Raw genomic sequence first — 70,891 nt, 5'->3', positions numbered from 1 at the left:
AATCTTTTGGATGATCATTTAGTTGATGTGTTGTTGGATTCTGCTGCATCAGGCTGGAACACGGTCGAGAGGGAGGGTATTTCTATCTCTCATCCTGCTCGGTTTATTCTAATCGGTTCGGGAAATCCTGAAGAAGGCGAGCTGAGGCCACAGCTTCTCGATAGATTTGGAATGCATGCTCAAGTAGGGACTGTTCGGGATGCTGAGCTTAGAGTGAAGATTGTAGAGGAGAGAAGTAGATTTGACATGAATCCAAAGGAGTTTCGAAGTTCTTACATAACCGAGCAGGAGAAGCTGACGGAACAAATTACCTTGGCAAGGAGTGTACTTTCTTCTGTTCAAATTGATCAAGATCTCAAGGTGAAAATCTCAAGGGTGTGTGCAGAGTTGAATGTGGATGGGTTGAGAGGAGACATAGTAACAAATAGAGCTGCCAAAGCTTTGGCTGCTCTGAAAGGAAGAGACAATGTAAGTATAGAGGATATTGCTACTGTCATCCCTAACTGTTTGAGACACCGTCTTAGAAAGGATCCTTTGGAGTCAATAGACTCAGGTTTACTTGTCACAGAGAAATTTTATGAAATATTCAGCTGAATGTGATAGATAGATATAACAGTATGTCTGCTGTGGTATTTGTTTAGCATCAACTTCATCGTTTAGAATTTAACATTTTCTATGGCGGATTTTATTGTCTTTAAACATGAGTAAGATTCATAAGTTCCTAGTATACAGGAAATTCCAAGCCTTTACATGCAACAATCTCTCTGTATCTTCTTTAATTATAGCCTATTAGCTGTACTTTCTGTAAGTGATGCCTTGGAAAAAGTTGAACAATCAAATTGTGGTTGTTGTATTATCTTAAAGTTAATAAGAATAAAATAAAAACTATTTGGTTACATCATCATGTACATATATACTATGGAGTTTGATTGCACAGAAAATCAGTTGCAAAGCCAAACACACTAATGGATGATAATTCACAATGAATTACTTTAGTGCCTCAAAAGAACCAAATTCTAATTTCATTAGCTAACTTTTATTGCCAAAAAATGCAGAACAGCTTCATGTGATAAACTATAATGCAAACTTATATATATAAATAAAGTTTAATTACTATGCACCGACAATGTAAAAAGTTGTACACTGTTAGCACATTACAACCATTCATAATTATGACATTTGATGTAGTTATGATAAAAGTCAGATTTCTAATGATCTGACGACTGAAATTGACTAACATTGTAATACACTGTCAGTGTATACAAATTAAATCCATATAAATATATAAAATCACATTTGGGAACTATTATGTAGTCTTATCTTATCATTTTCAGTAATTCCTCCCCAGATTATAGGTCTCTGCTCTAGAAAAGCTGGCGGCTGGTGAAGTAAAACGGTAGCAGCCCTAATTAAGATTGAGGCAGTTATAGCCCAAATCACATACTTTTTGTTCTCTACCTCATAATCAAAATAATGTACAAGATACTTCTCTCCCATCCATTCTTTTTCCTCAGCTCTTCTATTATCATTCTGCATTCAAACCATGATGTAAGAAATCAGTTTCAATTGCATTTGATCATGTCAAAAACTAAAGTAATTATACATCAAAAGAATTAGATACAAAATTTTAAGTGAAAAATTGCAATAACCTTGAGGAACATCTCTAAGGGAACATCAAATACTGCTTCAACTTCAGCGGAATCCAAAACTGGTGAAAATGCATCCTTGTTGGACAGTAGTCCAACCACTGGTATTATTGTGATGCCATACTGCCATTAAAATAACTTTGTAAGGGAACTGCATTATAAGTGCAGTCACACCCATCTCGAAAAACTATTCAAGATCGGACAGATTGATTTTTTTGAACAAAAATTTCGATCATAAAATCGAGACTGTTCGATCTGACCAAACAACCGAGATGTGTGACAACACTTCTTTTTTATTACAAAGAAATAGGGATAAACATTAATTGCAAAGATAGGCTCCAACTTTCAGTGTCTCACACAATGATTAAATGATCTCCCTCTGATCCCTCTATTTACATACATAATAATCTACTTTTCTAACTGTCTTAACTAAGAAAAAAATGATTGGACTAAACAGTGAATTGAAATATTTACATGTTTAATAAGTAGCATTGATTATGAGATATTTGGTTGTTATCCAAATTCCAAATAAAGGTTAAGTCATAGATAATAAAAAAGTAGTACCTTAGTACGGAAGGGTTCAAGAAGAGTAATAACAGAAACAAGAGAAGAGTCTAAGCCAATTTCCTCCTTAGCTTCTCTTAACGCAGTTTGAACATCATCAGCATCACTTTCGTCCCTTTTGCCACCTGGCAAAGCAACCTCACCCGCGTGTGTTGAGAGAGAAGAAGAACGCTGCGTGAGAATTACTCGGAGATTACCATCTTGCCCTTCGAATAAACAAATAAGAACCGCTGCTCTTTTGTTGACTGAATTATTGGTCGACATGGAATTGGAAGATTGGAGGTGATGAAACAAAGTTTGTAACCTTTGTGAACCTCGTACCTCGTTTGAACTCATTATTATTATTCTTTTTAACACGCATGGGTCGATCAAACATACCAAAGAGGTGGTGGAACTTCAAAATATAGATATAGGAAAACTTCTTCTGTTTGCGAAAGACTAGCGTATATATTACTCTAATTTCATTTCCCCTCGTTTGCACATAATGAACATAGATAAAGAAAGTTTCGTTTGGTGCAATGTGCAAAGATATATGTCCTATTTATAAACGTTAGATGAGATAAACACCATTAATAAAAATTAATCTATTTAGTATAATATTTATATTATGGATCAAATTAATTAAATTTTGATGATGTATTTTATATTTTATTTGTCTCTTATAAAAAAGAATTATATGAAATATCAATTTTTTTCTTTTTCTAACACTATCTTTATCTTTTTAGTCTTTTACAAAAATAAATCGAGATACTATATTTTTTTTTTATTTCTACCACTTATTATGAGTTTGACAATTCTAGTCAACGAATCCTAGCCATTGGTTTTACACTGTTTAGATCTTAAATTATTTTTTAGGATGGAGAAGGATTTCCTTTTGTCTAATCGAACTTGTTAATTTGAAGATTTGTAATTCTAACTCTCATTACATAATAAGATTTTATCCTATTAGATATAAAAGTTACTTAAAAGTTAAATATTACACTTAAAATTCAATTAAAGTTAGTTTATAGGTTTTTATATTAGGAAATGAATTAAAAAAAAGGGAAGGTTTGTAATGAATATTGCTCTTTAAGATTACTATATTATTGCCTTATCTTCTAGTTGGAAGGCTTAGGCTTAGTTGGTACTTGGATATCACATATTGAGCATTATTGTTTTGCCATCCAAAATACCGGCCTTTAAATTAACCCTGCTTTGCACACGCATATTTTATGAGCTTTTATTTGTTCAATTTAATAGTTCTCACCACATACCCACTCAAACAAGTTTTTACTTTGTGGAAAAACTGACTTTGATTGATAGTAGATGCAAATTTGAATTTTTCTTAAAATTTAAAGTTGGAGACAACGACAGAGAAAATGAGATGTTAATACTCGTCCAATAATTATTATTATTATTTTTTTATTTAAATATAATCATTTGTTTTTATTTTGTATTTTTATATATTATGAATTTTAATCTATTTTAAGGAATATGATTCTCACCTTGTTGCAATACCTATTTTAAAATATTTTGTTTAATTAAAAAACTAACAAATTGTGACATGATTTTCACTTAATCATATTAACAATGTCATTTCATCAAAATTAAGAGTCAAATTGATGGATGAGACAAAATGCCTTAATTTTAAAAAATTACAGAATTAAAATTGTGTGAAATTAAAAATAGAGAATCAAAATTATAAATAAATTAAAATAAAATAACTAAAATTATATTTAAACTTTTATTTTAAAGAGTTAATCCCAAAATTCACACTATATCAGTTTATTTTAATGAGAGAAAATATATATTGATTGCAATTTGATGGACGACTCTATTCTCTCTTTAGTGGGGCATTACTAAGATTTTTTATTTTATTTTAAATTAACCATTACTAAGATAGCTGCACCATGTGTGTGATGACAAGTTATCAAAGCACGAAGAACCTAGCATTTGATTACAATACAACCATAAGGGAATAGAATTAAAATTTCTACCACCTATTGCCTACGTATAGCCTCCACCCCTCACTATTCTATAACGGAAACAAAAGCAGGCTAAACAAGACATCTCCATAGGTAATATAATAAACCATTATGAAATAAACAACACCATCACATCTTACAAATTTTCTATTACAACATATGAGGTAAAAAAATATACGAAATGTACCGTTCTACAATTTGTATCTCTTCGTTGAATATACAAAATTGACAAATGATAAAAATAAAAATAAAAAAATAAAAAAACAGAATCAATCAACAAATCACACTCATATACAGAGTCTGTTGACTCCATTCTCAGACACTTGTTTGAATTTCATATATATGCACAAATAGGAAGCAATCCAATGAATAAATAAAGCAGGATCTTATGTTTGACTCTCTACATTTTGTGCATGTTTGTTATCACGATGGGCCACCGTGATTTTACAAAAAGCCACAAGATGTAACTTTTGTTAAATTACAATGGCTCTCTATAATTTTGACAAACCACCGTGATACCAAAAATATATTTTATGTAACCAATTGCAACACAATTTTGACTCTCCTCAACTCAAATTATACAAAACCCTTGATACTTATAAACCATTGCTGCCAATTCACTTCACTTCGCTCCTCCTTCAACCACCACAGACTTCTCTGTGGTGGTTGGATAAGACAATCTCCTAGGTTTGGCACTCCCTTTAGCATTACCTAAAGGAGGAGTTCCTTTTGCATTGGAGGAAGTAGGTGTTACTGAAACTGAAGTTTTAGAAGTTGATGTGCTTTTATTCTTCTGAACCTTGAAAGATAGCTTGTTTTGAGTTTTCTTTGGACTAGTGCTGCTAGCAACACGGCTTTCCCATGGGCGAGCCGCGATCCAGCGTTCCTTCCAGCTCCAACCCCAGTTAGCTTTTCCGAGTTCATAACTACCTAGCACTTGGCTCTGACTAGAGTTTGCCCTCCACTATAGGTTCATAAAATATATGCATTTTAGTATCAGATAGATAAAGTGAATTGAAACTAGACAACAATTAGAAAATGCTATGATTGATCTACCTGATGAGAAAAGGCATAAGCCATGGCTCTTTCACGCTTTACAGCTGCTTCTTCTCTATGATGTATCCTCCCAAGGGTTTCTTCCATGGTTTCAGGACCGCCAGACCATTCAACCTGTAATTTATTATGTATAGCGCTTAGAGACTGAATTCAAAGGAACTAAGTGTATGGTGGGGAGATTCAAAAGTGATTTCAGACACATAAAATTGATTTTGACATGTTTAGCTGATGTGAATAGAAATTGATTCTAATTTGAAGTTAGGATGTGTAGCTTTTCACTCAAAACCTGATTTTCACATTCAAATTTATTGTTCAAGTCATTTTTACGTAAATGTATTCAAATATAAATCATTTTACATTCAACTCACTTTTAACTAAAGTCAATATATTCAAAATCAATTTTTATCATTGCAGTACCAAACACACTAAAACATCTAGTGTGTTACATTTGATCAAGTGATTTTGAAACAAGATCTGTCATTGAAACGGTGAAGTGAAGGTACTAATTTATTGTATGATTGTCTAACTATAATTGGAACTCTGGTCAAGCTGAGATATACTTTTGAAGAAAGACAGAGATCTCTCTATTCCCTTGAGGGAGGGAGATGTCAACCTTTGGAGGAAAGGACTATCAGCAATGTGGAAGGGTCCCTGAATCAAATATAAAGATAATTAGGGAAAGCTAAAGATTACCTCCAAATCATGGAGCTTTTCCTCAAGTTTTAGTTGAGACTCTTGTTTCTTCCGCTTGATCCTGTCTTCTGTCACCATACAGATTCGACGAGCTCTTATCTCACCCTGTATCTTGCTCCATGAATGAAGGTATGTTATAGTTGTACTGGCTTGCTTTTGAACAGAGTAACCTTGCGTTAAAATCTTCAGTTTTGTGAAACCTTTCAATCGTCGTAGAGCTTTCCTAGCCTGGTTGGTTTAAGAGTTAGCATTGCAGAATAAAAAGTGGCAGAAGATACTAACATGGATTTGTAGCATCATAAATAAGCAACATAAACCAACACTTACATCTTTTGGCTATATTCATAAATGACATGCATATTAAGACAATAATCAGGAATCAACATATAAAACCAACTGAAAGAAGTTGCACAGTAGATGATTTTCTTTCTAAGTTCAAAGTTGCTAATTTCTTCAATTATGTAAGTAGGAATTAATGAAATCCTTGACTAGAAGAAAAGAGCCTCAAATAAAAAAAGGTTGCATGCACAGAATAGTCCAAGATTTACCAATCCATGCATATATTGAAGAATTATATAGCATCCATGATAATTAAATAATGAATGAACAAGGTAAAATGTCAAGATAAAGAGTTAAATCTTCAATCTTTTCTCATAAAGACCAGAATCTATAAAACCACTTTGATCATAACAATATCAAGAAGAATCTCGATATTAGAGTTCAATGAACATTTAAGTTTGGTGAAATGGTGAAGAAAAAGGGTCCATTGCACTTTGCCATGCTAAATATTTGTAATAAGTCTACATTGTAGAACTTGATTTATAAATTAAGCAAACTCTACATTGATTTAGTAGCATTTTGCAATGTCCTGCCTTTCATCTGATATTATAGATATGTCTTGAAGGATGCACAAAGCAAATAGCAAAAGATGTTGTAATTTAGCTTCACAGTACTATATAATCTCAGCAATCACATACCCCTCTAAATTGCAATTTGAAAACTGGCTTAGAAGCAGGAAAAGCACAATAGAACATAGACATTCATAGTAGAAAAAAGAAATATCAGTGTTGTCAATCACATATAGCGGAAAATAACGGTTTGTTCAAATTCTGCTACACTAGTGCTATAGCATTAACTGCTATTTGACAAAACTTTGTTCTAAATTGCATATCATAGAACAATTTGTTCTCAAATTACGCTACGCTATAGCTCCACTATTGACGACATTGTGAAATAAACAAAAGCATGGTTATTAAGGATGTACTCAGTGAATAGTCAGATAAGAGTTAGCCTATACTTTAACAACCCGTCTCGGCAAAAAAAATTGCTTCAACATACCTTATAAGCACGGAATGCAGTCTGGATTCTCGTTGCAGCAATAGTTTCAATTGCCACGAGATTATCATTTTGGATACCATTTGCTAATCCACTAGACTCTTTTCCTGTATATTTGTTCGATTTCAATGCGCTTAGCTTCTCTGGAGCTAAGGTACCCTGTCCCAAAGTGTGACCAGATATGGAGATAGAAACTTTCCGGTTACAATGGCCATTGTGCAAAATAAATTCTAATACTTGATAATAAATGATATTGTTGCATTATACAATAAGGTGTAACAGTATACAATATGATTTAAGATAAATGGTCACCAAAGATTTAAAACAGAAAATAATGCTTATGTAGATTTGCAGTCCATTGTTTGACAATCATGCAAATTAACCCTTCCAAGATTAGATAAATAAACTAAAAATGATAGGAAGTGCAATGTACCTTTGCTTTCTTTGATCTGCTTTTTGATTTCCTTAGGCTAATTATTGTTTTAAACCAAAAACCAGAACCCATTCTTGATGTGAAGCAACTTCTTTCAAATTAACATATCCCTGGATATATATTTTAGTAATAATATAAAAACCATTAGCAGGTCACTTCATCAATGCAGCTTTAGTAAGTAATTCTTAAGCCTTAACCATAAGCAATATGTAAAAAGCAAACAAATGACAAAGAGAAGAACAAAGTAGTTTCAAACATGCTTATCAAATGATTCAAATCGTGAATTGGAAGACCTATTTTTGAATCGTAGATCGAATGTTATAATGAATCATACGATATACTACCAATAAAATGTATCGCTTTTACGGAAAAAAACAAGTGACACAACAAAATTATAAGTTGACATATCATATATGAACCTCAAAATAATTCAAGATTCAAGTATTAGTTATACAAAGTTGACCAAAAAATGGTTGGATACACTAAGTTTAGGTAGTTATTTATTAGAATTAATCAGGATTCATCATAATGGATCAAAATTCAAGATGAGTTTTATGTCCAAAACCATTAGGTCTAGTTTAGTATTGAATTGAGATACGACTCACATGTATCCTAAGATCTTGATAATCATGGTTTTGAAGTTCCTATTCGGATTGATAGTCCTTCTCTTAATTCAGATAATCAAATGAAAGTCTTGGACCTACTTTTTCAAACATACTTTCAAAAAATTTGATAAACAAATTCTCGAGTAATATGCAACCCATGAAACATTTTGTTACAAACATACTAAAGGCTGAATCACATTTTGATCAGAAAAGCATACAGATATTGAAGTGGATCAGAGTTTGTAATTGTAACACTAAAAAAAATAAAGCACTAAATTGCACATATTGAAACTAACCATAGCTATTAATGTAGAATAGTGTTAGAGAAGAGACTTAGATTTGATACCAAAAAAGTAACCGGTTATTTCTTCCAAACAATAACAGCAAAGTAAGAAGAAACTTGTAAAAGAAATTAAAATAATGTCTTCCACCAAACAGAACACTAAAGAAACATGGATCAACAACACTACTCTGAAGAATCAATAAGCTCAATTAGCAAATAAACCAAGATATTAAAGAAGAAAAAATCCATGAAGTTCTCAAACCAAGCCAGAATGAACAAACAAATGATGTTTCCTAGAATCACGCAAAAAGAAACAAAAATGCATCTTACATACCAGAGAAGGTTGAAAGGAGAAGCCTTTTTGGTGAAGTGGGTATCCAACAAATAAGAAGGAAAAAAGGGAGGGTGAGAAAATGATATGAATGAAGAAGTAAAGAGGAAGAAAAGAAAAAGAAAGAATAAAAGGTGGGTGGGGAATGTGGATTGCCATGGCCCATTACCAGCTTTATTTCTCTCATATATGATGTTGAAGGTAAGAAGAAAAACAAAAACAAAACAAGTCCAAATATGAAATAAAATTAAATAAAGGAAAATGCTTTAAATGTTTGAAAACCATGACCGACAAATAATACAATACATGGGCACAGTTGGTTGGATTTTTGGAGAATTCAGCAAATGAGGCTACAGACTAAAATGACAGCAGAACCAACGCTGACAATGTTTTGGACCTTGACAGGTTCATTTCTTTTGTTTCTGGCTATGTATTATGCAATACTCCCACCAAATATCATTTAGTGTAGTATTTATTTTTTTGTTTTTATCATAAAATAAAACTAAGTATTCCTCTCTAATAAAATATTAAAAGCAATTATTGAAGTGGTTAGCATATTGAAATACAATATACGTAAAGATATTGATAGAAAAATAAATCAATTTTGTATTTGTATTTTAAATTGATTATTATTTTTTTCTATAAAAAACATAAATAATTTGAGATAAAGCATATCCCTTAAACCCTTAATATTGGATTTGTACATGAGTTTGATCAAACCAACTCTATCTAGAGTTAGAGTTGACTCAAAAAAATAGTTTGAAATTGATAAATAAATATGAAAGGACGATTTTGGTTCTATAAAATAGGAAATTGTTAAAACAAAAATTAGGTATAGGATAAAATCATAATCAATTTATTTTATTCAGGTAATGTAATTCTAAAAATTATTTTAATACTGGCAATACAAATATTTATTTTATATATGTTAATGTGAGTAAAATAATAATAATAAAAACTTGGTCCCGGCGAGGCTCGAACTCGCGACCTTCGGCTCATAAGACCAACACTCTAACCAACTGAGCTACGGGACCATTTTATTAAAAATAATTTACAATTAAATTAAATTGTATTTTAATTATTCAAAAATTTGATCTTGTTTGTGGTTCAATATTTAGTGGGTGTATTTAATTGAGATTTTGAAGACTCTTTTGAAGAAAAAAATATTGAAGATTTTATAAGATTGTGTAAGAATGTATATATTTTAATTGAGATTCAAATTGAAGTATCACACTTCTATATTTAAATCTTATTTTTGGAGACTAATATGATTTGGGATGACAATTAACCATACATAAATCTATCTGATCCCTGAATGAGTTCCAACAATTATAAAAAGTTTGTGAACTTGGAATCAATAAAAATAGATAAACAACCAATTGCATCAATTGAGGTGGTCTCCTCCTTTAAGATTTGTCTAAAACTCAACGTGAATACTCGTCTTTTAAGTGACGGTCGTTGGAGCATAAGCATAACAATTAGGGATGTAAGGGTATCTTTGTCTCAAATGGTTGGCAATGTCTTAACGGCGAAAGCTCTTGCTTTCAAAAACGCTCTATGCACGAGAATGCTTGACACTAGAAAAATAATTTGTGGCGCATAAAAGAAATTAATGAGGTGACCCATCGAATAGCTATAATGATAATGACAATGTCAAACTCTAATAATACTCTAAATTGTGTTTGAGTGAAATCTCCCTCATATTGTCTCTCAATTTGTATTTGACGTTTCTCACAATTAATAAATGATTTGGTTTTATTGTAAAAAAAAAGTGAATTTAAAAATTGATGTAATTTAAAAATTCCAAGTTCCACTAATTTTTTTACTTATTACATTTACATATAACATGATTGAAGTATGTAAAGTTGTCCTTAAGCTATAGATCAATTGGCATATACCATTTAGGTTAGCATATGCCTTTAGGTTAGATGTCTTGTCTCGAATTGAATCCGATTGTGTAACATGGGGAAGAGAGATGAGGGAGACGGAGAGAAATAGGTGGAAAGCGTAACTGAAAAAAAATAAAATGAGAGAGAAAGAGGGGGATTTTTTACATCAATATCCTCTTTTTTAAAATTTTTAACCAAAATACCCTACTTTCAAATCTATATACCAAAATGCCCTACTTTTTGAGCAAAGTGGGATATCGCTTCCTGGGGATGCGACTTGTTAGAGTGCTTATTTTTTTTACCCAGTAGGAGGTCGCTGAGCGGAGATGCGACCTCCCAAAGGGTTTTTCAATTTTTTGTTTTGTTTTAGAGTTATTTAATTATTAAATTAATTAATAATTATATTAAATAATACATTAGTAAATAATAATAATAATAATACATTAATAACTAATAATAACATATTAATAAATAATAATAACAATAATAATTATTATTATTGTTATTATTATTGTTATTATTAGTAAATATTGTTATAATTAAAAATAATTAAAATTAAAATAGTAAATTAATTTTGTTATTATTAAAAAAAATTAAACTTAAAAACAATAAATTATATTATAAATTTAAAAGAAAATACATTAAATAAAATTATATTAATAGCACGAAACAAAATACATTTAATTAAAAAAAAAAATACATCCTATTGATGTCCACCTAAATGACCTCCAGTACCACATTTGAGATTTCGTCCAACTCGTCTAGCTCTTTGAACGAGTTGAAGTTCTTCCGGTTCATCAATAGGAAGTACCTCAACTCTTTCGTGTTATTAATATAATTTTGTTTAATGTATTTTCTTTTAAATTTATAATATAATTTACTGTTTTTAATTTTAATTATTTTTAATAATAATAATATTAATTTACTATTTTAATTTTAATTATTGTTAATTATAACAATTTTTATTAATAATAATTATAATTATTATTATTGTTATTATTATTTATTAATATGTTATTATTAGTTGTTAATGTATTATTATTATTATTATTATCATTTATTAATGTATTATTTAATATAATTATTAATTAATTTAACAATTAAATAACTTTAAAACGGAAAAAAAAATTGGAAAATCATTTGGGATGTCCCATCCCCGGCCAGCGACCTCCTATTGGGTGAAAAAAAATAACACTTCAGCAGGTCGCACTCCTAGAGAGCGATACCCAGTCAAATCTAAAAAGTAGGGCATTTTGGTATATAAATTTGAAAGTATGGTATTTTGGTTAAATTTTTTAAAGAAGAGGATATTAATGTAAAAAATCCGAAAGAATGAGAGGGAGTAAATGAAAGAAATAAAAAATGAGAATCTACTGAAAATTCATTAAAAAGTCTATCAAAGTTCCATAAAAATTATTTTTGAAAATAATCCATTAAAATTTGAAAGATTTTGAATACCATAAGACTTTTTGTAAGTTGTAAAAACTTTTGATTGAACATCATTAGATTTCTACATCTTATTTGAAAAATTCAATCAATCCTAATTGAATATCTAGAGACTTGTCTTTATTTCATTAGAATCTTGATTGAATATCTCAAGACTTTTTCATCACAAAAAAATCTTTTAATTTTTTTTAAAATCCTAATTCAATACATCCCCTTATTCTTTCTTGCAATACGAAATAAATTACTATCACCAAGTTGTAAAAAGTAAATTTAAACTTCATCTTATTGTAGTTTTATTCTAAATTAAAATTCACTAATGACAACTTTTGAGAATTGAACTTTTCCTTCATAGATCCTAAAAATGAGTTTCCTCTCTAAAAAATTCATTAAAAAGTCTATCAAAGTTCCATAAAAATTATTTTTGAAAATAATCCATTAAAATTTGAAAGATTTTGAATACCATAAGACTTTTTGTAAGTTGTAAAAACTTTTGATTGAACATCATTAGATTTCTACATCTTATTTGAAAAATTCAATCAATCCTAATTGAATATCTAGAGACTTGTCTTTATTTCATTAGAATCTTGATTGAATATCTCAAGACTTTTTCATCACAAAAAAATCTTTTAATTTTTTTTAAAATCCTAATTCAATACATCCCCTTATTCTTTCTTGCAATACGAAATAAATTACTATCACCAAGTTGTAAAAAGTAAATTTAAACTTCATCTTATTGTAGTTTTATTCTAAATTAAAATTCACTAATGACAACTTTTGAGAATTGAACTTTTCCTTCATAGATCCTAAAAATGAGTTTCCTCTCTAAAACTTTGTTTAAAATATATGAAATTTTATTCTAATATATATATATATATATATATATATATATATATTTGTATTAAATTATCACACTATGAAAAAATAATACCAAAATACCATACTTTTGAATTTCAATTGTTGATCGCAAGTTCGACATGCGATATGCAAAAGGAAATCTTTTTAAAACTTAATAGAAGGTCGCATCTCCATGATGCGATCATGTACTGGGCCTAATTATTTTCTTTTTCTTCTCATTTTTGTAATTAGAAAATTATTTATTTAATAAAATAAAAATAATTTTAATATTTTAAAAATCAAAATATTATTAATAAATTAAAATAAAATACATTAAACAGAAAAAAAAAAAACAAATGCGGTTGATTAGATGTGCCTAAACAAATAACGCGTTATATTCTTTTAACAATTCTCTCCTATTTTGTAGATAATTTTAAATTACTTTAACAATTGTCTACTATTTTGTAGTTAAATTAATAATTTAATTATATTTTGTTAACCACTTCCTCTTATTTTTTCTCCGTGTCAATCAAATAAATAATAATAATAAAATATATTATATTAATAAAATAAAATAAATTAAATTGAACAAACAAAATATATTACATAAAAAAAACCATAAATCTTAAAAAAAAAAAGCCATCAAATTTAAATTAATGATTTCCATCTAGATGTCCTTAGTGTCACGGGGGCCGTGGAACTCATTAATTTAAATTATTTTTTAATTTGTGACATTTTTTTCTTTAATTTAAGGTATTTTTTTGTTCAATTTAATTACTTTTATTTTATTAATACAATTTACTTTATTATTATTATTTTGATTAGTTTTTATTTATTTGACCCGGAGAAAAAATAGGAGGAAGTTGTTCACAAAATTTAATTAAATTGTTAATTTATCTACAAAGACAATTATTAAAATAATTTAAATTTATCTATAAAATAGAAGAGATTTGTTAAAATAATATAACACGTTATTTATTTAGACACTAGTCAACCATATTTTTTTCCTTCAATTTAATTTAATATATTATTTTGTTCAATTTAATTTATTTTATTTTATTAATATAATTTACTTATTTTTTATTTTTTATTTTTTTGATCTGGAAAAAAAAGGAGGACATTGTTAATAAAATATAATTAAATTGTTAATTTATCTACAAAACATAAAACAATTGTTAAAATAATTTAAATTTATCTACAAAATAAGACAGAGTTATTAAAATAATACAACATGGTTGTTTATTTAAGCACATCTGGTCAATCATAATTTTTTTCTTCAATTTAATGTATTTTATTTTAATTTATTAATAATATTTTGTTTTCTAATATATTAATATTATTTTTATTTTATTAAATAAATATTGTTCTAATTGCAAAAAAATGAATTAGAATAAAATAATTAGACTCAGTACATGGTCGCATCCTGAGGATGCATCCTTCTATTAAGTTTTAAAAAAGTTTCCTTCAGCATGTTGCTTGTTGGGCTTGCGATCAACTGTTGTAATTCAAAAGGGGAGCATTTTAATATTATTTTTTCATAGTGTGCCTGTTTAGTACAAAATAAAAAAAAGGATATTAGAAAAAAAATTCCTAAAATATAAGAGTTTAAGTTTCATTTACCATTACTAAAAAGTTTTACATCATAGTCAACCAGATAATTTACTTTATAAGTAATTATGATAAAAATTAAATATTATTAATAATATAACAATTGCAATTGATTGATATTATAAAAATATTTTATACTATTAATGTATACAAATTAAATTTATAATATACTTAGTGTGATTAGATTCCCTATTTTTTTCATGTAAAAAAATCCATATTTTTTAAAAATTCAATGGTTTTGGTCTGGTGATAAAAAATATAAATAAATAAAAATGCACCGTCACTGTAAATTAATTTTACACTAACGTTTTATAAAAATTGAGTTAATGATAGTATTTTATAAATAAAAGAATGGTTATAATTTATGTACACATAATAAGATGATCGGTTCATGTTAATCGAGGGTGTAAAATTACTTAGCACCTAGTGGAAAAACCCAAGTCTCATGTTGATAAGAAACAAAACTCTATAATAGTTGTACCTAAGTTCTATCTGGTAAATGTCAATATTCTTAGGTTGAACATCTTGTCCGAGTTTTATAAACATGCCTTAGGTCAAATATAAAATTAAAATAGTATCAAAGACTACTCGATTTGGTCACCCACTATTTATATACATATACCAATTCCATTAATGTTGACTGTAAAAAGTTTCATATTACAAGTCGGTCTTATAAAGATAAGTTAGACTCAATATAAAACCTAAAAATATCATCAGTATGCAACTATTGCACTCAAATATAAATATATAACTATTGCAGGATGATACTCTCACCTTAAATTTTATATAAAAAATATAATTATTGTACTCAAATATAAATATAAATAGACTCAATACATGTTTTCTTTAATTTACTACAACTTTCAAATTATTTATTTTTTAATTGTTGATATAATTCCTTGTATGATTTTTCTAATGGGTATATAATTCGTTGGTCATGTTTATAATTTTTTTTGTTGAAAAGGTTCATGTCCAAATCGCTTGTGATATACGTTACTCTTTTTCTTTTATTACTATTCCATATATAGGTTTGTGAAAATTTTAAACATAATGAACATAAATTCCATACCTTTCAGGCCATAATTGCTTTAGTTTATTTATATACATGGTTAGATAACAAAAAAAAAAAAAAAAGATAACAAAGTTAGTAATTCATAACGCAATTTACAATTAATTAATTGACTTTATGTTGGGCTGTTGGCTAATTATACGATTATGATTTAACAAAATTAGGAAGATCCTTTCACCAAGTAAAAGATCATGTAGCTGGATTTTGTCAAAATGCCATTAAAGTAAAACAAGTTTCATAACGTTCAAAGGTATGAAATTAACAATTCATTATCGGGTTAGTAATTAGTATCGAGCGAAGTCAATGTTCTAAGATTACAAAATAATTTCTTACTAAGACCTGAAAAATAACAACCGTTTAGAATTTGAAGGAATTTATTTCTAGACAAATCTTGATTTATGTATTTATCTTCAATTCAGTTTAGAAACCACAATTTATTTGGCAATTTTAAAAGATACGTAATCTTCTCCTTTCTCTTAAATCTTTATACTTTCCTAAGCTTTAATTTGTGAGTTAAATTTCTCATCAAGTTGTAAGAAATATGATGATAAATAGCTGAATCTTTGCCGTATATTCTCATAATTTACCCTGAAACTTAATGCACTAGATCAGTAGATCTTTAATACCAAACTGATAATAGTCCACTATACTCTCTTTGCCCAAAAAATAAATTAAAACAGTCTAAAGCTTACTACGGGAATTTTTTTTTTTTAATAATCCATTATTGAAAAAAATATACAAATCTATCTCATTTTCAAATTTAAATACCAATATACTATACTTTTAACCTTACTATCTGATCAAATTTTGACAAGGCGATTTAATAAAGAACTAATATTCATTTACTTTCACTAATTTACAAAATCAATAGTATTGGTCCATTTATCATATTTTAGAATTTAAAAAAATAACGATTTGATATTTTTTAAATGACATAACATAAGATTTCATTGATATTTTTTAAATGACATAGTATACAATTTCATAATATATAATCATCTGCATTAATTATTTATATCTCATTAATTAAACTACAAAAATAAAAACACTATGAAGTTAAAAGTTATATTTTTAGAGATTTTATTGTGATTTTATGAATATTAATTATTCTATATTATTATATCATATGACACGTTGTTTAAAACATAATCACGACTATTTTTTGATTAAAAAATCACAACAAAATAACCAAAATAACTAAAATTTAAAATAAAATAATAAATTTTATGAATTAATAAAAATAAATAAAAATTTCGAAGAAACCAAACTTTTTAAACAACCACTTTGTATTATGTTTTATTTATTGAAATAGAGGGAAGTCTCCCTTTGAAAGGGCCACATTGTGCTTCATATTCTTTTTTATTTGCTTAATAAGAAACATATAATAATAATAATAATAATAATAATAATAATAATAATAATAATAATAATAATAATAATAATAATAATAATATTAAATTACTAAAATTGTCAAAAATTAATAATTAAAAAGGTCGAATAAATTTGTTAGCAAAATTTAAATAATACTTTTGATTATGAAGCATTGTCAACATAATTTGTAATTTTTTTATAGTTTATCTGATACATTATTTCATCTTCATATGAGGGATAATATCTTTCAATATAGTTTAATCTATTTTTTTATTATGGAAATATATATGTTTTTTTTTTAAATCTTAACTTCTAAAAACTATCCATTTTTATATATAAAAAAGAGATTGTAAAAACTACTTCATTTGAGTTATTCTTCTACCATTATTTTTGTTCTTTTCATTGTTTAATTTTTTTCTATTAATTTTCTCATTAAAATAAAGCAATATTCAGTAACAGATTTATTTTAAAAAATTCAATAAATACAAATACACTTTAGTGTAATAAAAAGAAGGATGCTTATAATACTAATAAAATATAAATAAATATTAAAATTTATATATATATATATATTGTATTTTTTATAATTTTATTAATTTAATATTATTATTTTACATTTTTATTAATCAAATAAAACAAAAAAACAATGAAACACTGTCATCCTTTCAAAGTGCGACTTACCTCCATTTCCAATAAAATAAAAAAACTTGAGTCTCTATAAAACTGCATTTATGAAATTTAGCCTCCTATTAGTGTTATAAGTAGAATATATTAATATTTAAATTTGAAAGTATGGTAGATTGGTATATTTTTTATAAAATAAAATGAGTTATTTAAAAAATTCCCAGCTATTATTTTTTCTTCCACTTAACTTTTTAGTGTAAAATTATAATATGTATTTGATTGTCACAAAATATATTTTATTTATTTATTTATTTTTATATATAAATGAAATGATAAAATTATCGATATAAATTCATATGCAATTATAAAATTTTAAATTTAAATCCAAACATAATATTCAACTTAATAATATGACATATTTATCATTAAACTAAGAACCAAAACTCTTTGAAATTTAGTTCATACTAATTTTCCCGTTAAATTTGATTCTAACTTATTACACGTTTTTGGAATTTGTCCCAACCGTTTGTGTTTTTTCTTAAAATTGTTAATCAGCAATGCAAGTAGACTTTTTAAATGACGTCACATTCTTTTAGATGGCTTTACGTGGCATGCATTGACTTGATTCTTTCCTATCATAAAAAAACAAGCAACAATGACATGTTTTTCTAAGAAAAAATGACCAATTCTGAAAATGTAAAATAAGTGGAACCTATTGAAAGAGATATATTTTGTAGATATTAAACTTAAATAAAAAGTATATATATTTTATTGATAAAAAAATATATTTAACTATGCAAAAAATGGATGTGACTAATATTGTAGATATCTATCTTATAAAGAAAATTAAGACAACAAAAATAAATATATTTAATTTAAAATTTAGATTAAATATATTAATTTTTATTGTTAACTTATATTTGGGAAATTACACGTTCTCACACTAATGGGATGTGAGAAATGCAAAGGAAAAACTAATGCAAACAAGCTGTTAGTGTTTGGTAGCAATTTAATTTGATTATGAGAATAACTATGGATGGCAAGAGAAATTTGATCCATAATCGGATTTTGGGCCTATGTGAAGCTGCATAGATGAAAAGGGTTGTTATATATATTTTTGGTTTAATTATAGTTTTATTCTTTTTATTTTTATTAATTTATGGAATTTATCTTCTATCTCAAAATTCAACTATTTTGGTTCTATTTATGATTTATTAAGTAAGAAAGTGAGTCTATATTTATTTTTTGTTACAAAGGGTTGTTTTATATATATGATGATGACGACATGGGGATAATCTTCATAATGAGTAAAGATTACATCCGTATCACCCATGTGGATGCATTTTTTATTGCCATGCCAAAGATTTATAAACTTACATATGTGATTCTCATAATGTATTTTAAGAAAGATTTGCTTTTAAAGATGAAAAGCGTGATTAGGGTCAAATTCATTTTAAAAAACTTTCAGTTTTTGCATATTAAAGAAGCTTTTGTGGCATAGATTGGTTGCCTTATGAAGCAAATATCATAGCCTTTTTAAAAAATGCAAGATTTTATGGCTGCCAGAATGGAGAATGCAAATATTTCTTGACAATTTAAGTTTTATTACTTCCAGGGTCGATCTATTTGTTTATTCAGCTATTATTATAGCTAGCCATATAAATCATAAATAATTAGATATAAGAAAATCTGTCCAAAAAACATAGATATACAAGACAATGATAAAATTTATCCTTAAAAAAAAGAAAGATACATTTTAAATTAAGAAAATTAAGTCTTACTTTTAATTTCTTTAAAAACTAAAGAGGAAAAACAGTTATATGTATTTTGCTAATTTTCATTTTTATATAATTTCCATGTTATAATAAATTTAAAGTCTTAAAAAAGGGACACCGATGTTTGTAAATGGCATAGATCTTTACTATAGTTGGTTGAGAAATATATTTACATGCCAAATCTCCTTATTTTTTTTCCCAATTTAATATCAATTTTTATTATACAAGAACAATTGGAATGCAATAATTTTCTTTCTACTAAAAAGAGAATATATATTCCAAGATACTAATTTATTTCAAAAACTATATATACATGGACTAGGGAAACAAAAATAAACTATATATGGATAAGATAAAAATTTTGTTTGTGGGAACTTTTCATGCCAGTTTGAGAGATACTACGATAAATTATCAAATCCCTTTTTAATCAAAATTCTATTAATAGAAAAGAATTGGATTAAGAAGCAAATAGGTAGGATAAAATTGTATGAATTATCATAACATATAACGTATCTTAAATTTTTTATTAAAATATTGTATCTTGTATTTGTACCAATTTTCGATATCAGGACCATATATTTACCTAGTAATATATATTTTAATTTTGATAGACAAGAGAATGTATAATTTAACTTCTTAAAAATAAAAATAAATAAAAATGTAGTTCAAAGCTATTTAGAGAGAAGATTACAATTTTCTGCCTCAAAAAAAAAAAAAAATTTCTCTAATCATTTAAGCATAATTTTCAATAGCAAGATCCACAAAAAAAATTATAAATTGCATGCAATTATTTGGCCAAGGAAATTATAGCAGAATCCATAAAAATTTGCTTTCTTTATGGAGAAGACAAAGCAACAAAGTAAGTGAGAAAAACACGAGCGAGAAAACCGACAAGGCAAGAAAGATTCTTTCAGATGAATGCTTGGATTTCCTTCTTTTGAAATAAATTTTTTTTTCTTCTCAAAAACATTCAAAATGGTATGAGAAAATCCCGGAAACTACTTAAGATAACAAGATATCACTCTTAAATTTCCTCGTCTTCATTTTTCACCAATGTAATAGCCGCATTATTCTCCTCTATACTATACTATTACTCTATCAGATTTTATTTATTTCCATCATATACCATATAGTATCTTCATTTTCAATGAAAATATTTTTTGTTACTCCTTTTAGATTATATTATATGATCCTTCACTTGTTTATTTTGGATCATTTATTTAATTAATTAAATTCTCTTATATTTTTTTCTTTCTCAATTTTATTTATATATATAGATTGGATTTCTAGGATTCACATGGTGAAAAAAAAATCATAATCCATAATTAAAAAAAAAATGTGTAGCAATACTGGTAGTACTAGTGCATGTGGATGTAGCAGTGGAGGAAATGGTGGTTCAATTTGGAGTTCTAGTTTGAAAAAACAACAACAACAACATCAACAACAACAACAAAAACGTCCTAGAATACCTAAAAGAGGTCCTGGTGTTGCTGAACTTGAGAAGATCTTGAGAGAACAAGAAACAATTGACATATCAACGACGACAACAACAACAGATAGAGATAGAGGAAGTAATAATGAAGGTTTTTCATCTTCATGTTATATTCCTCATTATTCTTCTTCTTCGTCTTTGAAATCTCATCAACAACCACCACCACTTTTAACGCAGCCTAATTCGCCGTCTTCTGGAAGAACGGTTGTGAGTAATATGTCTTCTCATCATGTTCCATCGGCGCCGAAATTTGATCATATAGTTCCACCTCCTAAACCACCAAACATTGCATCAATGTATGGTAATAGTCCTTCAATTTTAGGAAGGAGTGGTGGATCTGGTTTTGTTTCACAAGAGGTGGAACTATTTCCTATGAATCATCTTACTTCATGTAAGTCTAAATCTAATTTTAATGAAGTTGTCGATGGAAGCCAATCTGATTCTGGAAATTCTCCATCTAGGAATTTGTCTAGTGAATCCAATCATGTTTGGTCTTCTTACCCTTCATCCATTCAAAAGAGAAACAACAATGGTTTTACACCACCGCCAATGGTGAGGTTTTCTTTCTTTGCTGTGTCCCTCTGATTTTGTTCAAGTTTTGGAATTTTAATTCTGATAAAATTATGGTGGCACACTCTAATTCTGCCAAAATCTTGTACTTAATGTGTTTGTGTATTTGTATATGAAATTCTAATTGTATTTAAATGAATTTTACTTGCAGATGAATCAATTTCATGGGACTAATGGTACAGCAGCTTGTTCAGGATCATTGTCAATTGGATTGCAGAATCATTTAGAGCCCCCTTCAAACCAAAATTCATATTACCAATACACATCTAGGTCACAAGAAGAACCTAAGGTAACTTAATTCATTTTTTTCTTTACTAAATGGATAGCTTAATTCATTTGCTTTAGCTTCTGTTTGGTAAAATGGATAGCAAATTTTGTTTTTTGAACTCATATTTGATTGTGTAGACAGTAATTTTACTTGCTTTTACAAATAATCTGATTAAATAGAATCACAAATTTGATCCCTATTGATAAAAGAAAAATTTAATATTTGAATTTTAAGAGATCTAGAAAGCAGAATCCTATTGACAGTGATTAATATATTTGTTCCCATCAGAAGTGTCCTAGTCATTATGCATGAAATTCACTTACATATAACAATGATGCAAATTAGTAAATTTCTCTGAAGAAATAAACTTGTTCCCATCAGAAATTGCACTTTAATCTTGACTGCTAATTTATGTGTCATAATAGATTGTTGGCATAAAGCGATCTCATACTTCATCCTTGGACAACTCTCTTATTGCACCATCTAATTTTCAAGTACTTCCAAGTTTCTCTCGCTACAGTAGACCAAATCAATCATCAACAAATGACAATCATGGTGCAGCTAGTTTCAATCCCACCAATGAGTGCTACAGGTAACAATGCCTTAATTATAAATTAGTGCATGTTTTGTTTGGTATTACAGTGAGTTTGTTAGAATCAAGGTGATCTGCTGTGATTTTGTAAAAGTTACAGGTGTTAGATTTTTGCAAAATCACTGTGACTCGTTGGTGATGATACCAAACATACAATTAGTGAATTTTTGTTGTCATCACTAGTTTTTGCCTTCTTGGCTATGATTGTTTGTTGTGTTACTAACTTAATCCTCTTCATGTTTTTTTCAGGGATGCCAAATGGGGTAGTACTTTGGAACTTAACAGCAGAAGGTTCAATTCTGAAAATGTTGGTTCTGGTCATGCAAATTTTCCACCATTTGTTGCTCCTGAAGTTCCTTCTCCACCTTCTATGCATTTGTTTCAAAGTGTTCTTTCCAAAGGGAATGTGCTCCCTTCTCAAGTCATTGAGGTAAGTTGAAAAGCTATTTTGGCAGGTCCAATCTTCTTTTGTCTTTTGTGTTTGGATAAACTACTTAATTATATACTTATAGCATAAATGTTTATTTTAGAAGTACTTATGAATAAAACCTATTTCTATAACAAAAATAAAATATAAGGCAAATTATTTTCATATAAGTTATAAACTTATTTCATAAATTATTTTGAAAAAACTTATGAAAATTAACAGAAAAGAGCTAATGACCGTATCATAAATTAATTTTTAGAAACTTTCTCAAGTTTATAATAGTAAATAATTTCAATATGAATCAATTTAAACAAGCCCTTTTCTTTCTTTGTATGTATTTTAGCTAAGCTTAGCTGGCTGAATATATTTGTTCCTTGGCTTTTAATTTTATAGGATAAAATGGAGAGTTCATACCAACGTTCAGAATCAAGTGGACAAGATCGTAAGCCTTTCTTTAACTTCTTAGAAGTGAAGGGCCAAGAAGGGGTGACAGATGCAATGAGTGGATCAAATCATGGAGGACGTGAAGGTGGAAGAGGTGGCATTGATCTGAGCTTGAAGCTTTGAGTTTGAATTTTTGCACAAGATATAGTTTCTTTTTAAGTATGCTTTGGTTTTTCACATTGAAAACAAAGAATGTTGTTGTTAGCAACAAATGAAGAAAATGAACATTTTCTTAGTGTTATTTGGTTGGTTTAAGCATAAAAGTAATAATTTATAAAATTATTGGGATTGATGTTAGGTGGGAGAGGTGGCATTCCTTAGGAATCTTGAAAATCAATGAGATGCCACTTTGTGGGGATTTTCATTTAATTTAATTTCAATTATTAAGGGTTTTTTCTCCAAAGTTGAGTATTGAGTTGGGTTGGGCCAGTTTGTGGCCCAAGTAGGGCACCAAGGTGATAGAGTGGCTCTTTGATCTGATGTGTTGGGCCGGTTGTTACAATATGCTGGCCTGTCAGCTCCAAGTTGAGAGATGATCAATCACTGGGCTTGAGTGAAGGTTTTCAATGTTTTAAGACCTTTATTTTGGTTAAAATGTAATCCCACTTTCTCTAATTTTTCAATGAAATGTTAATTTGTTACTCTTATTTTAGATGTGTTTAGTTTAGGTGAAGAAGCTAATTTATAGTTTATTGGACCCAATTATATTTTCATTTGACCAAATTTGAACCAAGTACATGTACTTTTGGTTAACAAGTTTACCTTGAGTTAGCTTATAACTTGTATGAAATGTCACTTTAAGATTTGGTTTTCGAGTTCATATTTTATTTTTTCTCGCACATACCCTTTCTATTTTTTTCTTTCTCTTTCACGATCTCTAAATTTTAAAAATATAAAATTATTTTATTATTTATTAAAAGTTCTAAATAATGAGGTTTTTATGAGTTGATGTATCTTATGTTCTTACACTGATTCCTTACATACTATACATTTACATCCTATATATTAGACTGATTTAACATGGATGACTATTTATATATGTGAATGAGTTTTTTGTGCGAAAATACTTTTTAAGGGATTGTAGATGGTGGCTACTTTCGCTATTGTTTCACTCACAACACACTTATTTGAATATAATGATGATTAGAGAATGTAAAGCAAAGAGAGAAAGTTGAGATAATGTTCTTTCACCGAATATACACTTTGCATACACACTTCTTTTATTGATATCATCATTTTGGTATACACTTGAGATACTACTAATCCCATATCGGGTACTTCACATAACTGTCACATGAAAAACAGAAAACTCACTGACTTTTAACTACTAACTTTACAACACACCATCTTAATTCATATTAGACAAAGACTCTACACCTACGAGATTTCTTAGTTTCTTAAACACTCCAATCTTCACAGCTTTTGTTAGTATTCTGCTACTTGATCTTCACTTATACAATATTATTCAAGTTTTAAGTTTCCTTTGCCTCCTTGGTCTCTCAAGTAGTTAAATTGTGTTTCTATGTGTTTACTTCTCTCATGAGCAATGGGATTTTTACCAAGGTTGATTGCTGAAACATACTCTGATTGTCACTGAATCACACTGTATCACTGAGTTCTTCCATTTATGATATGTTTGGTTAGGCGTCGGAGCCACCATACGCACGCGTTCAACCAGGCCTTTGCTGCGATTTCACAGAAGCTGGAAATCCAAGCTTCTACTTGGACGTGGAAAATTTGCTGCAATTTTGGCTAAACGGGAAAAACATGCCGTGCAACCAAACGTGTGTTAAATTCTTCAACCATACTTCACCTGAAGCTTTTACCTGCAAAGCATAAAAAAAGTGTTAAGTAATTAAATTCAGAAACAACCATAAAATTCACCTAATACACACACCAAAACACACTCTATTCCAACAACAATACTCTGGTAATAGTAGCACTTAAATGGAATTATATCAATCATATATATCAGAAAAGGAAGAGTTGACAATTGGACAATGCAAACTCTTTGAACACAGTACTATCGTCCTTTATCATTGAGGATAAAAGGAGAGATTTAATTAGAAAAGTCATTACACAAGCAGGAAGCAGAAGCTGAAGGATGCAAAAAAAATTGTTCAATCCCTTCATCCTTCAATTTTAGAAGTGGAAAACCATCAATAATATTAATGACCATTAGCATAGCAACAGAAAGAAGCAATAAAAACAATCTTACGACATATATAGGGGAATGAATATATAGAAGTTTCCCCTCCTAACTGTTCTAACAACCCAACAAGAATGTTGAGTTAATAAAGGATCGAAATTTGACTGCAGTTCTCTTCAATATCAAGGATCGCGATGCGATCGCATCGCAACCGTTACCGCAAATGCTATTTAAAACTCTGCACAGCACCTTATAGACGAGGCAAAATAGGACATACTAACTGTGTACATACATGTTCAATAACAGTATTGAATAAGAAACATCATCACATTGTCCTATCCAAAAATGTATCCATTAACTTCAGGTTAGAGATCTTACAACAGGCATGGTCGACCAATAAAAATTATCTTCCGCACTTGTCTAAAATGGTTGTCCACACCACAAGCCTTGAGGGATTCATTCATTTTGGTCAAACTTCTTCCATCTTACCAATAATCTTTACACGAACAAATGCCGACATTGAAATGATGAAAGCGATACGAATCTCTCACTATGATCACTCGATCTGATATCTTAGATACATGCTTAATCCAGTTGTGGCAATCCCCACAAACACGAAGATTTTTAAAAACATAAATAGGTGTGGAGCTAGACAAACTGAGCAATCCAAAAGCAATTGCCAGTTTCTCACTGTGAATGATTTCTGTCGGATCCTTCTGACGTATTTCTACATCACTCAGAAGGCTGTTGCACTGCGGTACATAACCATTTTCAGCTGCCAGAAAATCCAGATTTCTGATATATTCATATATCATATCTGCACGTGGATGATTTTGATCACCAGCGAAAAATGCATGAACAGAATTATTAACCTCAATCCAGCTACGACCAGGCTCCTTCTTAACACCTCGATCTTTCATCATTTGCCTTGTCCGATCCCTACAACCCCATTTCCCAGACACTGCATACATATTTGAAAGCAGAACATATGTTGCTGAATCTTTCGGTTCCAGTTCAAGAAGATGACTTGCAGCAAACTCTCCAATATCAATATTCTTATGAACATTACAAGCACTTAAAAGAGTCCTCCACACCATTGCATCCGGTTGAATTGGCATCTCCTCAACAAACCTCCTTGCACGGCTTAAAAGACCAGACCTCCCAAGAAGATCTACGACACATGCATAATGTTCAGGTTTTGGCACCAAATTATGAGCTTCGCTCATTGATCGGAAGTAGCCAATTCCCTCATCCACCAAACCCACATGACTACATGCCGATAAAACTCCCACAAAGGTGACATGGCTTGGCAATACATCAAACCATTTCATATCCTCAAAAAGGCTTAGCGCTTCAAATCCACAACCGTGTTGGGAATAACCAGTAATCATGGCAGTCCACGAAACCTGGTTTTTGTTGGGCATTTCAAAGAACTGTCTCTCGGCGTCATCAATACAACCACATTTTGAGTATAGCGTGATCAAAGCATTAGAAACCTCGGTTTCTGAATCATAGCCAGTTTTTCTAATCATGGCATGAATTTGCTTCCCTAGTCTAACATTAGTAACATTGGCGGCAGCACTAACCGACGAGCCAAATGTGAATGAATTAATTTCTAGTCCAGCTTTATTCATTTGAGCAAATATATTCAGTGCTTCCTCAAAATATCCACTTTGAGCAAAACCAGATATCAATGAGTTCCATGATATATTATCTTTGGAAAATATTTGACCAAAAGCAAAGTATGCTTCTCGTACTTTTCCACACCTAGCATAAAGACTAACAAGTGCATTACCAATTGAAAGATCATCTGAGTAACCAGATACATGTGACTGTGCTTGAATCTGTCGTCCTTGATCAAGTGCTAGGAGACCTGCGCATGCACTTATTGCACTTGCAAATCCTATATTATCAGATTGTATCCCTTGATCTTGCATTTCTCTAAAGAGGTCAAGAGCTTCAGCAAACTTATCATGTTGTGTGTACCCGGCAATCATAGCTGTCCACGAAACAACATCATTTTCTTTTAGTCTTCTAAAGATTTTCAGGGCAGTATCTAGTTTTCCATGTTTAGCATACATGTCAATAAGCACACTAGAGACATACACATTGAACTGAAAGCCGGTTTTCAATACTTGAGTGTGAATTTGTTCCCCTAGATCAAGAGCTCCCAAAGTAGTGCAAGTTTTCAAAATACTTGGATAGGTGAATTGATTAGGTACAATGCCTTCTATCTGCATCTGCGTAAATATTTGAAACGACTCGTTTAGCTTGTCTAACTGGCCATAAGCTACAAGCATCACATTCCACAGCACCACATTTTCAGTGTCAGATGCAACAAAAAAATAATGCGCAGTTTTTATATCCGAGCATTTTACATAAAGATCAAGCAGTGACCCTTCCACGACAATGTCTGAAGTCATTCCAGCCTTTATCGCATACGAGTGGAATTGTTTTCCAATCAGAAGAGACTGAGTTGATGAACAGCCACTTAAAAGACTAGCAATCGTAACACAGTCAGGCTTTAAGCATTCAAGATGCATTTCCTTAAACAACTTTAAAGCTCTATCATTATATCCTTGTTGAGCTAGACCCGAGATGAGTGAGTTATACGAAACTCGATCCCTCTGTGACATTGCATTAAAAACCTGCACTGCAGATATCAAATTTCCCAAACCAGAATATAATGTCACTAGTGCATTGCAAACATATGTTTCAGAAGAGAATCCCTGCTTCAAAACAAGGCCATGAAGCTGCTCCCCGAGATTAAAAAATCCTACTTTTGTACAGGCACTTAGCACGCTTGAAAGAATATAAGGAGTGCAGCAAATTCCTGATGTGTGCATCTGACAAAACAGAAGCATTGCTTCTTCTTCATACCCATTTTGCGATAAACCAGAAATCATAGCCACCCAAGAAACACTATCCTTCACTTTTAAATTGTCAAAAACCTTCTTAGCAGATTTCAGAAAACCATTTTTAAAGTAGATATCAATCAAAGGGTTACATATAAAAGGACTAGTCTCAAAACCATGAGTTATAGTCTTAGCATGTATTTGTTCCACAAAGCGAAAATAAACTGCAGTACCACTACAACCCCTCAAAACCCCAGCAAAAGTCTTCTCATCAGGCTCCACATTTTCCTTCATCATTCTCTGAAACAAACGCGTAACACAACCCGTCAACTTATCTGCAACAAACCTATGAAGAATCTTATTCCAACAGGATAAAGACCTAACAGACATTTCATCAAACATCTTAACTGCATTATCCAAATCACCAAATGCAAGATAAAAATCCATAAGACGTTCACACAGAATCACTTCAGCATAAAAACCCATCTTCAGAATCTTGCCATGAAGCTTCCAACCATCAGAAAACGACCCAGAATTTAAACACCCTTCTAATAACCACAAAAAAGTTTGAGAATTTGCACGAACACCACGTTCTTCCATGAGATGCAAGAAAGAAATTCCACCTGCATCAACTTCATTTTCCTTCTCAGGAAGTTCATTGTAGTTGTGGGCATAGTTTAATGCAGTGTTGCTGAATGCAGCAAAACTCAAATTTCCAGAAAGTAGCTGCACAGACAAACAAAAGAAAAAAGAAAAACTTGTTTAGTGAGGATGAGAATAATGAAGAAGCTAGGAGTGTGTATGTTGTAAATTAGCATTACCTTGTGATAGTTGGAAATGGGTTTGGTGGGAAAATGTTGATAGTTGAATTTGAATGGTAGAGAATAGAAACGAAGAAAAAAAAGAGAAGAAACCATAGGTTGTCGTCGAGTTATTAACATCTAATCTGTATTGAGAGGTGTTTCTTACAGTTAAAATGCTTTTATGTCGTTCATGGGACATTGGTCTCAAACCACCACCACCACATGAGAAGTACTTACTTCAATTGTGTTTGATAGTTCAGTGAAAAAAGATTGATTTTATAAAACAATATTGCTACCAACACCCCTCAAATTGCTATTCACACCCCTCAAAATTAAAAAAAAAATTAAAATGCCCAAAATGCCCCTGCCATCAATGTTACACATTTATTATCTCATAATTCACATTTATCAACTTTCATCACACCTCATAACTCACTTACAAAAATCATCATAAAAATGTATGTTATTATTTTTTTTTTTTTGTAAATCTGGAAATTTTATGTGAACTCAGTTCACGTTTACTTTACGCAATTTGAATTCACGTACATATACGTGAACTCAGATTGCGTAATCAATGGAGTTTGAAACTTGAATACTCATAGTGTACGCCATCTGAATTCACGTACACCTACGTGAACTAAGATAGCGTAATTAGTGAATGCTGAATAATAAGTACGTGAACTGAAATTGCGTAAACATTTCAGTATATACGCAATCTTAATTCACGTGCGTGTAAATTAAAATTTAAAAATCAAACCAACATGAACTCAATTTCACGTAAGTTTACATGAAGTGAATTCATGTACGTTTACGTAAACTGAGTTCACACATATTTTCTAAAATTCAGTTTACGTAAACCTACGTGAACTTAGTTCACGTAAACTTACGTGAAATTGGATTCACGTAAATGTTAGCAAAATCTTGAATATGGTTAATGATTATTGATGGTGATTGATGATAATTAATGATGATTGATGAAAATTTATGAAGATGGTTAATGATAATGATGGTTAAGGTTGAATAAAATGAAGAAGATGAAGAATGTGTTGAATGAAGATAGAATAAAGAAGAAGAAGAAGGGGAGGGTAATTTGGGAATATTAATTTTTTAAAATATTTGAGGGGTGTGGGTAGTAAATTAGGGGGTGTTGGTAGCAATATTGTTTATAAAATTGTTTTGTTTAAAAGAAAGTTAAATTATCTTCTCAAAGAGTAACTTTAATATAAAATGATTTACATTAATATACAAAATTCCAATTATAGTCGACCACTTTAATTGCGGTATAATGTATAGTCTATTACTTGAAATTTATTCAAAATTCCAATTATAGTAGACTTTTAATTTTTTTAGAAGTGTTATATATAAATGTCAATGATTTAAATGATTTCTATTTACTAATCTGCCGACGCAAACTATATGTTGTATTGATTCATTCAAAAGACTCTCAAAGTTTCCATACATTTATGATGATGGAAAAAATGTCAATGATTAATCAATCAAGATTTTGCATTTATTTCTCAATGATTTTCATGCATAGAAGCTCTTTTAGCTACAATTGTCACAGCTACTATCAAATATAACTCAGAAGTATATATATATATATATTCAGCATTGCTATTTAGTACTCAAGATTTTAAAAGAAATGTAAGAATGTGTGAAGCTCGCGTCCTGCTGCTAACTAAACTAACCCATGACATAGGTTTTTTTTAAATTGAAAAAATAAATAAAATAAAATAGATTTCATTTGTGCAACAACACTTCTCCAAAATAAAAACCTCCGTAACAATCTCTCACACATTGCAAAGCATTTACCACTACCCATATTGCATGCCTTTCACAAACTAACTTTACTTTACTTTCAGAATAAGAAATAAATGTTAATTCCCAATTGTTTGTTTATAGTTTATTATGTACATTGTTGGTATCTAATAAACATGTTGATAGAGACAGAGGGCTAAGAATAGGGTTCTTCATGTAGTGAAGATGCATCACATCATTGAGGATGAAACTTTTGGATGTGTTTATCAAGAACGTGAAAATACACAGAAAATATTTGGATGAAACTTTTGGATGTGTTTATCAAGAACGTGGTAATCCCTTTAGTTCACAAATTCATTCTTAGAGACCTATAAAATATTTTTGAAGTTGGTGTTGAGGATTTTTTTTTTATACACATCTGAATGTTTAATGGTTGAATATATTTTTATCCATTCTTTTGATGACCACAAGGAAGCCCTGCCCCATAGCACCAAGCAAGGGAACGTAGAATAAAAAATGACTAACAAGGCAAGACACGAATTACTTTGAAATATAAGTTGGCCATAGTACTTTTGTCCAACTAAGGATGCATGGCGTCAAATTTATGCAAAATAGACACTTTGTACAGGTATAATATAATGCAATGTATTCAAATTAGTTACGTATGTTAAATGTAAGTCAATTGGTTTTGTTATTTATGATTGTGAATACTAGTCTTTTTGAAGGCTGATATAAAGTACCTCTTAGAAGTGGCATATTTTGGAAATTTCTTTTACCTACAAAATGACCCATAATATATATGAACATTGCCATAGACCAGTTGTACTTATTCAAAAACACTTCCAATAATAACTTGCATGCACTTTACACAGGAGTAATAAGACCTTCCTATCTTATATCCCCACATCATTGGTTAATCTGCTCTACTCAACTGACTTTATAAGTTACAAATTTCTTTCCTTTCCTTCGCCTACAACCGAATTAATTAATAAGCCGAGGGAAATCAATGAAGAAGATTAGGTTGTTGTAGCTTGTAGAAGTGAGGAGCAGCCTCTAATAGCCATGAGGGATCAATTGTCATCACATTTCGCATATATTGCCGATCAGTTGATACTAGAGAGTTGTAAATAACCCATTTTGGATTAACTCTGCAAAAGAACAAATTTTTTAGTTGACATCATGATCGCCATAATAAAGGGAAGGAAAAAAGATGGAAAAGCCACAAGTTCAAATGCTGGAAGAGACTACAGGATTTCTAATATCCCACATAACTTGCTAGTCTTCTAAAGCAGAAAGTAATGGTGAAAATACCAGCACACAATAGATAAAAATTTCACAAACTCAATTTTTCTTACTACCTGAATAGCACTGATGATGGGTGAACATATACTTCTTCTGATCCTCTTAACGTCTTGTACATCCCATTATGACTGTATGCCTTTAAAAAAGGTACAAAAACAGATAAGTATAAGTGAAGTAAAATTATTTTGTTTGCCACAGCATAATGGGAAGAAAATTAATACAGAATTATGAATCAAAAAGAAAATAATGCATCTTAGTATGTCAGGAAGTACTCACCTCAAGACGACATGCATTAGCAAAAAAGCCAGCAGTAACTGCTTTCTTAACCATCTGGAAAAAGCATGACATTTAGTTAAATATAGTCAAATCGCCTTAGTAACTAAACCAAGGAGCTGAAAATGAGAACAAATCGTAGGGTGAAAAGCCAGAGAATGGGATCGTGCCGTTATCAATAAACAATAATAATTAGACCAGAATTATATAAAGCAAATATTAAATAAGGAAATCACTTTCACTGGCAAAAGTATAAAAAAACTAACCTGCATATCACTTTCACAAGATTTTAAGACTAAGCCTATCCTCTGAGCAATTCTTTTAAGTTGTTCTCTAACTTCAAGTACCTTTTTCTGTGCATTTTAAAAACCCATGCCAACATGAATTAGTGAAAACTGAACTGAAAAGGACAAATTGAAATGGCTACAATGTGCATAATTGATGAATATATACATACCATGGCATGGTAGTTCACATAGTTCTTGTGACACCACTGTGAAGATTTACCAGACTGATGAAAACCCTTGTATACATTAAGAAACGTTACATGGTCACCCTGTGTAAATGTTTTAAAAAGAAGATCAAATTAAATTATAAAAAAATAGTTCATAGAGCACATTGCTACAGAAAAACACTTGTCCTACACAGTAGAAGAGTTGTTAAAGAAGAACCATTAAAAGTTTGACAAAGAAAAAATGCAAAGAAGTTACAGGTATAAAGGAGAAAGTGTGTGACATTGTGTGAGAGAGGAGAGTGAGAGCAAAACAATTAACCTAAAGTATACCTCGGCAGCAGCAAATCTCAATTTTGCTTCATCTGAATCCTTTTGTATCCCTCTCCCTGAGATCCAGATAGACTGTATACATAAATAAACTGAAACTAAGGTCAACTGCTCTATCATTACATCAACTTTCAGCTTGTTTCTTTTATTTGTTCAGATAGCTTTCATTTTATATTCCCAACCTCAGCATGATAATTGAAAACTTCTTTCTAATACAAAATTAGTCATGACTAGAGCAAAAAGCTTTACCTGGACGGAAAGAACTGCAGCAATTGTGATTATCTCCTCTGAACATCCAAGTTGGCTGGAAGCTATTATCATTTTTGAGATCATAGGGTCCTGGCAAAAGTCACATTCCATTAAGCAGACATTAGCCAAATTGTAAGAAACGCATCTCCAAAACTAGTATTAGAAAGATAAGAAATGAATCTAATATGGCAGATATAACAAAATTTCTTTAATAGTAGGACAACAACTTTCTTTAATAGAAATTTTTTGCTTAGGCGAGACACACCTCTATAACCTTAATGATGGTTGACTATAGAATTTATGTATAGCCTACCAAGGGGGAATGACGGATTTGAAGTTTGAACCCAAGTCACAGCTATATTGCTTGTGGAAGGTCCAACCATTTGTGCCAACCCCATTGATGCAAGTTACACTAATCCAAAGAATATATAACAACTAACAAGAAAGCAAGAGTGGAAGCTCTTAACGAATCCTCATTTTGCATCTATTCATTAAATAAAATATGAAGAAACATAAAACAGTTAAAGAAAACACTTGAGAGCTAAGAAAACAATGCAATATAATAATATATACTAGTGCCTCAGTCATTGTCAGTTAATTTTTCTATGGCTGGAAAGATCTGGAGTGTCTTGGGGAGAAAAAATTATTAAATGACAACCATAATCATATTTAATAAAAGAGCGCAGGTTCACCATGAGGCTCTACAACTGGATTCCTATTATATCGCTTAAAGGCGGAGTTCATAAATACACTCAGAGAACTGCACTGTTATTCTTTTGTGCTATCAGCTATATGTCTGGTGTACTTAGAACTAACTCAGTCCCCACAGTGAAGTTAACAATTCTTTATTACTCAACAAATGAATGAAAACATGATTTTAGTGGTATCCAAAACATACAAGTGGAATTTCTGCGACTTGAAATCCAGTTGGTGAAGTAAGCTTGGCATCATCATCCAAGATCCCAAGTGAGTAGAGAACTTCCAGTGCCCGGATCATTGCTTCAGGTGATGGAGATGCGGGCCAGTCAAATCCCAATATATTATCAATCCCCAAAGCTTTTAACTGCAAATCATCAATAAAAGCTTTTACCATGCGACTGGATAAAAATAAATAACCAACTGATGTTGGTGACCCCATAAGAAAAAAGTTGGTCTTAAAAACATAGTTGCTGTGAAATCACTCCATAAAAATTACAAACCTGGATTACACAGGAGACAAGATTTGATCTCTGTATCTCAGGAGTTCCCTCATTAGACATGTGGTTAAGAAAATATTCTTCTGTATATAGCCTGATTGCAGTCATGTGCACAATGAATGGTTAGAAGAGAATGGGTAAAGGAAGAATATAGAAATGCATCAAGCCTGTCCAATCTCTTTGCATATAAGAAATCAAAAACTCATTGAAATTGAAACAGCCATGAGCAGAACACCAACGATAAGCATAAATCCCAAATAAAATACAGGGCCAAAGAGAATGAAAGTATTCTGCTAAAATCAAATCAAATAAGCCAAAAACTAGAAAAACTGCACACAGCCAACATCTTTCCTCATTGAAACTGCTCTTAGCAGTGTAATTCGTTCTTAAAGAATATTTTCAAAAAGTAACAGTAAAAAAGGTGAATACTTAAAAGTTTGTATTGTTTTTTCTAAAAGATATTCGGTGTGAAATAACACTTACTCCTCCCTCCGTGTCTTTCTACAGGCATCTTTTGAGGGCAAAAAAATTGTCGCAAATATAAACCTCTTTTCATATTACTAGATACATGTTACCAAAAAAAGTTATTAGATACATTTATTGTTTTTCCAAATAAACCCTTAATCAATACCACTAAGTGTCATGGAATATCAGAAGTCAAGTTAACTATATACATATACAAAAATATATTGTCGGTTCATCAATACATAAAATAGACACATTAAATACACTACCTACTTTTTTTTATTATATGTGAAAATTACAAATGGTGCATTGGTGCTTATAAAAAGGGACAGAGAAAGTATATAACAAAGCATAAGCATTTCCTTTTGTTGAAAGTGTTATCAGATATTCATGCCTTTGCAAAAGTTTTTGGCAAGGCAAATAAGTCAATACATGGATATTTATAGATTAAGTGGTCCTTTCATCCATGAGTTAATTGGAAAAAAATCTTCATCAAAATGTTTTTAAACAAGCTGAAAGAAATTATCTACTTTCAGTCAGACACCTGTAACACTTTCCTGGTCGAACTCGTCCAGCCCTTCCAGCTCTTTGTCTAGCAGAAGCCCTAGAAATTGGTGCCACAACCAGATTTTCAATATCAGAGATCTGTTACAAAAGAAGGAAGAACATTACACTTAGATAGAAGGTTAGGATATTAATTCAGTAGGCATGTACTTTTATAAATTGAAATGTGAACCAAATCACTACTGGCCCATTACTATATATATTTAATAGAAACAACAGAATGGAGTTACCGGATTGTAGAAGCGCTGTTTTGAGAATCCAGTGTCAACAACATAGACAATGCCCTGCACAATTAGAAAAATAATAATAGATATGGAGCACTTTGTTGCCTCTAATTAAGGTCAGATACATCATAGAATAGATGTTACCTCCAATGTGAGTGATGTTTCAGCTATATTGGTAGAAATTACTACTTTCCTCTTTCCTCGAAGAGTTGGAGAAAACACTAATTCCTAAAAGAATAAAAGAAAAGCATCAATACATTAAAAAAAAATCAATTAAATAATACAGACAAACTTTTCAAAACTAAATCCACAGATGAATTTCTAACCTGTTCAGCACGTGGGAGTCCTGAATACAGAGGCAAAATAACCAATCCTGGAACAAAAGAAAAATCCATGTATTACCAGGGCATCTGATTGACAGGCATAATTATGCGCAAAATATGAAAATCTTTCTCAATATGTTTAGTTTAGAAAAACAAAAGTTATATATTGATTTTGCTCATTCATTGTTAGTTGTGGAGATCAAAACCTATAATAGTCCAAATAAGAACTATATTGGGAGTATACCTGAAGAGTGCTTTCCATTAGTTTGCATATCTTCATTGAGTAAATGAACAGCAGCATCAATATCATCTTGACCAGTAAGAAACACTAGAATATCTCCAGTGGATTCCTATGGAGAGATAGCACAGACCAAAAGCACCATTACTGAGTTAAGTGCCTCAAAAATAGAATGAATTGGTTAAAATCATCCTAATCTCAATGAAGGAAAAATACCCGCTCATGGATCGAGAGTACTGTTGAAACAGCAGCCTGAACATAGTCATGGACAGGTTCCTCAGCAAAATTAATTTGTACATTGAAGCCTCTTCCCTGAAATTTATAAAGCACACTTTATTTGTATGTTGAATACTTTAGTCCGTAAAGCACAAAGGTAGTGACTCCTCAATTAATAAACCACCAAATGATAATGTAGTTCAGGTTCTATAAAATGACGTTTTCTATTTGAAATGCAATATTCTTAATATTAAATAGAAGAAAGAAATAAACAAGGTGAAGATGTATACTTGAATTGAAAGAAAAAAATGATAATAATAGTAATAATAAAGTAAACAAAGAAGCTATAAATACACTAGCAACTGCAATTTGCAAATCAGAGACACCATTGGAATAACCACAGGCTAAGAACTAGAGAGAAACTGATACTTTAACCTTCAAACAAATGCACTTAGAGAAACAGAGGACATGCAAGGATGAGTTGCACATCCAAAAATAGTACCTCGACTGATAAGATTGCAGGTTCAACTTTTAGTCCAATCTCCTCATTTTTAGGTTCTCGGCGCTTTTTTCTGTTAAACGACACACATTTTGAATATGTGAAATTTGGGTTGAAACTTTAGAGTGGACAAAAAGGGCTAAAAACCCAATTTGGGTTAGAACATGAGAGAATACTATATGACAATAAAATAGTTTTTTTAATAAAAATTATTTTAATATGACAATATAATTTTTTATTAGATACCTGAGTCTAAAAATTGAGTCTGTTAAGTATATAATTTTTTATTTTAACACATATATATACCTAGTCAAAAAAAACTTTGGTGCCCATAAAAATTTGAGGCCCTATGCGGCCGCTCCTCCTGCACACCCTCAGGGTCCTCGTGATGGCAGCAAGACAATGACTAAACACCACAAGGCCATTTTTATGAGAAAACTTTAGCATAAGCAACAATTAATGCAGAAACTCCTTGGATCTGGTAGAGAAAACATGCCTTTTGTTGCTTACATATTTTAGCTGCCTAAATATGATCTAGAAAAACAGATATTTGCAGTTTAGCTCATTTTCCGGATAAATCAACAGTTTTGTATGAATATAAATTTTACAGATAGCACTTCTACAAGAGTATTAACGTGAAAATGAAAAACAAAACAACTGAAACAAGGCAATTCCCCGTCCAAGGCAACTCGATGTTTGGGTAGAGCCAATGACCTCTCCCATAAACTCTTTGATTTATAACTTTAGTTTCTTCTATTCCCACGTTATTCTCACGTTTTTTTTCTCTCTTATGCTTTGTTGTATAGTTAGATAGGGAAATGAATTTTATTTTTTCATTTTTAGATGTTGATAATAATATTACATATTCAACTTATCCAAAAAAATCTGAATTTAATTTCATTTTATTTGTATGGAATAAGAGGGAGTGGAAGAAAACCTTGGACGGAAGAAGTCAGCCATTGATTTTGCTTCAATGGTTGCAGATGCAATAATTAATCGCAACTCTGGCCGACGCCGTTGGATCTAGAAAAGTAACAAAGAGAAAATATATGAACTAAAAGATTCATGAAATGTGTAGAAAACAAATAAAAGGATAATTGTTGATTACCTAAAATAAAAAATGCATCATTTGTATTGATAAATATATATCACATATTGTTTGTTTCTATACCTTTTTCAGTAGTCCAAGCAGGATATCAGTTGAAATGGACCTTTCATGAGCTTCATCCACCATTATAACACTGTATAAGTATTTAATCAGGTTTGGATTCAGAAGATAAAATGGAACAGCATCTCTTTCATAATTGGCAAAACCAGAAAAGATGTAACATTTGATGTTAATCAATACCTATATTTGGTCAAAAGAGGATCAGCCATCATCTCTCTCAGCAGCACCCCATCTGTTAAAAATTTTAGTGCAGTTACATCCTGCACCGTCAAAAAACCAAAAAGCCATTAATGTGTGTGATAGATACAATGTTGTCAAATATGTGTCATGGTGTTATAGCATAGCGGATTTTGTACCAGCTGCCATAGGCTGCAACACCTATTGTTACATACGCCGTGTTTCCGCCATAGGCCGCAATGACATGTTTATATGGCGGATTTTTGGCTAGCCACCATTAATAACACTACAGATATATCATCATTCGTCATTGTCGTCGTCATCGTCATGATCACATAAGTGTCTCTTTTGATTGATTTATTTGAGTTTATTAGACTGTTTAGAAGAGCTTATAGAAACTACATATGACATATCTATAAGTTGTTTTCAGCTTATTTCGGTAAGCTCTTGAGGATAGCTTATGAAATCAGTTTATAGCATGTATGAAAACAATTTAACTTTATTTTATCTTTTGTTGTAAAAATAGCTTTTACATACACATGGATATGATAAGCTTTTATTCTATAAGTGACTAATTAGTGTGATAAAGCAAGATGCAGAGAAGTGGTAATTAATTATATAGAAGAAATGATGAATCTCACTTGTTTAGTGACATCTTCAAACCTAATGGTGTAACCAACTTGCTCACCAAGTTGAACTCCCATTTCTTGAGAAACTCTAGAAGCAACAGCCTGTGAAAAATGAACACTACAATTAAGAATTTGCAATAGCATGAACAATGAATGAAATGAAACGAAGAAAGAAAAGTGACCTGAACAGCAAGTCTTCTAGGTTGAGTACAAGCAATGAGTCTTCCACCGGCGGCCCAACCCGCTTCAATCAGATACTGCAGTTAAGTTGTAATGTAAATTTGAATTTGAATTTGAATTTGAATTTGAATTTGAATTTGGAGGAGAGAGGGATAGTGAATAGAAGAATGAATACCTGAGGAATTTGAGTGGTTTTACCACTACCGGTTTCACCGACGATGATGGTGGTGGCGTGAGTTTCAACCAAGTAGAGAATTGCATTACGGTACTTGTAAACAGGTAATCGTTGGCGTTGTTTCTCGATACTGACATAGCCATATCCAGAAGAAGAAGAAGAAGAAGAGAGAGAATTGGAACCCGGTAAGAATAGAACACCGCCTTCTTCATCATCTACCACACGAGCTTCAGGCTTCTCCGTCCCTGGCTTCCAGAATTGCGCCATTGTTCTCTCCTCTCAGGGAAGACGATGCTTCAAAATTCTCAGACCCATCCTGCTCATTCTGCTCTTTGGATCACTCCACACGGCCCAAACCTTTCCATTTGGCCCAAACCCTTTTAGTCAAGGGATCTTCTATTCCCACCTCACATGCAATTTAGAAGTAAAAATTAGACCAGGCCCTATCTTTAGACTTTATTATCCCCCTTCATATTTTTGTTTATTTATGACCTGATTTAAAGGTCGTAAATAGGGATAAATAATTGTAATTGTTTGGCTATAGTTTCTTGGATAATTGTTTGAGCATCTAGGTTGACATTTCAAATTTTTTATTTCTATGGAATCTCTTTACTTTTCTATTCTATCTACCAAGATAGATCCGAGGAGGAAAAAAATAAAATTAAAATTAGTCTTAGTCAATATTATAAAAGAGGCATATTAGTTCCTATGTTATGTTTGACATTTTTTTTTTAATTGACAAGATAACGGTGATGACATCTCAATTATCAATGTCAAAATATTAAAAATAATTGACGTGTAAATATTTTACGGTTAAATTAGTCCCTTCTAATATTGTTTTTTAATTTCGAAATTAAATACTAAACTAAATATTTACACGTCACATCTTTAACAAGGTGACATAGATAATTGATACTTCCATTATGTGACATTTCAATAAAAAAATTAATTAAATTTAGATAAACTTAAAAGAGAGATTAATATGTCCCTTTTATACTATTGTCAAAAGTTAATTTAAATATTATTTGTTCATAAAGACTAAAATGACCGGCGTTCTTTGCTAAAAAAAAATAGTTTTACGTGGTTTGTGTGAGTGTCACGGCAACTGTTCAACGTATACAAGTCAAGATACATAACTTGCATGTTGATATTTACAACAGAATCATTCCCACAAATTCACTACATTCCATTCAACTGTGGAATTAAATATATGAGTCATATAATATGCCCATTGACCATTCCCTACCCCATACACATAAATGTGTAACCATATCCCATACTTCCATTTTATGCATAATATAATATCAGTCTTATATTAACCATAATACAATTGAGCCACCAATATGAATTTTTATGCTCAAACATCAAACTCAGTTTCAAATATTTTGCTTTGGCTTCCTCTAATAATCTCACTTCTCCTACTCCAATGTCTAGCCAATAGTTCCCAAAATACAAGCGTTGGTGTGATAATTGATTTTAATTCTGTAACTGGGAAGCAACAGAGAACAGCCATGCAAATTGCAACTCAAAATTTCAATAATTATTCAAACACTCATAACTTAATCCTTTTCTTCAAGGACTCTGGTAGAAACCCTATACAAGCAGCTTCAGCTGGTGAGCACTATTTGATGAAAAATATATTTTTTTTCTTTTCTTTCTTTAAGCTCTTTCTAAATTCTTCTTCCGTTAAGTCCTTTATGTTTTTCTCACATCTAATAAAAAAATATGTATTGTATTGTGTCTATTACGTTTCTAAAATATCCTTTTGTGTATGCATGTGTACAACTTCGACTTTTCATTTTACATGATAAATTTATAATACTAATAAAGAGTATATTAAAAAAAATAGTAAATGTATGTAGTAATTTGAAATAAAGCTTATATTTAGGGTAAAAAAAAATCCAAAAAGAATAATTAGGAAATGAAGTACTAATATTTTACTTATACTGGTTTCCAGCTGAAGAATTAATTACTAAGAAGAAAGTTAGAGTCATTATTGGCATGGAAACATGGCAAGAAGCAGCTCTTGTTGCTGACCTTGGAGCCAAGTTTCAAGTACCAATAATTTCATTTTCTTCTCCATCATTAGTCCCTTCATCATCAATGCAACTTCGTTGGCCTTTCTTGATTCAAATGACTCAAAATCACACAGCACAAATGAACTTCATAGCTGATATTGTCCATGCTTTCAACTCTCAAAAGGTTATAGCTATATATGAAGACAACCCTTATAGTAATGATTACGGAATTTTAACCCTCTTATCTGACGCTCTCGAAAAGGTTAACTCGAAGATCGAGTATCAATTAGTTCTTCCACCGTTCACTTCTTTGTCTGATCCAAAAGGGGTTGTTCTTGATGAATTGTTGAAGCTGTTGCCACAAAAATCGCGTGTTTTTGTCGTACTTCAAGCATCATTACCTATGGTGAACCATTTGTTTAGAGAAGCTAAGAAAATTGGATTATTGGAGAGAGAATCATGTTGGATAATCAATGAGGAGATTACAAGCATGTTGGCATATGTAGATAAATCTGTTTTATCTTCTATGAAAGGTGTTTTGGGAATCAAAACCAACATTTCTACAAGTTCCAGTGGTTATACTCAGTTGCAAGAAAATTTCCAAGCTGATCCTACAGAAACAGTTGAGTCCAGACCAGGATCAAATGCTTTGCTAGCTTATGATAGCATTACAATTGTTACAAAGGCTTTGGAGAAAATGAATACTAACTCTAGTAGCTCAAGGATTTTATTGGAGGAAATGTTATCTTCTAATTTCAATGGCTTAAGTGGTGATATAAGATTCAAAGAAAGACAACTATCCTGCAACCCAATATTAAGTGTCATAAAAGTGGTTGATAATGATAAGAAACATATGGAATTGGATTTTTGGAATCCAAAGTTGAAGTTTGCTAGATCTCTTATAGAAAGCATAAATGACTCTACACCTAAGACATGGAAAGTACATACAAATACAAACCCTTTAAAAGTTGCAATTCCTATGAATCCTGCATTTGATAACTTTTTGAAATTCTCACCAAATGAACCTCCTACTGGTTTTTGTATTGAACTTTTCAAAGAGATCAGAGAAATTCTGAGTGAGCAATATTTTGGCCTTCCCTATGAATTTCACGCCTTCAATGAATCTTATGATGAACTTATGTATGAAGTCATAAATGAGGTAAACTCTTTTATCTTTTCAACATTATGTTCTTGTCGGCTTGTGTTTTTTTATTTCATGATTTCATTTGTCACATTCAATATATTCATTTCACCCACAAGTGGCATAACACATTGCATGTATATAGAATATTAGAGATGTAAAGATTAGTTACGAATTAGTTACATTAGTTTGAGATATGGGTTTTTTCCCTATACATTAAAAAAAAAAAAACTTACCAGCTTTGACAAAAGCATGTTGTAACTAACTTTTACATATAGAATATCATACTTCCTTGAAACTAAATCAAACTAAAACAAATTCAATTTTTCCAAACAAAAAGGAAAAGGGAAGCTAATACTATTGCAGCTCTATGATGTTATTGTAGGAGATGTAACAATACTTGCCAACCGATCAAAGCTGGTATCATTCACTCAACCATATACTGAGTCAGGCTTATCACTCATATTTCCAGAAGAGACTGAAGGGTCAGCATGGTTGTTTATGAAACCATTTAGCATGGAAATGTGGATTGCAACGGTTGGTATCCTTATCTACACAATGATTACCATTTGGTTCTTGGAACATCACTTGAATCCTGAATTTGGTGGACCATTGAAAACCCAGATCAGCACCACTTTGTGGTTTGCTTTTTCTACTCTATTTTTTGCTCATAGTAAGTCTAGATTACAAAAGCGTAAAACTTACTCATTTCCTTGTTTGCTATATTTGAAACTTGTTGGTAATTTTATAAAGGATTTAGCTAGAACTGTTAAAAAAAGCCGACGCAGAATCAAACAGCTAAACTAAACTGAACCGCAATGGAAAAACAAAACTGTCATGAGCAGTTCACAAACTGAACTGGTTCAGTTCACTTCAGATAGTAAACTATCGGTCACAATTCGGTTATTTTCAATATAATTTAGTTTGGTTTAGTTTTTTGGTTTTTTAATTAGTTTTAATATTTGGTTCAGTCCAATTTTTTGACTTTTCTAACAATCTTAATATCTTAGTTAATCCGAGAGAGATCTCGCTGTCCCGGTGCGGTGCACTGCTTAACTGCGACGGCGTGGTCCGCGACAACGTGAAACAAGATCCCGACGAGATCCGCGCAAGATCTCGTTATTCCAGTGTAGTTAATCCCAACGTTTCCCAGCGAGATCCTGCTATTATTTATTCCTTCTCTATTTTGTTGTTTCTACTTTCACCTAAGAAGAAGAGGAAGTAAAATATGCCAACAAAGATGATACTTATATTTGATTTCTATGCTAGAACATGCATTTGAGTTTTAATATTTAATTATTTTATTACTCTGCGTTAAAACTTCAATATGCATCATCTTTATTTCCTTGACTTTTGTTGGTATTTCAATGTATGTGTTGACTAAGACTAAGACACGTAGTTTTTTATTACTAATTATGAATGATTCAGAGTTTGAGTCATTTGTTAATTTTACATTAAATATAGACTTATATAATATTATTCATGCAAGTTGTTCAAAAAAATAGCAATTATTCCGCCTATCCCGGAACGCGCTATCCCGCTATCTCACTTTTGGGGTTGGCCGCGACGCACTGCTATATGGGATTAACTACCTAGCTTAAAGATTGGTAGTTCGGTTCTAAAATGTATAGTTCAGTTTTTTGTAAAGCTAGTTTCATTTCAGTTCGGAAATACATAACTAGTGAATCTTAATATCAGTTTGGTTTGAAACAAACCATTAACAGTGCGGTTTAACTGAACTGTTTCGCCGGTTCAGTTCGGTTTGGTTTTCTTCCTGAACTGAACTATGATGGCAGCATTTTTGAGTTGCAATACTTAACAAAAGTTGATCCATAGAAAAGCTTGACTTGTTAAATTTAATAAAGATTGCTTCTTCATTTGGAAATTCCATCTTTTGCAAACCAATTGTAAGTAACATGATATTTGATTTTGATTATCACAGAGGAAAAAATAAACAGCAACTCTGCAAGAATAGTAGTTGGAGTTTGGTTATTTCTTGTGTTTGTGCTAACCTCAAGCTACACTGCAAATCTTTCATCATTGCTTACTGTCCAAAAGTTGAGGTCTGATAGAGACATTGAATGGCTTAAACAAAACAATTTACCAGTTGGTTGTGATAACAGCAGTACCTTTGTAAAGGACTACTTGGTTCAAGTGTATAATTTCCCTAGGCCCCAAGTTATAGATGTTGAGGATGAACGTGACATGGTGGATAAATTCAAGAGCAAAAAAATTGCTGCTCTCTTTGTTGAGAGTCCATATGAGAAGGTTTTCTTAAATAAGTACTGCAAAGACTACACAGCAACTACAGCAGCCTATAAATTTGGAGGAATGGGATTTGTAAGTGCCTACAACTACTTCTTAGGCTCTATTTTCACAAAATGTTTTGTTTTCATTTAAAATTAAAAAAGAAAACTGTCACTTTATTTTAATCTAAACAATTTTTTGAAGAGTTTAATGAGTATACATTGTCGGTGTAGATTAATTTTACATTATCATCCAATGAGAGCCCTCCGTTTTACCATGTCATACCACTAATTTTAAGATGCAGTTACAAAAGTGGGTGATGAGGCAAAATACAGGATTCTTATTGCATGTTCCATTTTCTCTTTTTTGAGTGTTTTCTGTAAAAATATTTGAAAATAGGAGACATATTAAAAACAAAGAGGCTGTATCGTAATAATAAAAAATGTGGCGTTTCATACTATATGCAGGTATTTCAAAAAGGGGATCCAATGGCCAAAGACTTTTCTGAAGCCATTTTAACACTTGCAGAAAATGGAAAACTAAAAGCTTTGGAAGAGACTTGGTTAACACCTTCCAACGAATGTTCAAACAACTCACCTTCTCCAGAAACTGAGAGCCTGACCGTTGGCAAATTTTGGGGACTCTATATCATATGTGCTACCACTTCCACTATCTGCTTAATACTAGCTTTATTGAAGAAGTATTTCCATTACCATAACCACTATGAAGAGGAAGCTCAACTTTCTCAACGAAATGTAACCACTGAATCTGATGATGATCATAATAATAATAATGATATGAAGAGAGTTTTAAGAAGTGGTACTGGCTTATACAATGGAAATCTGATGGCTTTAAATAAATCTGCAACTTTTGGTGGCAGTGTATTACAAGGTGTACGCCGTCGAAATTCGCCAAGGTTGGAGAGTGTAACCATTTCTGATGAACTGAACAATCCACAACGCTCCCAATCAGCTGTCATAGAAATGATGTAATGTCTTTAGGAAATATGTTACCTAAAACGCAAACACAAAACTTACATCCACTGATTATAATTCATCATATCTGAAAGATTCACATGTTAGTTTTTCCGTATATATCGTAGCTTTGCCTTAAACATTTTCAACCGGTATTTGTATGTTTTTAGTCATTGTAGTAGTAGCACTGGTTTTTCAGAAAATCTGGTGTTACACTGCTCTTAAGCATTAACTTGAAAACCATGTTCAGCAGCATAATGTATTCAATATGAAATAGAAACTAGTGCCACATTCCTTTATTTCTCCATGTGTTATACTATTAGGGCCTTAAAAAATACGATTTTGAACAGCAACACAATGACTTTTAATATTGTGGTTCTCCGCAATATTAAAAATCACTATGCAACAACTACCGTGACCACACGATTTAGAACATGGTGATATTAACAATGCAACATGGTAGAAATACTAAAGCTATGGACATTGGATTTCCTATAGGCTATGACGGATGAATTGCTTAAAAAGATGATAATTTACCCTAGTTGATCTCTACAGGGGTTACACATTCAAATAAATCTGATGTAAGATTCAAAAGGCCTTTACTAATCAATACAATCAAGGTGGGACAGACAAGACAATTGATGTTAGAATATTTGAGTTGAACTTAACTCATGATACAAAATCGACTTGTAAGGCATGAGATATCTTCAACTTATAAGCACATTCTCAGGTTATACATTATTCAATATGAGAATCTTAACAGGGTGCACTTGCAAATACTTTTTTCTATTCCTTTTTTAATCTTGGTCAACATTTTTTTCAACTTTCTTTGACAAGGGATTAGATATCTGACATTTTACTACCGTGACAAAAATGCAGGGTCTCTAGAGAAAAATATTACGCGTTTCTGTAACAGAAAAAGTCCAACATAACACAAGTAAAAGATGCTAAACATAAGGCTGATATTTACAGCAGAATCATAGTCACATATTAAAAATTTAGTATGCATGTTGATTAAGTATCCTATATAGATCCCAAATTCAATTAAGATCGATGTGTGTTTGATTTGTCTCCTATGTATTTGCCAAAACTGACTTTTCCTTTCATTTTGTGGCCGCAAAAGCCAAAACCTAAGTGTCCTTTTGTTTATGGTCCACTTTCTCAAGTTGTCTTCATATCATAGCTGGCCAATATAATAACCAGAGCTAATCCCAACAAGAATCTTAGGTCCCAAGAACTAGAATTCATTTTTGGTGAATTTACATCTCACCTATCTCTAAACAGACAAAATCAACTCCAAAAAATGTCTTACATACAAGCACATCCACATCACTTGAGTATTGGTATCCATCCAAACATAAAGGTGAATAAGAATTTACCATAAATGTTTAATTAAGTCGTTTATCCAAACATCCTCTACATGTTGAGAATAATATGCCTAAATATATTTAGAAGATCTTAGAATTAGATTTATATTTAAATATATTTTAGATTTAAAATAAGATATCAATATATCATTAGAATATATATTTCTGGTTAGAATATTCTTAAGATTGGTTAGTTAGTTTTTTTTTACCTTATTTTAAGAATATGATTTATAAATATATTATTGTATTACAATTTAGCACTATATATAGAGCAATGAATACAGATTTATGATATCCAATTTCACATAAAAAGAAGAAACTTTTCCATACAAAATATATTACATATGATTTCGCTTCAGCAAATAAAAATCCATCACTACAATCCTATGTATTTGATAAGGGTGATGACATGAGTGTTGTATGAATGTTGTATGAATGTATGCAGAAGTTATTGTTTTATAAACTTGTGGATATGATGCTTTGTCTGTGCCTGGTTGGTGTATCTGCCGTTTTGGACATTTCAAAATCAACAAATCCTAAACAGTTTCACTTAAACCATGGGCCTTTTTACCATTAATTTAATTTAATAATATATTTATAATTATATATAGATTTGGACATAGCTCAACTATCAACATTGCTCTCAGTAGGACGTCTTAAACATAAGAGACATGTTCTAATCTTAAAAACTGAGCTCTAATAAAAAAAAAAGTGCAATTTTAATAATTAAAAATTATTTCAAAATATTATATTTTAACGAAATGAAACACAAAAAACTCAAACTACTTTATTTAAATTGTAAATAACGTCTCAATACAACTTAAATCTAATATCAGAATAGTCAAAATCCAAAAAATTAAGAATATTGGTGCAATTTTTCAAAGTTCGGATATATTATAAAAAAATAAATAAAAAATTGAGCCCCTCACCAATTGGGGTCTGTGCTAGGCTGGATGTACATCCTCATAGCCAGCCCTCTTTCATATATAACTTTATTTTTTCAATTGGAAATCAACCTATCTTTTTATTTCCTTTCAATTGCTTAATAATGTGATCGGGCATATAATTTTATCTGTCCCTTCTATATCTAAATTTGAATTTCTCTGTACTCTCTATTGAGTTATCTATCTCTCATTTCCACAACTAATTATGGCCAAGTTTGAGTGCACATTTTGAGATGGTAGCTAACTTGCACACTTTATAGTCATGTCCCATAGTATCAGTTATGCAAATGATAAGCATAATATTCTATCCATTATCTAAATAAGCAAAATATTAATCACTTTTTCTGTTTTTAATCTCTTAAAAGTTTATAATTAATTTACTATACACTTCTCTGATACTTAGCAACTTGCAATCCTTGTACATTCTCTTCTGATACCCAACTTTGTCTTTAAATAATGAGTCAACGTCATAATTGACAAAGTCAAAGGTTCAATTTCCGCGTCCCTTCGAGAATCTTTGGCATCAAAATAGTATCCGTTTATCTTTGTTTTCCCTTCTTTCTTCACACACAATTTATTCGTATTGCATGTAATATATAAAGGCAGCCAGTTCATACACAAATATTCCAACAAAGGCTAGTAGATTATGTGAACAAAAAGATATTGAAGCAAAATGCATTACCTTTCAAGAATTTGGTTATTCTTTTTCTTACTCACCCCTTTTGTTCACATTTATGGTATCAAAGATGAGACTAAGAATTCAGATAACAAAGTCATATCCATTGGGGTGATTATTGATGTTAATTCTCGTATTGGGAAAGAACAAGAAGTAGCAATGAACATTGCAGCCCAAAGTTACAACAACATTTCAAAGAACTACAAGTTAGCTCTCTATTTTCAGAATTCCACCAAGGATCTCCTCAAAGCCATCACACTTGGTTAGTATATCTATATCTAGTATTTGCTAAGAAAAACATTAAATTTTTCATGCCCTTTTGGTTAACTTTATTAAATGTGTATATATATAATAATGAAGAATGTGAGGACCCTGTATTGCAGCTGAAGAGATGATTAATATGCAAAAGGTGCAAGTGATTATAGGGATGCACACATGGCCAGAAGCAGCTATAGTAGCAGAAATAGGAAGCAAAGCTCAAGTACCTGTCATATCCTTTGCAGCACTAACCATAACCCCGCCATTGATGAAAGTTAGATGGCCTTTTCTGGTGAGACTAGCTAACAATGGTACACCATATATAAAATCCATTGCAGAAATAGTGCAGGCTTATAGCTGGAAGAGAGTAGTAGCCATCTACGAAGACGAAGGGTATGGTGGAGATAATGGAATGCTAGCCCTACTAGCTGAGGCCCTTCAGGATGTTGGTTCAATGATTGAGCACCACTTAGTCCTTTCACCAATTTCTTCTCTACATGATCCACAAGAGCTAGTTAGCGAAGAGATTATTAAGTTAAATCAAACGCAATCTCGGGTGTTCATTGTGCTGAAATCATCTTTAGAAATGGCAATTCATTTGTTCAAAGAGGCTTCAAAAGTTGGACTAGTGGATAAAGAATCAGTTTGGATAATCCCAGAGAGCATAACTAATTTGCTGGACTCCGTCAATAAATCTGCTATTTCCTATATGGAAGGAGCTTTAGGAATTAAGACCTATTATTCAGAAAGAAGCAAGGAGTATCAAGAATTTGAGGCTCAGTTCAGGAGAAATTTTCGGTCCAAGAATCCCGAAGAAGATAACCGCTACCCAGGATTTTATGCTCTACAAGCATATGATAGCATTAACATTGTAACTCAAGCTATCAACAGAATAACCAATAGCAGCTCAAAGACTTTACTAAGAGAAATACTGTCGAGCAATTTCCTTGGTTTAAGTGGCCATATTCAACTTGAAGCTGGCCAACTCATGCAGAATAATCTTGTCCTAAGGATAGTAAATGTAGCTGGAAAGAGTTACAAAGAATTATGCTTTTGGACTCAAAAACATGGCTTCACTACAACCCTACATGCAGGACAAGGTGGAAATACAGAATGTCTCAAAGGTGTACGCTGGCCTGGGAATTTGGACAGAGATCCAAAGGGCTGGAACATGCCTACTAAACAAAACCAATTGAAAATTGCAATCAGAAGCAGAACCTCATTTTCCAAGTTTGTCAAGGTTGAGTATGGCCATAACAAAACTCATGATAAATATAGTGGATTCTGCATTGAAATTTTTGAGAAAGTACACAGACTTTTGGGGTATGATCTGCCATATAAGTATCATTCCATTGATGGAACCTATAATGATTTGGTTCAGCTTGTCTATAACAAGGTATCAAATCTATCATTTCTTTTAAATGAAATGTTTTATTTTGGTTTCTATTTGATTATCATTAGTATCCTCCCTACCACAGTTCATATGTAATTTGTGATTAAGAATGACTAATAATTTCCACTAAATGCAACTTAACTATTTTGAATTTTGAGAATCAATATGTTTTTGCTTTATTGATTTGTGGAATTTTTGTTTATTTGTGGTTAAACAATGATGGAAGACTTTTGATGCTGTTATTGGGGACATGACTATAATAGAGGAAAGATTGCAGTATGTGGATTTTACAGTACCATATGCAGAATCAGGATTGTCAATGATAGTTCCAGCAGCATCTGAAGAGTCAGCATGGATGTTTACGAAGCCGTTTAGCTGGGAATTGTGGCTGGTTACAGGTGCAATCACGATTTACACAATGTTAGTTGTTTGGTATCTTGAAAGAGAACCCAATCCAGAATTTCATGGAAACTGGAAGATCCAGCTCAGCACAGCTCTTTGGTTTACCGTCTCCTCTTTGTTCTTTGCTCATAGTAAGTATCAATCTCAAACTTTTTTTCAAATTTTGATGCTAAATGAAATTACGCAACACAAACAAACCAGACTTTGATACCATAAACACGAACTCTAGCTGATAAAAAGAACCTCTTGTTTATTCAATATAGAAGAATGGTATATAATATATGCAAAGAGAATAACTACTTGAGTCATCGTTAACAGAAAATTAATTAACTGCTAATAACTGCCTATAACAGAAAAACTAATCATTACAGAATGGATGATAAACAGAACTGGTAAGGGATTACTTGATAAGTCTTAATTTGAAACAGTGAATTGAACTTAAGTAATGATTATGCTATTATCTTGCAGGAGAAAAAATGCACAGCAACTTAACTCGAGTGGTGATGGTATCGTGGCTGTTTCTTGTATTGATTATCAACTCAAGCTACACTGCTAGTCTTTCTTCAATGCTCACGGTCAAAAAACTGCGATCGAATGTCACAGACATTCAGTGGCTGAAGGACAACAACAAGAAAATTGGCTGTGATGGCGACTCGTTTGTTAGAACATTCCTAGAGAAAGTTGAAAGGTTCAAGCCAGAGAACATCATAAACATTACCGATGAATACAAGTACGATGAAGCATTCGCTAATAACAGCATAGCAGCTGCTTTTCTTGAGCTCCCATATGAAAAAGTATTCCTCTGTGAATACTGCAAGAAATACACTGGATCCACTCCCAGAACTAGATTTGGAGGATTAGGCTTTGTAAGTGATGATACAATTTAACACACTAAATAAAATTAAAAGATGTACATATATCCTTCTATCAAGTTGAATTCATTCAAAAATTAGTATTGCAGTATTGGATATTTGAAACAAAATTCATATACTTTTATGCAGATGTTCCAGAAAGGCTCTCCGGTGGCTAGGGACGTGTCTAAAGCTATATTACATCTCTCAGAAAATGCAGATCTGAAGAGATTAGAAGAAAAGTGGTTAATTACCTCACAGGATTGCTCCAACAACGCAACATCCTCCGACGATATGGGAAGTTTGAATCTTAGAAGCTTATGGGTGCTATATGTCATCTCTGGTGCTACTTCTACTATTTGTCTGCTAATATCAACAATCAAGTGTCTAAAACACAGTCAACCACATGAAGACTTGCCATTGCCACCAGAAGGCAATGACCACACAAGTGATGAAAGTGTGTGGAAAAAGGTTATTACATTAGCAAAGCAGGTTCGTAGCAAAAAGCTCAATAATCCAAACAAGGCACAAGATGTAATTGACTGTTTTTCGAGATCAGGTCATGTGAGCATCAATGATACCCCTGAACATTCACAGGAATTGGCTATATGTCATCAGAAGAGGTAATGACAACAAATGACATAGGAACCATGGAACCACATATACTTCAAAACAATTGCAAAATCCGACACTGTACATACCCATGTTAGACTGTGTTACGATAAAGAATAAAGGGGAGTTAAAGTAGCTAGGAATAGTTAGGGTAGCTAGTTACTTAGAGGGGAGTCAATTAACTATTGAAAAAAAGATTCATATCATTCAACAAAATTGTTATTTCCCCCTGTTTGTACCTATCAATCGCCCATTTCTCCTCTTCACGTTTGTAACAATCACTTCACAAATACATTTTATATTTTATAAGTTTTTACTTTTAATTCTTTTGAATATATATGTGGAAATATTCCAATAATGACATAAATAATAGTATTTCATTGACTAATACTAATTATAAACCATTAACTCTCTCTTTTAATTAAAGCTTTATGTGTTTCTTCTAATTTTATACTTTCATATTGTACCATGATTGTGTCTGATCTGATCTTATAGTTTCTAAATTTGGTGAATATTAAAATTTAGAAATTCTATCATTGTATTTGTGATTCTAACCAAAGAAACCATATTGATGTCTAATGGCCGAACAACAAATCAAAATTTTGTATACAATTAGGAAACATGTTCTTGAACTTTTCTCTAAAAGCCACCAAGAAATTGCATGGCATCCCTCACAACTGGTCTACATACATCATTCTGTTCTTTCAAGCAATTTCTGATCCTAACCAAATTTTATTATGAAATAAAGTTGTTTATACTGAAAGCCTGCTAGACCCAAACCCATCTAATCATGGACTCAAGTTCACAAAGTGCAAAATATTTCTTCATCGGTGTTATTTCACCAATCTTCAGTCAAAGCTTATTAAAATGATAATGGTAATCCAATAAGTTGAATTAATTAAATATGGTATGTGTGAGATAATCAATAATATCTGCATCAGTAACAAATTATTCCATAACCCATTGACAGTTTCAAATCGAACATTTAGCCAACCAAGTAAAAATTATATTATAGACCCATGCAAAAGATTCTTTGAAAATAACTAAAACCTAAGTTAGGGGTCAAAAGAATAGGTTTAACTGTGTACTCTTTTCGAAATCTTCACTGCAAAATTATTCTTTCACCAACATGGTTCTGCTTAACACTAAAACATCTCAAAATATGTTTAGGTTAATATAATTGAATACACTTCAAATTTTAGAAGCTAAAATTAACCAATGAGAAATTAAAAGCCATTAATTGGAGGGAGAAATTGCAGGGACCTGACCTGAGAGATGTCGTAGACGTAGTTGAATTTTTCGCCGTATTCATTGAGGTTTTGAACAAATAAGTAGTAGGAATTTGCAAAATACATTCGTTAAAAAAATTTAATATATAAAATAAATAAAATCTTCGAATTAAAATTAAACTGCTAATATAAATTTTTGTTATTTTATAATCCCAATTAAATTAATTCTAATACAATCATCTACGTTGATATACATAATATATTGCCCACAATTTATTTCGTATGTCACACATACACATGCACTTACAATATTACTTTCTTTTGTAAGAAAAAGAAGAAAAGAAAAAAAAATGGTTAAGTTTGGGAGGCCATAACCGATAAGAAGAAAAAGAGGTCAAACATATTCTAGGAACTTAACCTAGTTGTTAACAATGAAATCAATGGTTGGTTGGAAAGTCAAGAAGAGGTTGTGATATGCCTTCTCTGTTGGATGAATTGAATCCCAAAATATATACTTAAATGGGTCAGGGCACACACTTGAAGCCTTATTGCACAAAATTGATGCTTCAATGTATCCACTTCCACAACATCCACTATTAATACCTTCAAATCCTATCACATATAAACACATTTAAAAAATAAAATAAAAAATATTAATGCATTTGTCTTTTTATTTTAATTCAATTAATTAATTTAATTGTCAAGAGCAAGTGATAAAAAAAAATTAATTACGAACCATATCTTTGATGGGCTTGGATCATATTGGCTATGGGTCCATATATGTCAATGTAATAGATCTTAGCATCTGGACTAGATAAATTGAGCTGCAATTGCATTAGGTGTAATTCATGTTGAAGGAGCTGATTGAAATCTCTACCTATGGATGAATATTTTTCTATACAATCACGTTGCAAAAAGGCATTAGGGGAATGCATGGTGATCATCATTGGTAGACATCCCATTGGAGGTACTCCAGCTATTGCAATTTTTTTAGCTCCTTCTGCCAACAAATCCTGAACAAAAAATTTAGTCATTAATTTATAAAATTCATTAAGCAATTCTTAGTCGTATATATTAGTGCTACTATATTATGGAATTAATATGTATGATCCAACAAGTCATCAAACAACCTATGTGATGTACGAAACTAGTTTATTCATATTATCTTTGAAGCGGACTTTTGAAGATAAGATTTGTATGCAAAATACATCACTATAATTGTAGTCATTTTCACTACTACGTCAATAATAATTTGTAGAATTTTGAATTGGTAAAAGTAATAATAATAATAATAATAATAATAATAATAATAATAATAATAATAATAATAATAGTAATATATTAAAAAAATTAAGAAATACCCTAGTCTCTAAATACAAAAAATAAGGAATCAGAATAAAACTCAAGGAATCTAAAAACCGCTTAGAAGAAATGACTATGTCATTTACATCTATCCAAGTATAAACTTTTAAGTGTGTTTGGTTCAGAAAAATAGAGAAAAATAATTTTAATAAGTGGGATGAAAGGTAAGACTGATAATCTACAATCAAATCAAATAAAAACTACAACAATTGAATAGAAAAGTTGAAAATCTAAGAAATTGAAAAAACCAAAAATAAATATTTTTAAAAGATTGGATCAGTTTTGGAATTCCAATTATGGTAAAAGAAATAATAATAGTATCATATTCAAACCAAGCCTCAAAGTTATACTATTGATGCATATGTGTTAATGGTGATGAAAAATAAATTATCCAAAACAATATAAACTAAATATCATCGATAAAAATCAAAAACAAAAATCAATCAAATTCAAACCGAAATAAATTAGATCAAATATAATTTAAAAATCAAAATAATTGAATTATCAACTATGCAAAACTAAATAGATCAGATTAGATGTATTTTTTTAATCTCAAACCCAATTTAATCTTATATGCGAACATCCATAGTGAGAGGGGAGAAGAATGAAAGGATGGGATGACATATCATATTTGGTTGAAAAGAGAATAGATAAGAAATTTTACTAGGGAAAAAGTGTTAATTTACACTCTAAACTCTTGGAACATTTAATTAATCTATGAATATTTTAAACATTGTCTCTAAGATTCTATATCACTTCTTCTTTTTTCTCCAAAATTTTTTTAGACTCAAATGAAGTCTCTTTATTTTGTTTAATTTTAACTTTTGATTTTCTATTTTGAAATTCGAGATTTTTTTCTCATATTTCATATTTTATAAAAAAAAAATTAATCTCCCTCTATTTCTTTTATGATTTGAATATTTTGTTTATATTTTGGCGCTGATGTGTTACAAGTGATTTGGAGAGAAAAAAGTGACACGTCAGCGTATTTTTGTTGTTAATTTACAAATATTTTTTAATTAAATAATTTTATTTATTATAGTAAAAATATTAAATAATGTTATAAAATTTAACTTATTAGATTTTTCCCCTCAGCCTCTTCATGGTTTCACCGAGCCTTACTCTCTTCTTCTCTCTTTCTCTATCTCTATCCATTTCTGTCTCTTGTAACTATCCTTATATATCAAGTTGAAAATCAAAAGATTCAGCCAACTTGATTGCATATGAGAATGAGATTCTCTAATTAACCTCCTTCAAAAATTGAATCAAATAATTAAAATTTTAATTAATTTTTTCTCTCTATTTCACATCCCTCTCCAATTAAACACTTGATTCTCATACATGAAAGTGGTAAGGAGTCAAATGTATTATACAAAGGATAAAATGTGTTCCATTTATTATTTGTGGGTGCTTTAAAAAATATAAGATATAATTAAGATTTTTTTTAACTCTACTATATTTATGATTATGAGCTCCAATAATTTTGGCTAGTGATAAAAAGAGATATATTGAATTTGCAGATTGCAAGTTTGATTTTCTCTAGTATCATTAAAATGTGACTAATAAAACTACTATAGTGACACTTATGTATATGCAAATACATTGATATGCAAGATTTCATATTCAAATTCAGATTTCTCTATTTCTCTACTAGACAAAAAAGAAAAACGTAATTAAAATCTTCATTTTATTATTATTATTTTCTTTCATAAAGGGATTAAAAACATCTAAATATTAAAATAGGAATTATTGATAGTTGGGTTTTTAAATACATTTAAAAAAATGGGTAAAAATGTAAATACCTAAAGAAAAATGTTCAAAATCAAATTTTTAAAAGTTTGGGTCAATTTTGAATTTTTAAAAAAGATTAGGACCAATATGAGATGTTTTAAAAATATATAGGGACTACTTTGCAAATTTTTAAAAAATAATTGGGATCAATTTGCAAGATTTGAAAACAAATAGGGACTAATATATAAAATTTAAAACTTATAGGAAAACAATTTACAACTTTTTTAAAAAATTATTTGGAGCAATTTGAAACTTACATTTTTATAGTGTAGGGATGGAATTTCAATTATTGTTTTAAAATAATATTTGAAACTTCCTAAATTTTGCTTAGTACTTCAAAATTCTACAAATTTATCATCCATATAAATTAATAGTTACATTAAACTATTTAAATTATCCTCTAAGATTACATTTGAAAATTTCCTCGTCCAAGCATCTCCTAATATTTTTGAATACCAAATTGTTATTTTTCGTTTCTCATGAATCATGGTTTTCGGACTTTTTGTCCTGAACAAATTTGAGAATTTTGTCCTAGATGACTTGAGCATTTACTTTTTACATATCCATAAGAGTGAATTCAAATATCACGCTCAATGTCAGAATTTTGCCCATTAAGTATATGTAAGTGCTTTTTTAACCTTTAAGTTATCCTATGATAAATTGCAAGACTCAGCTAACAAACTTTTTCTCTCATAAAAAAGCGAGCACTCCGAGTATTTTGTTAGATATACTACTAAGCATTCAATTATTTAATATTACATCACTTTTTATATATTAATATTTTTAACGTAAGGTATCCATCTTTTGTCAAAGTTACCAAAGACTTCACCAAAAAATAAAGTTATTTAAGGGGGCACTGTTACATCTTTCGTCTGTTTTGATATCATGCTTTATGGTATATACAAACGTGCTCGTCTAAGTAACTAACTTTTCCCATTAATATACATATGAACACAGTACGTATAATTAACACGTATATACGTGTGGAATATACACACGTGTTCGTGTATGTAACGAACTTTTTGGTTATTCAATTTATAAAAAATACAAAACCAAAATGATACACTGTATCCCGTGAGTCTAAATAAATTTGGCCCAATAAGTTGGAGCATAATCTTGAACATAAGGACTCTATAAATCTCTTTCCAGCTTTGGGATTAGGTTAGTGGGTCAAATCACTAGTTTGTTAGTACTCATCATAATAACAATGAGTAATCGATGACATTTATTAGGAAATATTTAATTTATTTTTAATTAAGAAGTCTTTACTCTCTGTGACTGTACTTACACAAAACTTTAAGTACATTAAAGTATTAAAACTTCGACATTAACAATGTTCTTGTAGCTATGAATTAAGTATAAATCTATAAGATAAGAAATATTTAATTTAACATATTAGATTTTATCAATATTTTTTCCCTAAATTATCAATATTTTTAAAAAATTAAATATTATTTCTTATCTTAACAAATCAGTTTTTAAACTAAATGGACTTTGATAATATTTGATTTGGTTTAAAAGTAAATAAAATCTTATTAATTATTGTTTCAACACTTGGAGATAATTTAAATATTAAATTATAAATAATTTGGTAAAAATGTTAAATTATAAGTATTTTAAGTAAAATAAATATCATTGTTTCTATTTCCAACTTAATCAATTTTATAAAAACAAAACACAGTAAGAATTTTTCTACCCCACATATAGTATGCCCTGCAAAGACTTCCTTTTCATTAGAGGCAACAGAGACCTACTTTCCTGTTTAGGTTTCCTTCCTAAGACAGAGTTTATGAAAATGGAAAACCAACAGTAGATAATGAGAGGCCACACTATGGCTAGTGGTCCAGTTAATTATTCATAAAACCATTAAATATTAACCATTCTAGAAACAATATATTAACCATAGTTCTCTAGTTCCAATACTTTCAACCAACTAACTGTTTTGTATTATTTGAACAGAGAATAAAATTCTAACCAAACTCTTCCCACTGAATCACTTTAGGAATGTTTTTGGAAGTGCACATCATTTATGCTGTTCTACAATTCTCCTGCTACATCTATTAAATAGTATATTCACATATTACTATCTAGAAGATTTAGCCAAGTGGAATGAGTTGGAATTATTAACAATGTGTGTTCTATGCTTCAATTTCTGCCGCTAATAAAATTTATTCCCCTCAAATAAATTAATCGCCTATATGTGCGGATGATATATTTTATCTTCATTTAAAATTAATTCTACATTTAGATGAGATGTATGATTCTTTTGGTTTAACCTATAGTCTCAAGTTCAAATCTCATTAGGAATGTGAAAAAATTAAAAACTCTTAATGGAGTTATTTTCGTATAATAAATTTTTTAGATATGTTAGACCTTGATGGATCGTTAAGATCAAGACAGGTTTCATGGTTCATAAAAAAATGACAAAAATATTTATAGATAATCCACCAGCATGTTGGCAATAGAAGTTGAATACACTCTTATAAGATATGAGTTAATTCTTTACCAATTAGACCAACATTAGCTTTAAGAATGACTTTTGTCACTCATATATTATAAAAAAATTTAAAGAGTCTAGCTCACAAGATTAATCTATGTAATTGGGTCCAAAAATAAATCAATCAAATTTAAGGAGGTGACATAATTTAGCTCAAGATTGTCTACTTCATCTAAGTAATCTTCTAGTTGTTCTTGTTATGGCCATGAAGTTGTTAATTTCAGTGTTTTGCTTTCATTTTGATGTGAAATTTGGTTGCAGGATCAGTAGGGTTGGATCTTTATTAATTAGTTTCCTTATCTACTCTCAACTACAGACTGTACCAATTATACATTGTTGTCTCTTTCTCATAAGTAGGTGCCATCCAATTGTCTGAGCCTTTCTTTTCTTACCCATCCATAGAGTAGTTGTGTGTTTTTATTGACACAAGTTTGTCTAATGACAGAAGCTAGTTCTGACTATTATTTCCTTTGGTACATCTATAATAATAATATTGTCAATATCCCCCAATTCAGTTGGTGACAAAAAATAATTTTGAGAAGTGTTGTGTGAGGTTACCTAAGGTTTAAGAAAAAGAGGTGTATATTTATATGGTAACATAGTAAGTAAACAGGGTTATCACTACTAAAATAAGTGTCTAGAGAAAATTAGATGATTTCTGGAAATTACAAATTATTGACCATCATACTAGTTTAGCTTTTGCAAATATTTCTCAAAAAGATCAATATAAGTGGAAATTAAAACAAAAAATAATGATGATAACACATTTTTGAACACATATTTTACAGCATACTTTTTTTATTAGTTAAAATACATGTAAGTTTTGTCAAATTTATATGGAACCTACATGTTTTGAAGAGATTTATTCAAATTTTAATTAATTAAATATAATATGTTAAGAAATGTATACTAAAGAGTGGATTTCTAATACTACTCGCTAAACAAATTTATTGTTAAAAAGTCAAAGAACACCAAGAGTAACAATAGACTGAAAAGTCCAACTACAATGAAATTTTTATACTATATTTTGATTTTTAATACATTAAATATACATCTCATATCTCTTATATATATTTAGTTCATTCTCAATAATAGATATAGGACTAGCCATTTAATTAGACTAGGAATCACGTGGTAGATGTTAAAACCTATATTAAGATTAGAGTTTTTGGTTCAAAATATATTTTATCTCTAGTTTTTAAAGGAAATAGATTTTGGTAATTAGAAGTTTGGTTGGAAACTAATTAAAAATTTGATTAGTTATTTTAGTAAATGTTTAAACTCAAATTTTTATTTAAAAAAAAATTGTCTTTTACTTAAGTTCATCAGTCAATTGATCTAACCTTTGTTTTGTTCAATGTTTTGTTCATGTATTTCTCCATGCATAAAAAATGTGTAGACTTTTTTATTGATAATCTAGTATAGATTTGTTGGGTCCAAAAAAAAGATAATAAATCTAGTGTAGACTTGTTGAGTAAAAAAAAATTATCTAGTGTAGACTTGTTAGTGAATAAAAAAATATAATGTGGACTTGTTTAATCGTATCGTAGTACGAGTACCCCTGTACTAATATATTAAAGTCATTTATGGCAAACATATGAGTTTGTTATTTTTTGGGTCACATATGAGTTGGTTTTTAACCAGCAAGAATAAGTAACTTATTTATCATCAAAGTAAAAAATAAAAAACATTTTATTATTGAATGAAGATATCATTAAGGTGGTAATTGAACCAAACCTGTAAAAATTGTTTGATATGTTGGATCAAGAACTGCTGGTAGGCTAATATAGTAGTATAGCTCTGTCTTCTTATTGGCAGAGTAAAATAATTAAGAGCAAAGTCATTTGTACCAGCACTCATGAAAAATACTGCATTCTTCATATGATTTTCAGTACTTTGTTTGCCAATCACAGCTTCCATCTTCTTTTTGCATTCTCTGAAATATTCCACCTGAGTTGGTATTGGAATTACATTCTGTAATAAACACAGAATCTCACTCATATTAATTAGCCTGTAAATATATAATAGAAAGAAAAATAAAACTTATTAAAATTCTCCTATGAATTAATTACAACTACATTTAACTTTCTTTCAGGTCTTGAAGTTAGTCAGAATGAAAAAACAGTGTGAGAGACTGAGAGATTTCACATGTGTTGCATACTATGCCGCCACATCAAAAATTATCCATGAACACCTATTTTATTTTTTTTAGTACAAGGAAGATATTTGGTTAATCACTTGAAATTTTTTTTGTTAATTTAGTTGAATAGATGTTTAATTTAAATCACATTAAAAATTATGATCATTTATGCACTTAAATTTACCACATATTTTGTAGTAATTTTAATTAACTATTTATTTAATTGAATTCACTATATTTTTGCATTTATTAATGATGATGCAAGAATATACAAAAAAGTAGATCTCCTGCATCATTAATGAACACAAGTTTTCAAAAATAGAGACAATATTATTTTAGTAAGTCCACATAATTTATTGATAAATTTTGTATTAGAAATTAATAGAAAGAAAAATTATTGATGCATACAGAGATGGTTGGTGTAAGTGGATCATATCCAGAACCAGCAGAAGCAAAACTAACTCCTGTCATAAGCTCTTCAACATTGTTCCTATAATTTGGATCCAAATAAGCTGGAAGAAGCTCTTTTTTCACACCTACATAAGCAGCTGCAATGCATTCACACATATATAGTCACATACCACACTTAATGAAATAATAAATCTTCAACTTATAAATTTAATTAATGTATTTGTAAAAGTAAGTTAATTAGTTAATTACCAATGAAATCAGTGGATAGCTTTCCATTAGAGAATCTTCCAGTAGGAACATGATTTGTAAAATCTCTTCCATATGGTGGAAAGTTGCTTCTGAAAGGTGTATTTATATAGTTATTATTTCCAGGGTCTACTGTGGAATCTCCAAATACATAAAAGCCAGAGACTTTTTTGTTTAAAGATTCAACACTTGATGTGAAACATAATAACAAGCAAAGAATGAAAATCATTTTCATAAAAGAAAAAAACAATCTTCTATCAGAGTTCTCCATGCCTGGATGAAACAGGTTCAATTGAGAACTTTGAAAATATTTTAGTGAAGTGATATATCTCTGTTGTGTAGTTATAGGCCAAGTGTACAAGTTTATATAACACGACTGCATTTATAACAACATAAAAGTATAATAAATTTCAATTATTGAAAAGAAAACCAAATATTGTAAAAAAATAATAATCAAATATTATGTATCTTAGCAAACATAATCCTAAATTTAAATAAAGGTCACTCTTTTTTAATTGTGAAGGGTTAAATCCTATGATACATACTTTGTCAAAAAAATAAAATTTCCTTTTATACATAGACTTTTTAATATAAAATGTGAGATATATGACCCATTCTTTCCTTAATAATTAGTTTTCTCGTGATCATAAATCAAAAAAGAAAAAGTTTGATCACAATAATTTATGAGGATATCAAATTTTGATGCAGTTTTTTTGGGTTAAATATGTGGTTAGTTTTTATAAAATTTCAAGCTTTTAATTTTAGTTTAAGTAAAATAAAATTATAATTTTTAATTTCTATTAAATTATTTAGCAAACAGTTTAAATCTCTGCTAAAAATAAATATTTTTAATTGTCTTTCAACTTAAAAAATTTAAATGATTTTTTGCAATCATATTTATAACATTATAAAAAATTTCTCCACAAAAATTTAGAACTTTATCACTTAGGATGAACTAAATATAAATATTTCAAAAATACAAAACTTAAGATATAAAAAGTAACGAAAATATTGACTTAGAAATCAAATTATAATTTTATTTTTTGTGGAAAAACTTTTTATTTTGTGGTAAACATACTTATAAAAATTCATTAAGAAATATATGTTGAAAACATATTGTGGTAAACATGCTTATAAAAATTTATTTTGAGACTAAAAGTGCATGCACATTAATTTTATAAGGAGTAAAAGTTGTATTTTTATTATAGAGGAACTAAAATTGAAATTTTTTATTTTTTCATAAGACTAAAAACATATTTTACCATTTTTTATTTATTTTGACTTTACCATAAATATTTTCAATCAAATTCATGTTTAACAATTTTAATGTTAATAATTAATATCATTAATATTGATAGTATTTTTTAGATGATGGAAATCAAATTTGTGACCTCCTTATCATTTACCCACCCAAATAATCTATTGTTTTTAAATATGTATACCATATAGATTTTTATATTATGATTTAATTTCTCCTTACAAAACTAATTAATAGGGTGGGAGACTTCTTTCAAGATGTGTAGTTTGAATTTTTTTCAATACATGTTTGTTTTTCTCAATACACCATTCACATTCAGCACTATTGATATTGATGCATGGATACTTGATACCAAGTTTTAGTGTAACATTTTATTTTTCAATTTTATCCTCTATTTAAATTAATTTATTTAGAATTTTATCATTCTTTGTCCAATTAAATAACTAATATTTTCAAATAATTACATCAAGCTTTTGTTGCAAGAACGTTTTTATAAATAAAAATGGACAAATGCGAGTCTCTACATTAGTATAACATAAAAAATTGTGCTTGTTTTAATTTTCGATACATATTTATAAATTTTGACATATATATATTTTTTTGTTAAAATAAATTTAGAGTGAAGGTCAGGGTGAGGGGATGGTGCTCTAATCTAAAATAAAATAATAAATTTTAAGATTTATTGAATAAGATATTATATTTGTCTCAGTATAATAACTGTACACTAATCAAAATCGAAACTGCAACTTGCAGATTCAATTATGCCTTTTTACTACTATATCAACTCATTAGAGTTTGTCATAGATTTAATTAATAAAAGAGAGATAAATTTATTTCTTAAAATAAAGTCATATTAACAGTGAAAATATTATTTCTTAAATTATAGTTTTTTTATGTCATTATACATCTTAAATTCAAAGTATGTAATTGTATATATATGTGACAACTTCTTCTCAACCACCTTATATAATTAATCATATTATTTAGGTGAAAGTCCAACTACATATAGCAAAATTGAAATGTAGTATTGTTGCATATAATTATTCAATCGGACAAGTAATATCTAGATATATAGTATTTTTCTTTTTTTGGGTCTATATATCTAGATATATAGCATTAATCACGTTCATATGGTGAATTGTGCTGTGCTTAATTATGATATTGACAAAAGAAAATATGATATTGCACTTTGCAGTTTGCACACACGCAATTTCATTTCAGAAATGCACGAAAACAGGCATCACATTACCTTTGACAACACCCATTATCTATGTATATATCACCAACCAATTTATTGTTTCTATGCAGATGTATATACTATTAATACATCTCATTAAGCAATAATAGAGAATCTAATTACTTTTTAAAACAAAAGAGTGTCAATGTATAGAAACATCACAATGATTGATGATATTTCATTAAATATTACTAGAAATGAAATTAAATTGCAAAAAACTAACTGCAAAAAAAATATATATATAATTATTTAAACAATTACAAAATTGAGCTAATGTATAACTCTTAATAAACAACTCATATTAAATATCTCAATCACATCTCTTAATAGGACCGTTCAAATATCATTCTTATAAATGCGTTCATTATAAATACAACAATATATATATGAATATATTTCAATAATTAAAAAGAATATGATTTATAAATTTAATTGATAAATATCGATATTATTATATTAAATATTATATTTTAAATTCAAATAATTCAAAACTTTGTCATTTTTATATTGCTGAGATGAATCGTTTATATACTGTGGATGCATCTCCACCCAAATTGGTAGCGTGACAATTATCCAACAACACTATGTGGTCTTTCACTAGGCTACGACAATAATGTTAGCATCCATATCAAGATACAATTACTATCAGATTTAGATAATTATTGATCGGATTATCAAGTAGAGTCCAAGATTACTACTATTTCATAAAATTAAAAGAGTATTTAATAATTTACAATCCGTTTAGGGTCAAATTAATTAGATAGTATTTTTTAACCCCATTTTTCAATAAGACATTTTAATTCAACCAATAAAATATGTGGTCCATTAAGATCAACAATAAGCAGGAGGGTAATCGATTTTGTCAACACTACCTACTAATAACACTAGCTAATATCAGCATGCCTCTTGAAGCAAACACACAAAGTAACTCTTGAAGTTGTAGCATACAATACTTCACTCCACATGAAATGGGATGGCTAAGACTTTCGCCTTCGCACAATGCCAGTTTATAAAATGCAATTTTATATTTTCCGCTATATCTTGTAATGATCATATTTATTTGTTTTGAAAAAATCTTTGGTTTTTTCTTTACAAATTGTTCAAATGCACATAGATTAAATTGTGCAACCTTTTCTTTCAAAATTTTGTATAGATTCAATTGGTGAAGGTTTTATTAAATATATTTTTAATATAGAGCGAATTTTTTTATAATATAGAGCGAATTTTTTTATTAAATATATTTTTAATCTTTATAAAATTGCGATATTTCAAGTTTAGTCTCTAATTTATTTTTAATTATTTTTAATCTAATTTAATAGAGATTTTTTTAAAGATTAAAATTAGCATTTTTTTACGAAGAAATTTTTTCAAAATAGCAATTAAAAGTGAATAAAAAAAAATTTAAAAACTAAAAAGTTGAGAATTTTTTAATATGGACAAAAATTTATTTTACTTTTTTTTAAAACCCAATTTTTAAAATTAGAACTTGACCTAAAAAATGTTTAAGACAACTCTACTTACACCCCACCCAAAAAAAATAGTAAACGTTCATTTGCTTCATTCGACAAGGTTGTAAGGGGAGGGGTTTATACATGTCAACCAAATTTTCTACCTTAAACCACACTCGAAAGAAAAATAAGGAATAAAAAAAACAAATGATTTACCGTTTCGAACACCTCATTACAACCAACACACAATTGAGAGATTATAGACAACATATCATGTCAAAGAGAGCGCAACATCCGGAATGGACTAAACATCTAAGATTTTTAAGAGACTTTGACACCATATCTCAATCCAAAACATTAAGACATCAATGTTTCCTCGATTCCTAATCAATGTGGGACTAACCACTCATAATTGAATTCCAATAATCACCCTCTCAATTGTGAGTTACCCACCACTAGACTTGATCATAGTGTTTTTGCTCCCCCACCAAGCCAAACCAGACTTGTTGAGAAGTATGAGATAGTGCGACATCCGGAATGGGCTAAACGTCTAGGATCCTTAAGAGACTTTGACACTACATCTCAACCCAAAACCTTAAGCATTAGGTTTATGGATCATTCCTTTTATATATCCAATATTTCCTCTATTTCTAATCAATGTAGGACTAATTATTCATAATTGAATTCTAACACTAAAATTTCAACATCGGCCTACTCACCTATGGATCCAACTAAAATGAGGTTACCTCGACATTCCCAAATGAGGTTTTCAAAAACTCCACACACTAATTTTGTCTAAAACCCCAACGCCCATCATTTAATCTTTTTACTTCCTTCCACCATGATTACACTTGACCCTCGTTAATAAACCCTCCTCCAAATCACCATATTTAGATTATAGTATTTTTTCCCCGCATGTTATCTTTTCTTATTTCTAACTTTTCAACAAAAATTTATCTAGTAGAGCCAAATTAAATGCTTTCAAATTTTTTACACCTTACTCTCCCATTTCGTTCTCACAACAAACTTTGTTCCATTTTTTCAATTTATCTTTATGGCTTATTCACTCCCTCCCTACAAAACTATTTGAATAAAGATTTAAGTTTAGATATAATATATTATGGAACTTTTGATAAACTCAAATAGAACACAAGCAACATAGAGTGATTAAATTACAACAAGACAATATGACCATCCATTAATAAAATTTTACTTCTCCATGACAATAGTCTACTTCTCAATTTTGATTAGAATTGGCTCCCAAGTCTTTTTACTTCAAGGATTTACCCCAATTGACATACCTCCGATTTAACAATTTAGTAACCTCGATGAATGAGGATTTGGAAGAAGATAGTCGTTTATGGATGATTTTTTACAGTTATATTTAGGAAATTATAAGAATCTCTCCTACAAAAATTTAGAATTTTTTAACAAGGAATGAATTAAATATGAATTTTTAAACTTTTGGTATTTAAAAGTTTATATTTAATTCATCTTTTGTTAAAAAATTCTAACTTTTTGTGGGAGAGATTCTTATGATGTTCTAAAAATAAAATGATACACATGAGTTGACTTAAAAGCAATGACCAAAATTATAAATATAAAACATTTGAGAAACTATTGTATAATAAAAAAAATTAAATGAACTAAAAACGAAATATGATATATTTATAAGGATTAAAAGCTTATTTAACCATTAAATGTAGCTCGCCACTCTCTTTCTCTTATTCCAAATCATCTTTTTCTTTTTCTTCCATTGAAAATGAGTAATTTTAAAATCATTTTTACCTTAAAATCACATCTCCAACTCGTTATTTTTTTGTTTTATTTAAATAAGTGGTTTTTATATATATTTTATTTTTCTTCTCATTTTATTGGTGATTTCATCGTCTTGATTGTGACGTTGTTTTGTCTGTCGTCTTAGTTTGTTGTTTTGTTTTCTACTTGTTGCGGTGTTTTATTTTGTTTCAAGTTTGTAGTTCATGTGTTTGTTGAAATGCTTGAGAATGACACGTTAAGTCGGTACCTTATATTGTGTAAGAAGTTTAAAAATGTTATCACCAAATTCAACATTATATCGTCCTTACATATATTGTCAATATATAGTTGAATTGTTCATCTTAGAGGTCACATATAGTCTATATTAACGAAAACCAACATATATATTTTTTTCATAGAGGAATAAAATTAAAAATAGTGTATCTTGCATTATTCTTGACTATTGATTATATTGGAAGAAATTAGTTAGGTTGTCAGAATTAGGATTTGATTTTATAATTATTCACTTCTGAAATATTTTTATTTATCGATAGCATATTTTTTACTTTTTTATTGATCTCAAAACATGAATGAAGAATATTTCAATCTATGATCAATTTAATTATACTATTATCAGCATTTAAATGAAATTTACTCTAAATGAGAAAAAAAATTAAACTTAAGTCATAAGCCTAAGTTATATTAAAATTTAAAGCGAATTTACAGACGTGGTCTTTCTAAAGTCCACAAATATTTAGTAAAATTATTAAGTTTTTGTTTGAAATAACTATAAAATCATTTATTAAATTAATTAACCAATTTCATGTAAAATTTATTTTTAATTATTAATAAAAATTTGATCCCTAAAAAAGCATTGATTTAATTATAAAAAAATGATTTGGTTCAATATTTGTTGAAAATATTAATTTTATATAAAATTTTAGTAATTTTAGTTTTAAAATAAGAGAAATCAATATCATTTTATTGAATTAAAAGTATTATTTTTTAAAAGTTTAAAAGACGATTTGTTTTGAAAGTCTTACTTTTAGGTGAGTCTTAAATTCAGGTACATCCAATCAATTTACATCTAATCAATTTTGATTTTCACTGTATGGATTATTTGAGTTTAACCACTTGGCTTCTACAACATAAATTTGATTCTTCTAAATTTTATATTATAATGAATTAAGAAAAATTAAATTTAACATTTAAAGAGACTCATATATTCATGTCATGTTACCAAAAATTTATGATGAAATTTAGAAGCTTAACTGCAAATAAATTTTTTAAAATGAGACATTTTGAGTACTAAAAAACAAAATTAGAGATTTTTAAGTTTAATTAACTTTAAGAATATTAAACAACACAATAATAAATATTATGTATCCATATGATTAACTAATTTTATATTAAATTAATTAATTGCAAAAAGTGAGTCAAAATATATTACAAGATCTAAAAATATAATAATAAAAAATTAATCTTATTAATTAAATTAAAATAAATAAATTTGAGATATTTTTTATCAAAAAATAAATTTAAGACTTTGTTTTTGGAAAACGGCTGACCCAAATCACAGCATGTAATGAGACACAACTCATTAATCTCCATAATATTTATATGATAAAATTTAAAAAGTTATCCTATTCTAAAAGAACTCAAACAAACAAAGATGATCCGAAAAGTAAAGCTGTCGTAGGATAAGGAAGATCAATTGTCCACATCAGTACTTGATTTTAGATTTATAGACACACCTTTTCTTAGAAGGGTTTATGCCTATACCTATTTCTCCAATGTGGACAAATTCATCCAACGTTCCTTGTGGCCTATTAAATAATTTATTTTAAGTTTTTTTGCAACAAATATTTTTATAGAATATAAAAATATTGAATAATGATTTGATACAGATGACACAATAATAATATCTATTTATATAAATACATAAATTTAATCATATATTATAAAGAAATAATAATAATAATAATAATAATAATAATAATAATAATAATAATAATAATAATAAAGAGAAACAACTATAAAAGGAGCCGCATCAAGAGATGAACCACTGTAAAGAGAAACAATTCAAGAAGTTGCATGAGCCACATCAAAGTGTCATAATAAAGAGAGAAATCAATCAAGAGAGTCACAATTAAGAGAAGAGAAGAATCAAACCAATAACAATTTCAACACCAAAAGCTTAAGACCCAAAAGTAAGACAAAAAGAGGAGAGGACAACCAAAAAACTAATCCTTAAAAAACAAATAAACACAACTGCTAGAACACCGCATGAATAAAAAAAATGATTTCACTCCAAAACATTTATAACTCAATAATGAAGTAATGGTAACACAATTCGTCGAAAATCAAACAAAACTCTAAAAACTAAATTATCAATTGAGATTCATAAAAAAGAGAGGAGAGGAGGAGAAAGATAAAAGAGGTTAAAATTATAAATTATAATAATTAAATTAGCAAAAATATTGAATTGATGTAAAAGATTCAATATTAGTCTTCTTTTAAATGGATACGTAGAATAAATCACATATCAGAAAATAATAATAATAAATAAATTTTAATTTAATTTAATTCTAAGAAATACTCTAAACATATTTTTTAGGTTAAATACCACACTTGGTCCATTAATTTAATTTCAGTTAACATTTTAGTCTTTTATTTTTTTTTTTTTCGATTTGGTCCTTTATTTTAATTTTAAGTGACAATTTGATATTTTATGTTTTAAAATGTCAACAATATTATCCTTATTTTTTGCAAAAATTCAAAAAATTCATAAAAAATTTCAAACAAAACTCATAAAACTAATTATCATTCTCAATATAATGTAATTTCATCAAATTCATAACTTAAATCTTTAAATAGACTCATATTTTCATCTCCAACAACATCAAATAAAGAATGACAAATATGAATTTATTTGAATATTTGAGTTACGAATTTGATTAAATTTGTTTTATATTACAAAATATAATTAATTTTATTAATTTTGTTTGAAATTTTGATGAATTTTTGAGATTTTGTAAAAAAATGATAATATTATTGACCAAATCAGGAAGAAAAAAAAAATAAAGAA

The 70,891-nt window shown here is 29.7% G+C and overlaps 9 protein-coding genes and 1 non-coding gene across 12 annotated transcripts in view; 4 read left to right on the top strand and 6 right to left on the bottom strand.

The window, feature by feature from the left end:
• Positions 1-896, top strand: part of LOC101494512 (magnesium-chelatase subunit ChlI, chloroplastic-like) — a 2,389-nt gene extending 1,493 nt beyond the window's left edge. The window contains exon 3 of the mRNA XM_004485813.4: positions 1-896. This exon is cut by the window's left edge and continues 459 nt beyond it. Coding sequence (XP_004485870.1) covers positions 1-594 — 594 coding nt within the window. The 3' untranslated portion in view covers positions 595-896.
• Positions 897-1,067: 171 nt separating this feature from the next.
• LOC101494205 (nudix hydrolase 15, mitochondrial) lies at positions 1,068-2,725 on the bottom strand. The gene is made up of 3 exons (XM_004485812.4): positions 2,211-2,725; positions 1,650-1,769; positions 1,068-1,530 (listed from the first exon to the last, which is right to left on the bottom strand). Exons 1-3 carry the CDS (start codon positions 2,544-2,546, stop codon positions 1,291-1,293), a joined length of 696 nt encoding a protein of 231 aa, XP_004485869.1. The 5' UTR covers positions 2,547-2,725; the 3' UTR covers positions 1,068-1,290.
• Positions 2,726-4,308: 1,583 nt separating this feature from the next.
• Positions 4,309-9,073, bottom strand: LOC101493447 (protein IQ-DOMAIN 9). Of its 3 annotated transcripts, none has more exons than XM_004485809.4 (6): positions 8,914-9,073; positions 7,692-7,801; positions 7,262-7,417; positions 5,924-6,151; positions 5,231-5,344; positions 4,309-5,138 (listed from the first exon to the last, which is right to left on the bottom strand). In XM_004485809.4, the coding sequence occupies exons 2-6, from the start codon at positions 7,761-7,763 to the stop codon at positions 4,797-4,799; spliced, it is 912 nt and encodes a 303-aa protein (XP_004485866.1). In that variant the 5' UTR covers positions 7,764-7,801; positions 8,914-9,073; the 3' UTR covers positions 4,309-4,796. The 3 variants fall into 3 exon arrangements, with proteins under 3 accessions (XP_004485866.1, XP_027186940.1, XP_004485867.1); XM_027331139.2 differs by lacking the exon at positions 8,914-9,073 and adding an exon at positions 8,593-8,891; XM_004485810.4 differs by lacking the exon at positions 8,914-9,073 and adding an exon at positions 8,297-8,397.
• A 797-nt stretch (positions 9,074-9,870) lies between these two features.
• TRNAI-UAU (transfer RNA isoleucine (anticodon UAU)) lies at positions 9,871-9,944 on the bottom strand. Its single transcript has one exon. It is a non-coding gene; the product is annotated as a tRNA-Ile (tRNA).
• A 10,433-nt stretch (positions 9,945-20,377) lies between these two features.
• LOC101513083 (uncharacterized) lies at positions 20,378-23,966 on the top strand. Its single transcript, XM_004486214.4, has 5 exons — positions 20,378-21,570; positions 21,740-21,877; positions 22,282-22,448; positions 22,698-22,878; positions 23,269-23,966. The coding sequence occupies exons 1-5, from the start codon at positions 20,863-20,865 to the stop codon at positions 23,440-23,442; spliced, it is 1,368 nt and encodes a 455-aa protein (XP_004486271.1). The 5' UTR covers positions 20,378-20,862; the 3' UTR covers positions 23,443-23,966.
• Positions 23,967-24,516: 550 nt separating this feature from the next.
• On the bottom strand, positions 24,517-29,363 carry LOC101493117 (pentatricopeptide repeat-containing protein At4g13650). The gene is made up of 3 exons (XM_004485808.4): positions 29,145-29,363; positions 25,847-29,049; positions 24,517-25,145 (listed from the first exon to the last, which is right to left on the bottom strand). Exons 1-2 carry the CDS (start codon positions 29,262-29,264, stop codon positions 25,954-25,956), a joined length of 3,216 nt encoding a protein of 1,071 aa, XP_004485865.1. The 5' UTR covers positions 29,265-29,363; the 3' UTR covers positions 24,517-25,145; positions 25,847-25,953.
• A 2,305-nt stretch (positions 29,364-31,668) lies between these two features.
• LOC101492787 (probable pre-mRNA-splicing factor ATP-dependent RNA helicase DEAH9) lies at positions 31,669-39,964 on the bottom strand. Its single transcript, XM_004485807.4, has 22 exons — positions 39,544-39,964; positions 39,371-39,445; positions 39,201-39,290; positions 38,563-38,642; positions 38,386-38,455; positions 38,152-38,237; positions 37,218-37,287; positions 36,716-36,811; positions 36,506-36,611; positions 36,265-36,311; positions 36,083-36,166; positions 35,945-35,998; positions 35,695-35,795; positions 34,689-34,779; positions 34,388-34,552; positions 33,490-33,579; positions 33,244-33,315; positions 32,917-33,015; positions 32,726-32,812; positions 32,463-32,516; positions 32,243-32,322; positions 31,669-32,032 (listed from the first exon to the last, which is right to left on the bottom strand). Exons 1-22 carry the CDS (start codon positions 39,808-39,810, stop codon positions 31,888-31,890), a joined length of 2,109 nt encoding a protein of 702 aa, XP_004485864.1. The 5' UTR covers positions 39,811-39,964; the 3' UTR covers positions 31,669-31,887.
• An 856-nt stretch (positions 39,965-40,820) lies between these two features.
• Positions 40,821-46,222, top strand: LOC101491907 (glutamate receptor 2.7-like). The gene is made up of 5 exons (XM_004485805.4): positions 40,821-41,157; positions 41,501-42,720; positions 43,069-43,375; positions 44,645-45,042; positions 45,417-46,222. Exons 1-5 carry the CDS (start codon positions 40,887-40,889, stop codon positions 45,939-45,941), a joined length of 2,721 nt encoding a protein of 906 aa, XP_004485862.1. The 5' UTR covers positions 40,821-40,886; the 3' UTR covers positions 45,942-46,222.
• A 2,092-nt stretch (positions 46,223-48,314) lies between these two features.
• On the top strand, positions 48,315-52,749 carry LOC101492454 (glutamate receptor 2.7-like). Its single transcript, XM_004485806.4, has 5 exons — positions 48,315-49,172; positions 49,294-50,564; positions 50,788-51,094; positions 51,432-51,829; positions 51,965-52,749. Exons 1-5 carry the CDS (start codon positions 48,908-48,910, stop codon positions 52,439-52,441), a joined length of 2,718 nt encoding a protein of 905 aa, XP_004485863.1. The 5' UTR covers positions 48,315-48,907; the 3' UTR covers positions 52,442-52,749.
• A 1,075-nt stretch (positions 52,750-53,824) lies between these two features.
• Positions 53,825-62,453, bottom strand: LOC101491595 (GDSL esterase/lipase At5g45960). Its single transcript, XM_004485804.4, has 5 exons — positions 62,106-62,453; positions 61,854-61,993; positions 61,043-61,279; positions 54,392-54,668; positions 53,825-54,267 (listed from the first exon to the last, which is right to left on the bottom strand). Exons 1-5 carry the CDS (start codon positions 62,371-62,373, stop codon positions 54,074-54,076), a joined length of 1,116 nt encoding a protein of 371 aa, XP_004485861.1. The 5' UTR covers positions 62,374-62,453; the 3' UTR covers positions 53,825-54,073.
• Positions 62,454-70,891: the final 8,438 nt, after the last annotated feature.

This window comes from Cicer arietinum, chromosome 1, assembly GCF_000331145.2.
Source record: "Cicer arietinum cultivar CDC Frontier isolate Library 1 chromosome 1, Cicar.CDCFrontier_v2.0, whole genome shotgun sequence".
NCBI classification, from domain to species: domain Eukaryota; kingdom Viridiplantae; phylum Streptophyta; class Magnoliopsida; order Fabales; family Fabaceae; genus Cicer; species Cicer arietinum.
This window is presented reverse-complemented; position numbering and strand designations above follow the sequence as displayed.

Coding starts and splice junctions, on each gene's coding strand:
- LOC101494205 (XM_004485812.4), bottom strand. CDS start 2,546: ATGAGTTCAAACGAGGTACGAGGTTCACAAAGGTTACAAACTTTGTTT. Junction 1,770..2,210: donor TTGAACCCTTCCGTACTAAG/GTACTACTTTTT, acceptor TTTTAATGGCAG/TATGGCATCACAATAATACC. Junction 1,531..1,649: donor CCTTAGAGATGTTCCTCAAG/GTTATTGCAATT, acceptor GTTTGAATGCAG/AATGATAATAGAAGAGCTGA.
- LOC101493447 (XM_004485809.4), bottom strand. CDS start 7,763: ATGGGTTCTGGTTTTTGGTTTAAAACAATAATTAGCCTAAGGAAATCA. Junction 6,152..7,261: donor CTGCATTCCGTGCTTATAAG/GTATGTTGAAGC, acceptor TAAACCAACCAG/GCTAGGAAAGCTCTACGACG. Junction 5,139..5,230: donor CTTATGCCTTTTCTCATCAG/GTAGATCAATCA, acceptor ATGAACCTATAG/TGGAGGGCAAACTCTAGTCA.
- LOC101513083 (XM_004486214.4), top strand. CDS start 20,863: ATGTGTAGCAATACTGGTAGTACTAGTGCATGTGGATGTAGCAGTGGA. Junction 21,878..22,281: donor GGTCACAAGAAGAACCTAAG/GTAACTTAATTC, acceptor GTGTCATAATAG/ATTGTTGGCATAAAGCGATC. Junction 22,879..23,268: donor TCCCTTCTCAAGTCATTGAG/GTAAGTTGAAAA, acceptor TTAATTTTATAG/GATAAAATGGAGAGTTCATA.
- LOC101493117 (XM_004485808.4), bottom strand. CDS start 29,264: ATGTTAATAACTCGACGACAACCTATGGTTTCTTCTCTTTTTTTTCTT. Junction 29,050..29,144: donor CCATTTCCAACTATCACAAG/GTAATGCTAATT, acceptor TTGTCTGTGCAG/CTACTTTCTGGAAATTTGAG.
- LOC101492787 (XM_004485807.4), bottom strand. CDS start 39,810: ATGGCGCAATTCTGGAAGCCAGGGACGGAGAAGCCTGAAGCTCGTGTG. Junction 33,316..33,489: donor CTGCAGTTCTTTCCGTCCAG/GTAAAGCTTTTT, acceptor TTATGTATACAG/TCTATCTGGATCTCAGGGAG. Junction 33,016..33,243: donor TGAGATTTGCTGCTGCCGAG/GTATACTTTAGG, acceptor ACATTTACACAG/GGTGACCATGTAACGTTTCT.
- LOC101491907 (XM_004485805.4), top strand. CDS start 40,887: ATGAATTTTTATGCTCAAACATCAAACTCAGTTTCAAATATTTTGCTT. Junction 41,158..41,500: donor TATACAAGCAGCTTCAGCTG/GTGAGCACTATT, acceptor ACTGGTTTCCAG/CTGAAGAATTAATTACTAAG. Junction 45,043..45,416: donor AATTTGGAGGAATGGGATTT/GTAAGTGCCTAC, acceptor TACTATATGCAG/GTATTTCAAAAAGGGGATCC.
- LOC101492454 (XM_004485806.4), top strand. CDS start 48,908: ATGCATTACCTTTCAAGAATTTGGTTATTCTTTTTCTTACTCACCCCT. Junction 49,173..49,293: donor CCTCAAAGCCATCACACTTG/GTTAGTATATCT, acceptor CCTGTATTGCAG/CTGAAGAGATGATTAATATG. Junction 51,830..51,964: donor GATTTGGAGGATTAGGCTTT/GTAAGTGATGAT, acceptor ACTTTTATGCAG/ATGTTCCAGAAAGGCTCTCC.
- LOC101491595 (XM_004485804.4), bottom strand. CDS start 62,373: ATGGAGAACTCTGATAGAAGATTGTTTTTTTCTTTTATGAAAATGATT. Junction 61,280..61,853: donor CACTTACACCAACCATCTCT/GTATGCATCAAT, acceptor TGTTTATTACAG/AATGTAATTCCAATACCAAC. Junction 54,669..61,042: donor ATATCAAACAATTTTTACAG/GTTTGGTTCAAT, acceptor TTTTTTGTTCAG/GATTTGTTGGCAGAAGGAGC.